The sequence below is a fragment of the Thunnus maccoyii genome, chromosome 15 (genome assembly GCF_910596095.1).
Source record: "Thunnus maccoyii chromosome 15, fThuMac1.1, whole genome shotgun sequence".
Lineage (NCBI taxonomy): Eukaryota > Metazoa > Chordata > Actinopteri > Scombriformes > Scombridae > Thunnus > Thunnus maccoyii.
In genome coordinates, this window is record NC_056547.1 from 4403926 (window position 1) to 4463516 (window position 59591).

Here is a 59591-nt window from a genome sequence, read left to right on the forward strand (position 1 = left end):
CAATAAAAAAGTATCACTTGAGAATGTGCTGATTATGTTAATTATTCTGAAAGTTGATTGATCCATTGATCAAACAGCATGATCAGAGTAATCCTTGACTACTGTAGTAGTACACAGCAGGACAGATGTGAAAAACACCATGTAGACAGACTCAATACTTCTGTTAAAATGTTCTCCTTTCATCCTTTACTTTGACAGGCTTTAAAAAAATACCATCATTTATGTGTAAAATGGTGACAAAAAATGATAAAATCCCTGTGAATATACCCAGAGACAAACTCAGTGTCTGTAGAGTCATTGAACACAGTAACATGTGACAGCAGTCATTGTTTAATAGTATGTTACCTTGGACACATATGATTTGATGAATATGTCTTTATTGTTTTAACATAAAGAGAATATCAGCATTACTGCAAGTAATAAAAATCAACACTTGAGAAATGCGATGATTCTGTTAATCAGTCATAGCATTTCCATAGAGAGCCACTTTGCATCAGCAGCACCATGCTCCAGTGCTCTGGGAGAGTTTATAGCCCTAAGAGTTGAACACTGGATGACTGACAGCTGTCCTTCATCACAACAGAAGCCACAGAAATCCTCCTCATCAAAAACATGACTTTGATCTCCGTCCTCATCTGGACTCTCCTCTGCTGCTGCTTCACAGGTAAAGTCCAGAGAATCAAACTCCTCTCCTCTATGAACATCCGTCCCTCTGAAATGAAGCCCACAAAACCATGACGCTGCTTTATGTTTTTGTCTCTGTATCCTCAGAGTCCAGAGGCCAGATCACAGTAACTCAGCCTGCAGCAGTGAGATCTGCTCTGGGAGGATCCACAACCATCAACTGTAGGACCAGTCAGGATGTTTGTAATTCTAATCAATTATACTGGTACCAACAGAGAGATGGAGAAACTCCCAAAGTGCTAATTAAGTATGTTAATCAGCGAGAATCAGGGATTCCAGTTTTACAGGCAGTGGATCAAAGTCTGACTTCACTCTGACCATCAGTGGAGTTCAGGCTGAAGATGCAGCAGTTTACTACTGTCAGAGTTTCCACTCTATCAACACTCAGGATATGTTCACACAGTGAAAAAGCATCATACGAAAACCTCCCTCAGTCAGACTGAACAGAAACTGAACTGACTGCTGCAGCTGGACACACACACACACACACACACACACACACACACACACACACACACACACACACACACAGACATTTAGCTGCTGTTTGAAGTTGTCCACAGTGTAGTGAAGTAAACCAACAAGCCCTGATCATAAAACCTCACTGACCTCCCAGTAATAAAGGCCTCTGTAAGCTCAGTGATAAAGAATTTAATTGGGGGCCTGTAACAGAAATCAAGACAGATGTGATGAGAACTTTTTAAGGACCTGGTCAACAGCCAGACAATGACAATATGGACTCCTTGTTTGTGATCCAGGGATGTGAAAGGCAAATAAAAATGAAGTTATAACAGTCTACATGGAGGAAATAAATGTGTTAATGGTCATCTTCATCTTAGCTTGAGGTACAATGGGTCTTAGTTTAAAAGCAAATCTCAAATGGACAAAACAGAAGTGACTCAAACACTTCACATGGTGGTAGTGAGAATAAGAGTAGTGTCTGATGATCAGAAGGGACAGCTATGTTTCTGAGGGTAGATTTAACAGATGATGAAAAGAAACATGTGAAAACTTTAATGAGAAGCATGAAAATGCATCAGCATCTCAGACATCTGCTCAAGTCTTTCTGATCTGAGATTTTAGTCCAAATCATAAGTAAGTTCCACTTCACCAAAACACTCAGTGAAGGAGATAGCACAGTGTCTGTCAGCAGAATCATCACTTCATCCATTTTCATTGCTGGCAGTAATGTTGATGTGCTTTGTATATGTTTCCTCAAGGTCACAACCGAATGCTGCATTTTTATAATTTACAATTTCAAAACATTACAGTGTAAACATGACAGCACACAATCAATAAATCAGCAAATTTAAATGTAAAAATTCAGTGAATGCGATTGTAACCAGGGCCCGTAGGAAATCACCCCAGCATACAAGAACCCGACAACGCCACTCCAATTTCACCCAGAGAATACCATAGATACACAAGCTCTTTGATAAAGAAAGGGAGCAGAGATGTGAGTTTCAAGTTTCAAAAATAAAATAAATTTATTTAGATTTAAAAAGTCAAAAATGGTTTTAGTTAATAAAAGCTGAAATAGAGACAATTAAAATTAGTTGTCTTTATTACAAAATATGTTATAGTTTTAAAATGTTACTACATGAATGGATTACCAGTACAGGGGAGGGTGCCAGGGAAACCCACAGGAGGATGGGAGTGCAGGGGGGGGGGGTTCCAGGATACTTCACCACCACCAGTATTGTGAGATACACAGGCACACAATTACTTACATTCACACTGCAAGACAAAACAAAACACACAGAGCTGTTAGTAAGGCACAGCAAAATAACATGCAATAGAAAACCCAAGAGGCAGAGGGAAAACCTTCACCCAGTGACCAACCACCTGCGAGAGTATTATAGAGTGTTACTGGCACAAGTAAGAGTTTACTCACAGCAGTTGGTTTACAAAAAGACAAAACAAAACAATAAAAAGAAGTAAACCCTCTCCTTTACAATGAACAACCCATTCACAGGCTACCTTTTTTTTTTTTTTTTTTTTACCAAAAATAAGCAGAAGCATATCAACAATAACCCAAAATAAGGAGGCCAGTAAGGCAAATCATTCAAACAAGAATTTACCAAAATCAAATACAAGCTACTAAAAAGGAAGATACCCAAAAGATAAGGAAAATAGGTTAAAAAATAAAAAATAAAAAAAAACTCAAGACAAAAACAGCAGTGGCAGCAGGGCTCCTCCTTCACCAGGTACAGCAAACTAGGTCATACAGGAAGCCAACACCATGCTCCTCGTTCCTTAGAGCTGCGAGTTACAGTGATCATCAACCAGCCCTGGTGTGGTCATCTGGCACACACAAACACAGGTATTCTGGTCTCTTCATATAAAGCTATGCTACCTCCAGCTAGCTCCAGTCTGACTGCAAACAGTGCCTTAATCAGATGTTCATCACCCTCAACAGCAATACCGAGGTCAAGAAAATGTGAGGCAAAACCTCCCTCCTAGCTGCACATGGCTTCTTTTGAAGGGACTGTTAAACCAGGAAGTGGACAAGTGTCAACTGTTCTCAATCAGTGATTATCAGATGGGGCAACACCCACAAGAGCTCACTCATTACACGATTCTTTTAATTTTTACTTTCAAAAAGTCAGAAACTTTATAATTTAAAACTGATTCATTCTATTTTAAACTGCATAGTATCATTTGTACATTTGAACATTTTTAGTGTATCTTTAGTTATCAAATAATCTCAACAAACTAATACAGTAGAATAAAGTACAGGGCAGGGAGTGGTTCATTATGTCTGTAAAATCATCAGCTGAAATCCTTGTGACTTGAATTTTAGACAAACTCTGTCTGTGTGGATGAAATAAATCTACTGTTTTTATTAGTTACAGTAACATTTAACAGCTGTTATACTTCTAATGACATGCAGTGACACAACTGATTTGATGTAAAGATCTGTGAAGTTTAATATACAAAGCGCATCAACATTAATGTCAGCAATAAAAATGGATGAAGTGATTCTGCTGACAGAGACCGTGCTATCTCCTTCACTGAGTCTTTTGGTGAATGGGAACTTACTTATGACTTGGACTAAACTCTCAGATCAGAGACATTTTATGTCACATGATGCCGATGATACCCTGATTTATCTATATAATACTGAAAATCTCTTTTCTGGGTTTTTTTATTCACACATTCAAATATTTAGAATATATTGTATGTACAAATTGACAACATATACACATGACACATGAATGTTCTTCAAGAGTTGTTTATTAATGACAGATACTGTAGATTGGTGAATTATTGTTGTATTAGCATGGATAAAACTGCAACAACAAGAACATATTCCACAGTAGGAAATGCAACAAAAGATGATCTGGAGAAAAGATGGAATTTTTACTATTGTGGCTGTGAATATTAACTGAACTAATGTACCTAATATATTCTGTATATGGCAAAGAAAAATAAGTCAAAAGACTTGTCACTGCACCTGAATTTTTTTAAATGAAACTTTATTGTTTTACAATTTTGGAGCGATTGAAATTACAGCAAGCAAGAACACTTTAATGTTGAAACATTCATTGAGAGAAAGAAACAAAGAAAATGCAGACTGAGAGCAGTAGCAGAGTAAAACCAGAAGCAGAGTCCCAGTGAGTCAGGTCAGGACTGGGAACACTGGTCTCTCCTCAGTGTCTCTGAGACTGGAGTCTGGGAGCCCTGGGTGGCCTCACAGGTAACAGAGCCCACCTTCCTCCACTGGTCTGCAGGGAGCCTCAGGGTGCTGCTCCAGCTGTAGCGGCCGTCCTTCTGCAGCACTGCAGAGCTCCTGCTCTCCTCCCAGCTGCTGCTGCTGCTGCTGCCGTCCACCTTCCAGGCCAGACTCCAGTCTGAGGGGAAGCCCTTGTTGGCCAGACACATGAGCGTGGCCTTCCCGTGCTCCAGCTCCTCGCCGGAGGGAGGCAGCACCGTCAGGGTGGGACGGACATCACCTAGAAGACACCAATCACATTAGAGGACAGGAACTACACAACTGTCAGTTAAACACCAGACACTTGGACACCGTTACTCTGTGAGAGTGGAGTCATATGAGGACTCTTTCTGTGCTGATATGCATGAGAGGTTTCTTAAAGGGAAGTGAAACAATGTGTCAGTGAGTGACTGGTGGAGCAGAAAAAACATCTGACAGAAACTCCTTTAAGTAGTTTATATGACTGTTTACTGTATTTTATTTTACACTATACACTATATATAAATAAGGACATAAAGTTTGAATATAAAATTCAGACACCTATGATTTAGTTAGAATTCATAACAACATATTTACTTTCAAAACTATCAAAAGAGCAACAGTCAATCAGATTCATCAGCCAAAACCAACAGATGACCGTAATATATGGAAAATGTTAAGACACATTCAAAGAACAAAATACCCTCAAAAAAACTGTCAAAATGATTTCAAACTGAGGTTAAAAGACAACTAGAGGCAATTTAAATGATCAGAGTTTCTACAGCATTTCACATTTTTTATCTTTGAAAAAAACTTTTACTCAACTTCAAATTAATTTGAATGAGAATTAAAGGATCATATTAGAATCATTTTTAAAGTACAATTGATGTTTTTTAATCTGTCCTGCAGTTCATGCTGTTCACACTTAACAAATTAACTTGAACATGTAAAGAAAAGTTCAGTAAAGCTGCTTTAAGTTCAACTTCAAGGTTAAACAGGAGGAACAAACAATAAAATTGAGACTTTAAAGTGCTTTAGATCAGCCCAGTAGAAACTTATATCTACTACAAATGTTCAGATGCAGAAACTATAAACTTAACTGATGATACAATATTTAATATTTGAACAGAAACTTACTTCCAACATCCAGTCTGGTTCCTCCACCAAAAGTCCACCACAGTGATACAAACTCATTGAGTCGTCATACAAAAACCTCTCACTGTAGAGAGACACGGCTCTCTGACTTTGTCAGACTGAACTAAAACTACAAGCTCTCAAAATGCAACTTTAAGTAAAAAGTTGTAATAATTATTTATCCTCTAAATTAATATTTTCTTTTCTTTACAATAGGTTTTTGAGTTTTAAATTTAAAATTGAACTTTGTCTCTTAGTGCAAATTATTGTTGAAAAATGTGTTACATGAAATTGAACAGGCAGAAATTGTTCAACAAAAAGGAAATAAAAGGAAAAATAACTCCTAAAATGATAAATATTTTAAACATTTGACTTACTTCCAACATCCAGTCTGGTTCCTCCACCGAACGTGGACCACAGTGATACAAACTCATTGAGTCGTCGTACAAAAACCTCTCACTGTAGAGAGACACGGCTCTCTGACTTTGAGACAAACAAACTCACCAAAATTATTCTCTTGTTTGTAAAATTTCTAAACTAATTTCAAAACTGACAACAACACAGAGCCACCAATTTATGAATGTGTCATTTTATTTCATTTAAATTAACTTAACTTAAGTTAATGTTAAATTTGTGTTGTAATACATTTAATTATAACAAAATACATTCTGAAAAAATCAGCTGTCAATACACATGAAGTCCAAACCACTTAAAAATAATCACTGACACAACCTAATCAATACTCTGATAAATTGATTGATCTATTGATTAAACAGCATCATCAGAGTAATCCAAGTCCCTGTTGGAGTCAGTCAGATTTCCATAGAGAGCCACTTTGCATCAGCAGCACCATGCTCCAGTGCTCTGGGAGAGTTTATAGTCCTGACAGTTGAACACTGGATGACTGACAGCTGTCCTTCATCACAACAGAAGCCACAGAAATCCTCCTCATCAAAAACATGACTTTGATCTCCGTCCTCATCTGGACTCTCCTCTGCTGCTGCTTCACAGGTAAAGTCCAGAGAATCAAACTCCTCTCCTCTATGAACATCCGTCCCTCTGAAATGAAGCCCACAAAACCATGACGCTGCTTTATGTTTTTGTCTCTGTATCCTCAGTGTCCAGAGGCCAGATCACAGTGACTCAGCCTGCAGCAGTGAGATCTGCTCTGGGAGGCTCCACAACCATCAGCTGTAGGACCAGTCAGGATGTTTATGGCTCAAACCATTTAGCCTGGTACCAACAGAGAGATGGAGAAACTCCTAAATTGCTTATTAAGTATGCTAATCAGGTGGTATCAGGGATTCCAGGTCGTTTTACAGGCAGTGGATCAAAGTCTGACTTCACTCTGACCATCGGTGGAGTTCAGGCTGAAGATGCAGCAGTTTACTACTGTCAGAGTCTCCACTATCCCAACAGTCAGTGGGTGTTCACACAGTGAAAAAGCGTCGTACAAAAACCTCCCTCAGTCAGACTGGACAGAAACTGAACTGACTGCTGCAGCTGGAAACTACTGCAGAGACTGATACAGTTCACTGAACACACACGTTACACAATCTCACACACACATTTCATGAAATGGATTAAACAACTTGCACATTATAGCTTTTAGAGAAATGAAAATATGTTAAAACCTTTTAAGGAAAAAAGTTTTTGGACAATGATTGTCTTGGTGGAAATCAACAAAGTTCTTCATCACAGCATATCATCATCCATTCTTACCTTGTTATGGTTTGATCCAATGTTTTTTAATGATAATGAACCCATTTCCTGACCTGACTGGTAAGAAATGACTTCCTCATGACCTTTGACCTCAGCCTCATGCTGGATCACATCTATCTCAAATGTCCCCTTAAAAGAAAATATGAAGACACATCAGCATCAGAAACTTTCATAATCACAGCTCCCACCACCAAAAAACATAAATCACAAAATAGTATTTTACAGTAAGAAACTAATTACAGTAAGATTCACATTTCAGTTTTATAATAATGTGCAAAGAGCAGTTTATTGAAGCTGGTCTGAGTTACTCCATGATTAAAGTGGTGAAATTAAAACAGGAGAGAATTTAAGTGATATAAATAATCACACAGGATATTTAAATCTACTACAAATATTTAAACACTTTAAACATATTAAAGCATTAAATGTTAAGTTTATCTGTAATATCTGTGCAGGATTAGGAACATCTAGTAACAGGTGACTAACACTTCTGACTTTAGATAGTTGGTGAGCAATAATGCCTTTAGAAAAACAAACAAAGCAGTTGTGTAGTGTTTAAAACACTACTTTGATTCAAAGAGCCTTAACATCGGTGTGTAAAGAAAATTTTAATTAATAGTTCTGGATTTATTAGATTACATTAATCTTATTTGCACAGCATTAGTTAAATTGAGAGGATAACATTTAAAGAGCAGATCTCATCTGTGAGAGAACTTTGGGAACAACTCCTGCTTTAATATAACAGAGACACTGTTAAGTGTTACTGATTGAGCTATCAGCAGTGAAAAGGACGAGACATTGAGACAACTTTTGAAGAAAATCATAAGCTAACATCTTAAAATCATTGGAATCTTTCACAGAAACACAGTACTGATAACTTGATTGATCCATTGATTAAACAGCATCATCAGAGTAATCCAAGTCCCTGTCGGAGTCAGTCAGAGCATTTCCATAGAGAGCCACTTTGCATCAGCAGCACCATGCTCCAGTGCTCTGGGAGAGTTTATAGTCCTGACAGTTGAACACTGGATGACTGACAGCTGTCCTTCATCACAACAGAAGCCACAGAAATCCTCCTCATCAAAAACATGACTTTGATCTCCGTCCTCATCTGGACTCTCCTCTGCTGCTGCTTCACAGGTAAAGTCCAGAGAATCAAACTCCTCTCCTCTATGAACATCCGTCCCTCTGAAATGAAGCCCACAAAACCATGATGCTGCTTTATGTTTTTGTCTCTGTATCCTCAGAGTCCAGAGGCCAGTATACAGTGACTCAGCCCGCAGCAGTGAGATCTGCTCTGGGAGGCTCCACAACCATCAACTGTAGGACCAGTCAGGATGTTCATGTTAGTGGCTCAAACCACCGTTTAGCCTGGTACCAACAGAGAGATGGAGAAACTGCCAAACTTCTCATTTATGACGCTACCACTCGAGCATCAGGGATTCCAGATCGTTTTACAGGCAGTGGATCAAAGTCTGACTTCACTCTGACCATCAGTGGAGTTCAGGCTGAAGATGCAGCAGTTTACTACTGTCAGAGTTTCCACTATCCCAACAGTCAGTGGGTGTTCACACAGTGAAAAAGCGTCGTACAAAAACCTCCCTCAGTCAGACTGAACAGAAACTGAACTGACTGCTGCAGCTGGAAGCTACTGCAGAGACTGATACAGTTCACTGAAGACAGACATTATACAATCACACACACAATCTTTTAGATGAAATCAGTAAACAATGTACACATATATCAGTACTAACGAATATGAATCTGTTACAGATAATAATCACAATATTTCTCATGATTAGTTTCACAGTGGTACAAGCACAGTGACAACTTTGTACTGATGACTGATGAAAAAATGTAGTTTCATTTAACTAAATGATAGAAAGAGGTAAACAGTTATTTGTTATTTCATTAAAATCATATAAAATATAATATGAAGTTATGCATTAAGAACATCAGATATCTTAAAGTTTGGAATAAACGTCTGTATCAAGGTGTCTCCACAGCTCAGCAGGTGATTGACAGTTCTGTGTAGACTCTACCTGTTACCTGTTCTAGCTGTGTTTACTTTCTCTCATATTCACTTTGTTATACAGAGCAGTAACAACGCTGCTGAAGAGAAAGTTTGGACTGGCAGTAGTGGATCTGTTAGATGAGGATAATATCATTTTTGCAGCATTAATGAGAAGAAAAAGATCCACTGGAAGAGCAGATATTCAGTGAGACCACTGAACATGTTGAATCAGCTGCAGACTGATCAAAGCTCTTGTGGTGTCTACAGTTTGTGAATCACAGCTACATGAAGATTATTGTTTGAAAAATTGCACATAAATTACATTATGATCCCCTGTGCTCCAACAGATGAACCACAAACATGTGGTGGTGTAAATACAGACACTCAGACACAGAGGTATAAATCAGTATCAATACAGCATTACACCAGTCAATCACATGCTACACATCATACATCTCATAAATCTCCTTCCAAAGTCTCTCTCTGTTAATCAGGTCAGAATGTAGTGCAGCTTTTCTGGATAATCTCAATCCCATTTTAAATATACAGCTAATCTTTTACATTGTATGGACACCACATTTCCTCTTTCTCCACTACATTTGTCATGAACTCCTCAGCTGCTTCCATTAGGAAATTATTCAGCACTTCAAGCTTCTGCTCAGAGTCCAACCACCATAAAATAAGCTTGTTTGCAAACAGCATCTATAAAACCAAAGAAAAAGTTTGACTTCTGATTTAGTTTTTGTGTTATTTTCTATATGTTTAGAGTAAAAGAAACATCTTACAGTTCAGACTTTTTCAAAATCATTTTTATTTTTATTTTTGCAGCATGTCCACTGTAGCAGACAGCGGGATGGTTTTAATGTGGGGAAAACAGTCAAACTTGTCAATACAAAATTTATAGTTTTCCAGCTATACAAACACCTTAAAGTAACAACATATTTAATTTTATTTCATTCTGTATTTGTTTTACTTGTTTGTTGATTTTGACGTAAATTGTGGTATTCAGAGACACTCCTCTAATCTGAATATATATATACATATATATATTTCACACGTTGTAGGTTCATCCTGGTAACCAGGAGGCCCAGGTAGCACAGGTGTGAATCTATGATGATGAGAAACAGAGAAATGTTATTAAATTTCATGAAGTTATTCATTTTCCATATGTAATCTATTGAATAAGCATTTAACTTTCAACTCCCTTTATGACAATGAAATGTGTATAGTAACTATATTATTGGGTATAAAACTATAATTTGCATTACTGAGCTGCCATTAATATGCTGCCATCAACAATGTGGTATTGATATATTTTTACTGGGGATAAACATTATTCATGGTTGTCCTGGAAATGATAAAACATATGTGCCAGTCCTGGCCCACATTGGTCAACGCCTTTCATCTTGCTTTGGGACTGTCAGCTCATCTGATGAGCCTCCTGCCTCTTCTTCAGAGCTCTCTATCTCTTCTTCAACAGGCTCAAACTCATCCTCAGCATCTTCCTCATCTGACAAATCTACATCTGAATCTCCTTGAATTATTTTGAACAAAACCCTCTCTGCCTCTGTTCTGTGTCCCACAGCAAAGTGGAAATGTGAAAGACATTAAGATCATCCTGGTGTCCACTATAGAGGACATTCATAAATGGGCTTTTATTTCAACTCACAAATAAATAAAGTTCTCTCAGACCTCACTACATAATTCCTGACATGTTGATAGACAAGAAAATATATGAATATCATCATTAAAAAAAACAATAATTAAACAATATTTGACTTCTTCTTTTTCTTTCCATGAAATGTGCTTGTTGATATAGAAACAATTTTGTGCTGAAAGGAAGATGAAGTTGTCACCATCCCACCCCTACCCATGTGGTATCACTGGAAAGCCCAGGATGTACTCTTTAGAGTACAGCAGTAATTAATAGAATAACTCATATGTGTAAGAGGAGAGATGCAAAACCAGAATGTCCACTACAGAGGACACAAATACCCTTATTTTCTCTTCTTTTAGCCCATAATCTGATCAGGAATTAAAGCAGGATATCTGGCTCCTCTCCCTTCCCTTTAAAAGTACAAAAAGCATTGCAAGGTTTGCAGTCTACTAAAGTAATTTTACTAAACTCATATTAAATTGGCAATTTAAAGTCAATTATATCCTCTTCCTGTAGATAAGAGTTTCTGGAAAGAAGGACTCATTTTTTATAACTGAGTATGTAGCAACTAAATTCATAAAATTGTCACCATGATTTTCTTTTTGCCATTACGCCTGACATCATGTCTGAAGAGTGGCTCTCCTCTCATTAAAATGCACTGACAACATTTTAAAGAAAAAGTAAAATGAATTTAACATTGCGTCTTCTGAAAGCATTTGGTGAACTTGCAGGCTTCACTTAAATTTTGTCCTCTTACACAAATCAACGTACATGCAGAACTGTGCAAATAACAGATAACAAGTCCCTGTTGGAGTCAGTCAGAGCATTTCCATAGAGAGCCACTTTGCATCAGCAGCACCATGCTCCAGTGCTCTGGGAGAGTTTATAGTCCTGAGAGTTGAACACTGGATGACTGACAGCTGTCCTTCATCACAACAGAAGCCACAGAAATCCTCCTCATCAAAAACATGACTTTGATCTCCGTCCTCATCTGGACTCTCCTCTGCTGCTGCTTCACAGGTAAAGTCCAGAGAATCAAACTCCTCTCCTCTATGAACATCCGTCCCTCTGAAATGAAGCCCACAAAACCATGATGCTGCTTTATGTTTTTGTCTCTATATCCTCAGAGTCCAGAGGCCAGATCACAGTGACTCAGCCTGCAGCAGTGAGATCTGCTCTGGGAGGATCCACAACCATCAACTGTAGGGTCAGTCAGGATGTTAATGTTGTGAACAACAACCACCTCTTAGCCTGGTACCAACAGAAAGATGGAGAAACTCCCAAACTTCTCATTTACTATGCTACCACTCGAGCATCAGGGATTCCGGATCGTTTTACAGGCAGTGGATCAAAGTCTGACTTCACTCTGACCATCAGTGGAGTTCAGGCTGAAGATGCAGCAGTTTACTACTGTCAGAGTTATCATTATATCAACAGTCAACGTGTGTTCACACAGTGAAAAAGCGTCGTACAAAAACCTCCCTCAGTCAGACTGAACAGAAACTGAACTGACTGCTGCAGCTGGAAGCTACTGCAGAGACTGATACAGTTCACTGAAAACACACGTTACACAATCTCACACACACACAAACTTTTAGATTAAATCAGTAAACAATTCACACATATATCAGTACTAACGAATGAATGAATAAATCTATTACAGATAATAATCACAATATTTCTCATGATTAGTTTCACAGTGGTACAAGCACAGTGACAACTTTGTAATGATGACTGATGAAAAAAATGTAGTTTCATTTAACTAAATGAAAGAAAGAGGTAAACAGTTATTTGTTATTTCATTAAAATCATATAAAATATAATATGAAGTTATGCATTAAGAACATCAGATATCTTAAAGTTTGGAATAAACTTCTGTATCAAGGTGTCTCCACAGCTCAGCAGGTGATTGACAGTTCTGTGTAGACTCTACCTGTTACCTGTTCTAGCTGTGTTTACTTTCTCTCATATTCACTTTGTTATACAGAGCAGTAACAACGCTGCTGAAGAGAAAGTTTGGACTGGCAGTAGTGGATCTGTTAGATGAGGATAATCTCATTTTGGCAGCATTAATGAAAAGAAAAAGATCCACTGGAAGAGCAGATATTCAGTGAGACCACTGAACATGTTGAAGCAGCTGCAGACTGATCAAAGCTCTTGTGGTGTCTACAGTTTGTGAATCGCAGCTACATGAAGATTATTGTTTGAAAAGTTGCACATAAGTTACATTATGATCCTCTGTGCTCCAACAGATGAACCACAAACATGTGGTAGTGTAAATACAGACACTCAGACACAGAGGTATAAATCAGCATCAATACAGCATTACACCAGTCAATCACATGCTACACATCATACATCTCATAAATCTCCTTCCAAAGTCTCTCTCTGTTAATCAGGTCAGAATGTAGTGCAGCTTTTCTGGATAATCTCAATCCCATTTTAAATGTACAGCAAATCTTTTACATTGTTTGGAAACCACATTTCCTCTTTCTCCACTACTCATATCATTTGTCATGAACTCCTCAGCTGCTTCCATTAGGAAATTATTCAGCACTTCAAGCTTCTGCTCAGAGTCCAACCACCATAAAATAAGCTTGTCTGCAAACAGCATCCTGAAAACCAAAGTAAAAATGTGACTTCCGATTTAGTTTTTGTGTTATTTTCTATATGTTTAGAGTAAAAGAAACATCTTACACTTCAGACGTTTTCAAAAATGTTTTTTTTTTACAGCATGTCCACTATAGCAGACAGCAGGATGATTTTAATGTGGGAAAAACAGTCAAACTTGTCAATACAAAATTTAAAGTTTTCCAGCTATACAACCACCTTAAACTAACGACATATTTAACTTCATTTCATTCTGTATTTGTTTTACTTGTTTGTAGATTTTTGAGGTAAATTGTGGTATTCAGAGACACTCCTCTAATCTGAATATGCCTTTGATTTGTGAATGCTGCCAAGTCTAGAGTGGCTAGTCTAGAGTACAGCAGTAATTAATAGAATAACTCATATGAGTAAGAGGAGAGATGCAAAACCAGAACGTCCACTCCAGAGGACACAAATACCCTTATTTTCTCTTCTTTTAGCCCATAATCTGATCAGGAATTAAAGCAGGATATCTGGCTCCTCTCCCTTCCCTTTAAAAGTACAAAAAGCATTGCAAGGTTTGCAGTCTACTAAAGTACTTTTACTGAACTCATATTAAATATTTAATTGGTTATTTACAATCAATTATATCCTCTTCCTGTAGATAAAAGAGATTCTGGAAAGAAGGAATCATTTCTATCGTTATCTTTATGGCTGAGTATGTAGCAACTAAACTTATAAAATTCTCATCATGATTTTCTTATTGCCATGACGCCTGTCATCCTGTCTGAAAAGTGGCTCTCCTCTCTTTACAATCTTCTGACAACATTTTAATGAGAAAAAAAAATGAATTTAACCCTTCGTCTTCTAAAAGCATTTGGTGAACTTGCAGGCTTCACTTAAATTTTGTCCCCACAAATCATCGTACATGCAGAACTGTGCAAATAACAGTAACAAGTCCCTGTTGGAGTCAGTCAGAGCATTTCCATAGAGAGCCACTTTGCATCAGCAGCACCATGCTCCAGTGCTCTGGGAGAGTTTATAGTCCTGAGAGTTGAACACTGGATGACTGACAGCTGTCCTTCATCACAACAGAAGCCACAGAAATCCTCCTCATCAAAAACATGACTTTGATCTCCGTCCTCATCTGGACTCTCCTCTGCTGCTGCTTCACAGGTAAAGTCCAGAGAATCAAACTCCTCTCCTCTATGAACATCCGTCCCTCTCAAATGAAGCCCACAAAACCATGACGCTGCTTTATGTTTTTGTCTCTGTATCCTCAGAGTCCAGAGGCCAGTATACAGTGACTCAGCCTGCAGCAGTGAGATCTGCTCTGGGAGGCTCCATAACCATCAACTGTAGGACCAGTCAGGATGTTAATGTTTGGAACAACTACCACCTCTTAGCCTGGTACCAAAAGAGAGATGGAGAAACTCCTAAACTTCTCATTTACTGGGCTACCACTCGAGCATCAGGGATTCCAGATCGTTTTACAGGCAGTGGATCAAAGTCTGACTTCACTCTGACCATCAGTGGAGTTCAGGCTGAAGATGCAGCAGTTTACTACTGTCAGAGTTATCATTATATCAACAGTCAACGTGTGTTCACACAGTGAAAAAGCGTCGTACAAAAACCTCCCTCAGTCAGACTGAACAGAAACTGAACTGACTGCTGCAGCTGGATGCTACTGCAGAGACTGATACAGTTCACTGAACACAAATGTTAAACAATTACACACACACACATTTCATTAAATTTATTAAACAACTTGCACATTGTAGCTGTTAAGATAAATGAAAATATGTCAAAACCTTTCATGGAAGACAATTTCTGGACAATGATTGTCTTGGTGGAAATCAACAAAGTTCTTCATCACAGCATATCATCATCCATTCTTACCCTGTTATGGTTTGATCCAATGTTTTTTAATGATAATGAACCCATTTCCTGACCTGACTGGTAAGAAATGTCTTGCTCATGACCTTTGACCTCAGCCTCATACTGGATCACATCCATCTCAAATATGTCCTGTTAAAAGAAAATATGAAGACACAAATCAGCATCAGAAACTTTCATAATCACAGCTCCCACCACCAAAAAATATAAATCACACTAAATATTATCTTACAGTAAGAAACTAATTACAGTAAGTGGATCAGAGATTTGGACAAATGTTTAATTTTAATGTACATTGTTGAAATTAATTTCAATTTAACTCAATAATAGTTAAGTATTAAGTGTAAAACATAAAAGTAAATTTGGTAATCATTTTTAAATTATATTTATTGTTCTTTTATCTTTTCTTCATTTCAGGCTGTTCACATTTCAGTTTGACAATAATGTGTAAAGACCAGTTCATTGAAGGTGGTCTGAGTTAAACTAAATGACCAAAGTGTTGAAATTAAAACAGAAGATCATTCATATAAGTCAAGGCAAAGGTTATTCAAACATACAAAAACACATTTAAGTATTATGTAACCCAGTAGAGAATTGGGTCCAATTATATCTTTATTTTTCTATAGTTTCCTTATTTATCTCATTTTCATTTGTTAATCAATCTGTCAATCACTTATTTTACACACACACACACACACAGTCCTTATTTGTCATATCAACTAGAGCAAACTTATGATTGGTTAGAGGGAGTTAAGTCCCACCCTCTCTTCACGCAGAAGTCAGTGAGTTGCAGCGCGGGTAAAACAGCAGCGGTCGGAGCGGATGAGAAATAGAGAGTTAGAACAGCGATTATTAACATATCCATGAGATAAAATACTCTTCTGAAGACGTCAGAGGTGTGCAAGGGTCCGTGAGCCAGGAGTAGTAGCACTTTTGGCATTATCGTCTTGGTGAGTTGCCGAGCTAATTTGCGCTAGCGCATGCTAACTGTATTAGCCACACTGTGAGTTGATGTGTGAGGTGGCAGGAAACGTGTCTGTGCTCCAGAAATGCTTGAACTTGGCTTATCACTGCTGCTCACTGTTTCTGTTAACTATCTTAAGAGTTAAAAAACTGAATATTATTGCTCTGATAATTTAAAAGAAGTAAGGTATGATGTTTATTTTGATACTGTGTGTAGTAGTTATATTGAGATACATTTTATGATGAAACTGATGGATAAGTTCATTTATAACTTAGAGTTAGAACATTATAATTCATGGGTTAACAGCTAAAATTCATGTTGATTAAAAATGTATTAAAAGGTTGATAAAATTGTATAAAATGTGGGAAATACTTACATTGAGATAAAACAAAACAAAACAACTGTACAGTTAAAAGAGAGAATTAATTTAATCATTATTGTGCTACAGTAATGTGTTGAGAATTATTATATTACTATGGCCATTAGAGAAAAGTAGTGACGTCATGAAAATAACAGTCCTGTCTTCATGCAGGCTGGGTTTTTTGAGAACTAGAGAACTGGATCTGGATTCTCCCTGTGGATGGGAGATGGCGAGCCCCCAGTGAGATCTCTTCTTAACCTAAGGAGTGAAGAACCGAGACCTGAGGAGAGGACCTCGTATCTTTTTTTGCTTCCACTCAAGTATCAGTGTGGTAGGACCACCACACATCCGACTACTTGAATTTTCCCCCCTGACTTGACATAAAACATTGACTTGAGCGCGCTGACTGATATCGCAAAGACATTAAAGGGACATTACACTCATGGACACTTTCAATTCAAGTTTTGCTGAAAGACTGTGAAATCTTGAGATATTGATGATAATTACACTGCATTTTATGTTCATGTTTTATAACTTGGTACAGTAAACTTACCTCACACGTTCCTCGTGGCTCCATTTATCTGTTTTGTCTGCCATTCCCTTTTCAACCCTCCCATTACGAACCTAGCCCCTGGTCCATATATTCTTTATTCTTTACCTTGTAGCACCTATTGGGTTACAATTACAAGGAAAATTATATGTAATATTTGCAGAGAAACCAACATCCAGTCTGGTTCCTCCACCAAAAGTCCACCACAGTGATACAAACTCATTGAGATGCTGTAAAAAAACCTCTAACTGTAGAGAGACACGGCTCTCTGACATCAACTGAATGTCATTATATTTTCTACATTGTACTGTTAAGTGAATTTCATTTTAATATCTGTAGAAATATATTGAAATAAATATGCAACAGTGTAAAAGAACTTTCTTTCACAGAGAAGAAGCTGAAACAATAAAAAACATTCTGTACAATAACTTCATAACTTGATTGATCCATATCCATTTTAAATTTAATTGGTGTGATGTAGTTTGTGGTAATACATTAAGACAGAAGAAATTACATTCTGAAAAAGCCCAAACCACATAAAAATGAATATAAACACATCCATATCAATATTCTGAAAGTTGATTGATCCATTGATCAAACAGCATCATCAGAGTAATCCATGTCCCCTGTAGTAGTACACAGCAGGACAGATGTGAAAGACACCATGTAGAACAGACTCAATACTTCTGTTAAAATGTTCTGCTTTTATCCTTTACTTTGACAGGTTTTAAAAAAATACCATCATTTATGTGTAAAATGGTGACAAAAAATGATAAAATCCCTGTGAATATACCCAGAGACAAACTCAGTGTCTGTAGATTCATTGAACACAGTAACATGTGACAGCAGTCATTCTTTAAATAATATGTTGCCTTGGACACATATGATTTGATGAATATGTCTTTATTGTTTTAATATAAAGAGAATATCAGCATTACTGCAAGCAATAAAAAATATCACCTGAGAAATGTGATGATTCTGTTAGTCAGTCAGAGCATTTCCATAGAGAGCCACTTTGCATCAGCAGCACCATGCTCCAGTGCTCTGGGAGAGTTTATAGTCCTGACAGTTGAACACTGGATGACTGACAGCTGTCCTTCATCACAACAGAAGCCACAGAAATCCTCCTCATCAAAAACATGACTTTGATCTCCGTCCTCATCTGGACTCTCCTCTGCTGCTGCTTCACAGGTAAAGTCCAGAGAATCAAACTCCTCTCCTCTATGAACATCCGTCCCTCTGAAATGAAGCCCACAAAACCATGATGCTGCTTTATGTTTTTGTCTCTGTATCCTCAGAGTCCAGAGGCCAGATCACAGTGATTCAGCCTGCAGCAGTGAGATCTGCTCTGGGAGGATCCACAACCATCAACTGTAGGACCAGTCAGGATGTTTATTTTAGCACATACCACCGTTTAGCCTGGTTCCAACAGAGAGATGGAGAAACTCCTAAACTTCTCATTTACTATGCTACCTATCGAGCATCAGGGATTCCAGATCGTTTTACAGGCAGTGGATCAAAGTCTGACTTCACTCTGACCATCAGTGGAGTTCAGGCTGAAGATGCAGCAGTTTACTACTGTCAGAGTTTCCACTATCCCAACAGTCAGCGTGTGTTCACACAGTGAAAAAGCGTCGTACAAAAACCTCCCTCAGTCAGACTGAACAGAAACTGAACTGACTGCTGCAGCTGGAAGCTACTGCAGAGACTGATACAGTTCACTGAACACACATGTTACACAATGTCACACACATTTCATATTAAGCAATTAAACAATTCACACATATCTGTAAGAATGAATATGAGTCCATTAGAGATATTAATCACAATATTTCTCATGATTAGTCTCACAATGGTACAAGCACAGTGACAACTTTGTTACATGTAATTAAATGAAAGAAAGAGGTAAAAAGATATTTGTTCTTTCATTAAATCATATTAAATATGATATGAATTTATGCAATAAGAACATCAGATTCCTTAAAGCTTGAAATAAACTTCTGTATCAAGGTGTCTCCACAGCTCAGCAGGTGATTGACAGTTCTGTGTAGACTCTACCTGTTACCTGTTCTAGCTGTGTTTACTTTCTCTCATATTCACTTTGTTATACAGAGCAGTAACAACGCTGCTGAAGAGAAAGTTTGGACTGGCAGTAGTGGATCTGTTAGATGAGGATAATCTCATTTTGGCACCATTAATGAAAAGAAAAAGATGGAAGAGCAGATATTCAGTGAGACCACTGAACATATTGAAGCAGCTGCATACTGATCAAAGCTCTTGTGGTGTCTACAGTGTGTGAATCGCAGCTACATGATTATTGTTTGAAAAGTTGCACAAAAGTTACATTATGATCCTCTGAGCTCCAACAGATGAACCACAAACATGTGGTGTTGTAAATACAGACACTCAGACACAGAGGTATAAATCAGCATCAATACAGCATTACACCAGTCAATCACATGCTACACATCATACATCTCATAAATCTCCTTCCAAAGTCTCTCTCTGTTAATCAGGTCAGAATGTAGTGCAGTTTTTCTGGATAATCTCAATCCCATTTTAAATAAACAGCAAATCTTTTACATTGTATGGAAACCACATTTCCTCTTTCTCCACCACTCATATCATTTGTCATTAACTCCTCAGCTGCTTCCATTAGGAAATTATTCAGCACTTCAAGCTTCTGCTCAGAGTCCCACCACCATAAAATAAGCTTATTTGTAAACAGCATCCTGAAAACTAAAGTAAAAATGTGACTTCCGATTTTGTTTTTGTGTTATTTTCTATATGTTTAGAGTAAAAGAAACATCTTACACTTCAGACGTTTTCAATTTTTTTTTTTTTTTTTACATCATGTCCACTGTAGCAGACAGCGGGATGATTTTACTGTGGAAAAACAGTAAAACTTGTCAATACAAAATTTAAAGTTTTCCAGCTATACAACCACCTTAAACTAACGACATATTTAACTTCATTTCATTCTGTATTTGTTTTACTTGTTTGTAGATTTTTTAGGTAAATTGTGGTATTCAGAGACACTCCTCTAATCTGAATATGCCTTTGATTTATGAATGCTGCCAAGTCTAGAGTGGCTAGTCCAGAGTACAGCAGTAATTAATAGAATAACTCATATGAGTAAGAGGAGAGATGCAAAACCAGAATGTCCACTACAGAGGACACAAATACCCTTATTTTCACTTCTTTTAGCCCATAATCTGATCAGGAATTAAAGCAGGATATCTGGCTCCTCTCCCTTCCCTTTAAATGTACAAAAGGTGTTGCCAGGTTTGCAATCTACTAGAGTAATTTACTGAACTCATATTAAATATTTAATTGGTTATTTACAATCAATTATATCCCCTTCCTGTAGATAAAAGAGATTCTGGAAAGAAGAAATCATTTTTATTGGTCTCTTTATGGCTGAATATATAGCAACTAAATTTATAAAATTTTCATCATGATTTTCCTTTTGCTATGACGCCTGTCATCCTGTCTGAAAAGTGGCTCTCCTCTCTTTACAATCTTCTGACAACATTTTAATGAGAAGAAAAAATGAATTTAACCCTTCGCCTTCTAAAAGCATTTGGTGAACTTGCAGGCTTCACTTAAATTTTGTCTCCACAAATCATTGTACATGCAGAACTGTGCAAATAACAGTAACAAGTCCCTGTTGGAGTCAGTCAGAGCATTTCCATAGAGAGCCACTTTGCATCAGCAGCACCATGCTCCAGTGCTCTGGGAGAGTTTATAGTCCTGAGAGTTGAACACTGGATGACTGACAGCTGTCCTTCATGACAACAGAAGCCACAGAAATCCTCCTCATCAAAAACATGACTTTGATCTCCGTCCTCATCTGGACTCTCCTCTGCTGCTGCTTCACAGGTAAAGTCCAGAGAATCAAACTCCTCTCCTCTATGAACATCCGTCCCTCTGAAATGAAGCCCACAAAACCATGATAATGCTTTATGTTTTTGTCTCTGTATCCTCAGAGTCCAGAGGCCAGTATACAGTGACTCAGCCCGCAGCAGTGAGATCTGCTCTGGGAGGCTCCACAACCATCAACTGTAGGACCAGTCAGGATGTTCATGTTTATAACTCAAACCACTACTTAGCCTGGTACCAACAGAGAGATGGAGAAACTCCTAAACTTCTCATTTACTTTGCTACCACTCGAGCATCAGGGATTCCGGATCGTTTTACAGGCAGTGGATCAAAGTCTGACTTCACTCTGACCATCAGTGGAGTTCAGGCTGAAGATGCAGCAGTTTACTACTGTCAGAGTTTCCACTATCCCAACAGTCAGCATGTGTTCACACAGTGAAAAAGCGTCGTACAAAAACCTCCCTCAGTCAGACTGAACAGAAACTGAACTGACTGCTGCAGCTGGAAGCTACTGCAGAGACTGATACAGTTCACTGAACACACACGTTACACAATCTCACACACATATTTCATTAAATTTATTAAACAACTTGCACATTGTAGCTGTTAAGATAAATGAAAATATGTCAAAACTTTTCATGGAAGACAATTTCTGGACAATGATCGTCTTGGTGGAAATCAACAACGTTTTCCATCACAGCTTCTCATCATCCATTCTTACCCTGTTATGGTTTGATCCAATGTTTTTTAATGATAATGAACCCATTTACTGACTTTACTGGTAAGAAATGTCTTGGTCATGACCTTTGACCTCAGCCTCATACTGTATCACATCCATCTCAGTTATATCCTGTTAAAAGAAAATATGAAGACACAGATCAGCATCAGAAACTTTCATAATCACAGCTCCCACCACCAAAAAATATAAATCACAAAATGTTATTTTACACTAAGAAACTAATTACAGTAAGATTCACATTCACTTTTCATTTTGACAGCTGGTCAATGATTAAAGTGGTGAAATTAAAACAAAAGAGAATTTAAGTGACATAATAAATAAATAATCACACAGGATATTTAAATCTACTACAAACATTTAAACACTTTAAACACACTAAAGCATTAAATGGTAAGATTATCTGTAATATTTGTGCAGGATTAGGAACATCTAATAGCAGGTGACGAACACTTCTGACAACTTTAGATTGTGGTGGTGAGCAATAATGCCTTCAGGAAAAACAAAAACAAAAACAAAGAAAGCAGTTATGTAGTGTTTAACACACTACTTTGTTTTAAAAAACCTCAACATTGGTGTGAAAAGAAAATTTTAATTAATAGTTCTGGATTCATTAGATGACATTAATCTTATTTGTGCAGCATTATTGACATTGAGAGGATAATATTTGAAGAGCAGATCTCATCTGTGAGAGAACTTTGGGAACAACTCCTACTTTAATAAAACAGAGACACTGTTAAGTTTTACTGATTGAGCTATCAGCAGTGAAAAGGATGAGACATTGAGACAACTTTTGAAGAAAATCATAAGCTAACATCTTAAAATCATGGGAATCTTTCACTGAGACACAGTACTGATAACTTGATTGATCCATTTATTAAACAGCATCATCAGAGTAATCCAAGTCCCTGTCGGAGTCAGTCAGAGAATTTCCATAGAGAGCCACTTTGCATCAGCAGCACCATGCTCCAGTGCTCTGGGAGAGTTTATAGTCCTGACAGTTGAACACCGGATGACTGACAGCTGTCCTTCATCACAACAGAAGCCACAGAAATCCTCCTCATCAAAAACATGACTTTGATCTCCGTCCTCATCTGGACTCTCCTCTGCTGCTGCTTCACAGGTAAAGTCCAGAGAATCAAACTCCTCTCCTCTATGTACATCTGTCCCTCTGAAATGAAGCCCACAAAACCATGACGCTGCTTTATGTTTTTGTCTCTGTATCCTCAGAGTCCAGAGGCCAGTATACAGTGACTCAGCCTGCAGCAGTGAGATCTGCTCTGGGAGGCTCCACAACCATCAACTGTAGGACCAGTCAGGATGTTTATGTTTATAACTCAAACCACTGTTTAGCCTGGTACCAACAGAGAGATGGAGAAACTCCTAAACTTCTCATTTACTGGGCTACCACTCGAGCATCAGGGATTCCAGATCGTTTTACAGGCAGTGGATCAAAGTCTGACTTCACTCTGACCATCAGTGGAGTTCAGGCTGAAGATGCAGCAGTTTACTACTGTAAGAGTTTCCACTATCCCAACAGTCAGTATGTGTTCACACAGTGAAAAAGCGTCGTACAAAAACCTCCCTCAGTCAGACTGAACAGAAACTGAACTGACTGCTGCAGCTGGAAGCTACTGCAGAGACTGACACAGTTCACTCAACACACACCCACACCTTCTATATTAAGCAATTAAACAATTCACACATATCTTTAACAATGAATATGAGTCTATTAGACATTATAATCACATTATTGTAATGATTAGTCTCACAATGGTACAAGCACAGTGATAACTTTGTTACATGTAATTAAATGAAAGAAAGAGGTAAACAGATATCTGTTCTTACATTAAATCATAATAAATATCATAGGAAGTTATACATTCAGAACATCAGATTTCTTAAAGTGTGGAATAAACTTCTGTATCAAGGTGTCTCCACAGCTCAGCAGGTGATTGACAGTTCTGTGTAGACTCTACCTGTTACCTGTTCTAGCTGTGTTTACTTTCTCTCATATTCACTTTGTTATACAGAGCAGTAACAACCCTGCTGAAGAGAAAGTTTGGACTGGCAGTAGTGGATCTGTTAGATGAGGATAATCTCATTTTTGCAGCATTAATGAAAAGAAAAAGATCCACTGGAAGAGCAGATATTCAGTGAGACCACTGAACATGTCGAAGCAGCTGCAGACTGATCAAAGCTCTTGTGGTGTCTACAGTTTGTGAATCGCAGCTACATGAAGATTATTGTTTGAAAAGTTGCACATAAGTCACATTATGATCCTCTGAGCTCCAACAGATGAACCACAAACATGTGGTGGTGTAAATACAGACACTCAGACACAGAGGTATAAATCAGCATCAATACAGCATTACACCAGTCAATCACATGCTACACATCATACATCTCATGAATCTCATTCCAAAGTCTCTCTCTGTTAATCAGGTCAGAATGTAGTGCAGCTTTTCTGGATGATCTCAATCCCATTTTAAATATACAGCTAATCTTTTACATTGTATGGAAACCACATTTCCTCTTTCTCCACTACTCATATCATTTGTCATTAACTCCTCAACTGCTTCCATTAAGAAATTATTCAGCACTTCAAGCTTCTGCTCAGAGTCCCACCACCATAAAATAAGCTTGTCTGCAAACAGCATCCTGAAAACCAAAGAAAAAGTTTGACTTCTGATTGAGTTTTTGTGTTATTTTCTATATGTTTATAGTAAAAGAAACATCTTACAGTTTAGACTTTTTCAAAATCATTTTTATTTTTATTTTTGCAGCATGTCCACTGTAGCAGACAGCAGGATGGTTTTAATGTGGGGAAAACAGTCAAACTTGTCAATACAAAATTTAAAGTTTTCCAGCTATACAAACACCTTAAAGTAACAACATATTTAATTTTATTTCATTCTGTATTTGTTTTACTTGTTTGTTGATTTTGACGTAAATTGTGGTGTTCAGAGACACTCCTCTAATCTGAATATATATATACATATATATATTTCACACGTTGTAGGTTCATCCTGGTAACCAGGAGGCCCAGGTAGCACAGGTGTGAATCTATGATGATGAAAAACAGAGAAATGTTATTAAATTTCATGAAGTTATTCATTTTCCATATGTAATCTATTGAATAAGCATTTAACTTTCAACTCCCTTTATGACAATGAAATGTGTATAGTAACTATATTATTGGGTATAAAACTATAATTTGCATTACTGAGCTGCCATTAATATGCTGCCATCAACAATGTAGTATTGATATATTTTTACTGGGGATAAACATTATTCATGGTTGTCCTGGAAATGATAAAACATATGTGCCAGTCCTGGCCCACATTGGTCAACGCCTTTCATCTTGCTTTGGGACTGTCAGCTCATCTGATGAGCCTCCTGCCTCTTCTTCAGAGCTCTCTACCTCTTCATCAACAGGCTCAAACTCATCCTCAGCATCTTCCTCATCTGACAAATCTACATCTGAATCTCCCTCAATTATGTTCAACAGAATCCTCTCTGCCTCTGTTCTGTGTCCCACAACAAAGTGGAAATGTGAAAGACATTAAGATCATCCTGGTGTCCACTATAGAGGACATTCATAAATGGGCTATTATTTCAACACACAAATAAATAAACTTCTCTCAGACCTCACTACATAATTCCTGACATGTTGATAAACAAGAAAATACATTAATATCATCATAAAAGATCAATAACAAAACAATATTTGACTTCTTCTTTCTCTTTCCATGAAATGTGCTTGTTGATATAGAAACAATTTTGTGCTGAAAGGAAGATGAAGTTGTCACCATCCCACCCCTACCCATGTGGTATCACTGGAAAGCCCAGGATGTCCTCTTTAGAGTACAGCAGTAATTAATAGAATAACTCATATGTGTAAGAGGAGAGATGCAAAAACAAGAATGTCCACTACAGAGGACACAAATACCCTTATTTACTCTTCTTTTAGCCCATAATCTGATCAGGAATTTAAGCAGGATATCTTGCTCCTCTCCCTTCCCTTTTAACGTACAAAAAGTGTTGCCAGGTTTGCGATCTATTAAAGTACTTTTTCTGAACTAATATTAAATATTTTATTGGTTATTTACAATCAATTATATCCTCTTCCTGTAGATAAAAGAGATTCTGGAAAGAAGAAATCATTTTTATTGGTCTCTTTATGGCTAAGTATGTAGCAACTAAATTTATAAAATTTTCATCATGATTTTCTTTTTGCCATGACGCCTGTCATCCTGTCTGAAAAGTGGCTCTCCTCTCTTTACAATCTTCTGACAACATTTTAAAGAAAAAGAAAAATGAATTTAACCCTTCGTCGTCTAAAAGCATTTGGTGAACTTGCAGGCTTCACTTAAATTTTGTCCCCACAAATCATCATACATGCAGAACTGTGCAAATAACAGATAACAAGTCCCTGTTGGAGTTAGTCAGAGCATTTCCATAGAGAGCCACTTTGCATCAGCAGCACCATGCTCCAGTGCTCTGGGAGAGTTTATAGTCCTGAGAGTTGAACACTGGATGAATGACAGCTGTCCTTCATGACAACAGAAGCCACAAAAATCCTCCTCATCAAAAACATGACTTTGATCTCCGTCCTCATCTGGACTCTCCTCTGCTGCTGCTTCACAGGTAAAGTCCAGAGAATCAAACTCCTCTCCACTATGAACATCCGTCCCTCTGAAATGAAGCCCACAAAACCATAACGCTGCTTTATGTTTTTGTCTCTGTATCCTCAGAGTCCAGAGGCCAGATCACAGTGACTCAGCCCGCAGCAGTGAGATCTGCTCTGGGAGGCTCCACAACCATCAACTGTAGGACCAGTCAGGATGTTTATGTTAGTGGCTCAACCCACTACTTAGCCTGGTACCAACAGAGAGATGGAGAAACTCCTAAACTTCTCATTTACCTTGCTACCACTCGAGCATCAGGGATTCCAGATCGTTTTACAGGCAGTGGATCAAAGTCTGACTTCACTCTGACCATCAGTGGAGTTCAGGCTGAAGATGCAGCAGTTTACTACTGTCAGAGTTTCCACTATCCCAACAGTCAACGTGTGTTCACACAGTGAAAAAGCGTCGTACAAAAACCTCCCTCAGTCAGACTGAACAGAAACTGAACTGACTGCTGCAGCTGGAAGCTACTGCAGAGACTGATACAGTTCACTGAACACACACGTTACACAATCACACACACACACACACACACATTTCATTAAATGGATTAAACAACTCGCACATTGTAGCTTTTAAGATAAATGAAAACATGTTAAAACCTTTTAAGGAAAAAAGTTTCTGGACAATGATTGTCTTGGTGGAAACCAACAAAGTTCTTCATCACAGCTTCTGATCATCCATTCTTACCCTGTTATGGTTTCATCCAATGTTTTTTAATGATAATGAACCCATTTTCTGACCTGACTGGTAAGAAATGTCTTCCTCATGACCTTTGACCTCAGCCTCATACTGGATCACATCGATCTCAAATATGTCCTGTTAAAAGAAAATATGAAGACACAAATCAGCATCAGAATCTTTCATAATCACAGCTCCCACCACCAAAAAATATAAATCACACAAAATATTATCTTACAGTAAGAAACTAATTACAGTAAGTGGATCAGAGATTTGGACACATTTTCAGTTTAAATGTACATTGTTGAAATTAATTTCAATTTAATTTAATAATAGTTAACTATTAAGTGTAAAATGTAAAAGTAAATTTGGTAATCATTTTTAAATTATATTTATTTTTCTTTTATCTTTTCTTCATTTCTAGTTGTTCACATTTCAGTTTGACAATAATGTGTAAAGACCAGTTCATTGAAGGTGGTCTGAGTTAAACTAAATGACCAAAGTGTAAATTAAAACAGAAGAAATCATTCATATAAGTCAAGGCAAAGGATATTTAAACAAAAACACATTTAAGTATTACATGGAAAATTATATGTAATATTTGCAGAGAAACCAACATCCAGTCTGGTTCCTCCACCAAAAGTCCACCACAGTGATACAAACTCATTGAGATGCTGTACAAAAACCTCTCACTGTAGAGAGACACGGCTCTCTGACATCAACTGAATGTCATTATATTTTCTACATTGTACTGTTAAGTGAATTTGATTTTAATATCTGTAGAAATATATTGAAATAAATATGCAACATTGTAAAAGAACTTTCTTTCAAAGAGAAGAAGCTGAAACAATAAAAAACATTCTGTACAATAACTTCAATACTTGATTGATCCATATCCATTTTAAATTTAATTGGTGTTATGTATTTTGTGGTAATACATTAAGATGGAAGAAATTACATTCTGAAAAATCCCAAACCACATAAAAATGAATATAAACACATGCATACCAATATTCTGAAAGTTTATTGATCCATTGATCAAACAGCATCATCAGAGTAATCCTTGTCCCCTGTAGTAGTACACAGCAGGACAGATGTGAAAGACACCATGTAGAACAGACTCAATACTTCTGTTAAAATGTTCTCCTTTCATCCTTTACTTTGACAGGTTTTAAAAAAATACCATCATTTATGTGTAAAATGGTGACAAAAAATGATAAAATCCCTGTGAATATACCCAGAGACAAACTCAGTGTCTGTAGATTCATTGAACACAGTAACATGTGACAGCAGTCATTCTTTAATAATATGTTACCTTTGACACACATGATTTGATGAATATGTCTTTATTGTTTTAACATAAAGTGAATATCAGCATTACTGTAAGCAATAAAAATCAACACTTGAGAAATGTGATGATTCTGTTAGTCAGTCAGAGCATTTCCATAGAGAGCCACTTTGCATCAGCAGCACCATGCTCCAGTGCTCTGGGAGAGTTTATAGTCCTGAGAGTTGAACACTGGATGACTGACAGCTGTCCTTCATCACAACAGAAGCCACAGAAATCCTCCTCATCAAAAACATGACTTTGATCTCCGTCCTCATCTGGACTCTCCTCTGCTGCTGCTTCACAGGTAAAGTCCAGAGAATCAAACTCCTCTCCTCTATGAACATCCGTCCCTCTGAAATGAAGCCCACAAAACCATGATGCTGCTTTATGTTTTTGTCTCTGTATCCTCAGAGTCCAGAGGACAGTATACAGTGACTCAGCCCGCAGCAGTGAGATCTGCTCTGGGAGGCTCCACAACCATCAATTGTAGGACCAGTCAGGATGTTCATGTTCATAACTCAAACCACCGTTTAGCCTGGTACCAACAGAGAGATGGAGAAACTCCTAAACTTCTCATTTACTTTGCTACCACTCGAGCATCAGGGATTCCAGATCGTTTTACAGGCAGTGGATCAAAGTCTGACTTCACTCTGACCATCAGTGGAGTTCAGGCTGAAGATGCAGCAGTTTACTACTGTAAGAGTTTCCACTATCCCAACAGTCAGTATGTGTTCACACAGTGAAAAAGCGTCGTACAAAAACCTCCCTCAGTCAGACTGAACAGAAACTGAACTGACTGCTGCAGCTGGAAGCTACTGCAGAGACTGATACAGTTCACTGAACACGCACGTTATACAATCACACACACACACAAACTTTTAGATTAAATCAGTAAACAATTCACACATATATCAGTACTAACGAATATGAATCTGTTACAGATAATAATCACAATATTTCTCATGATTAGTTTCACAGTGGTACAAGCACAGTGACAACTTTGTACTGATGACTGATGAAAAAAATGTAGTTACATTTAACTAAATGAAAGAAAGAGGTAAACAGTTATTTGTTATTTCATTAAATCATATTAAATATGATATGAAGTTATGCATTAAGAACATCAGATATCTTAAAGTTTGGAATAAACTTCTGTATCAAGGTGTCTCCACAGCTCAGCAGGTGATTGACAGTTCTGTGTAGACTCTACCTGTTACCTGTTCTAGCTGTGTTTACTTTCTCTCATATTCACTTTGTTATACAGAGCAGTAACAATGCTGCTGAAGAGAAAGTTTGGACTGGCAGTAGTGGATCTGTTAGATGAGGATAATATCATTTTGGCAGCATTAATGAAAAGAAAAAGATCCACTGGAAGAGCAGATATTCAGTGAGACCAGTGAACATGTTGAATCAGCTGCAGACTGATCAAAGCTCTTGTGGTGTCTAGTTTGTGCATCACAGCTACATGATTATTGTTTGAAAAGTTGCACAAAAACTACATTATGATCCTCTGTGCTCCAACAGATGAACCACAAACATGTGGTGGTGTAAATACAGACACTCAGACACAGAGGTATAAATCAGTATCAATACAGCATTACACCAGTCAATCACATGCTACACATCATACATCTCATAAATCTCATTCCAAAGTCTCTCTCTGTTAATCAGGTCAGAATGTAGTGCAGCTTTTCTGGATAATCTCATCTGACAAATCTACATCTGAATCTCCCTCAATTACTTTGAACAGAATCCTCTCTGCCTCTGTTTTGTGTCCCACAACAAAGTGGAAATGTGAAAGACATGAAGATCATCCTGGTGTCCACTATAGAGGACATTCATAAATGGGCTATTATTTCAACACACAAATAAATAAACTTCTCTCAGACCTCACTACATAATTCCTGACATGTTGATAAACAAGAAAATATTTGAATATCATCATAAAAAAATTAATAACTAAACAATATTTCACTTCTTCTTTCTCTTTCCATGAGATGTACTTGTTGATATAGAAACAATTTTGTGCTAAAAGGAAGGTGAAGTTGTCACCATCCCACCCCTACCCATTTGGTATCACTGGAAAGCCCAGGATGTCCTCTTTAGAGTACAGCAGCAATTAATAGAATAAATCATATGTGTAAGAGGAGAGATGCAAAAACAAAATGTCCACTACAGAGGACACAAATACCCTTATTTTCTCTTTTTTTAGCTCATAATCTGATCAGGAATTAAAGCAGGATATCTGGCTCCTCTCCCTTTCCCTTTAAATGTAAAAAAAGTGTTGCCAGGTTTGCGATCTACTAAAGTACTTTTACTGAACTAATATTAAATATTTAATTGGTTATTTACAATCAATTATATCCTCTTCCTGTAGATAAAAGAGATTCTGGAAAGAAGAAATTATTTTTATTGGTCTCTTTATGGCTGAGTATGTAGCAACTACATTTATAAAATTCTCATCATGATTTCCATAGAGAGCCACTTTGCATCAGCAGCACCATGCTCCAGTGCTCTGGGAGAGTTTATAGTCCTGACAGTTGAACACTGGATGACTGACAGCTGTCCTTCATGACAACAGAAGCCACAGAAATCCTCCTCATCAAAAACATGACTTTGATCTCCGTCCTCATCTGGACTCTCCTCTGCTGCTGCTTCACAGGTAAAGTCCAGAGAATCAAACTCCTCTCCTCTATGAACATCCATCCCTCTGAAATGAAGCCCACAAAACCATGACGCTGCTTTATGTTTTTGTCTCTGTATCCTCAGAGTCCAGAGGCCAGTATACAGTGACTCAGCCTACAGCAGTGAGATCTGCTCTGGGAGGCTCCACAACCATCAACTGTAGGACCAGTCAGGATGTTTATGTTCATAGCTCATCCCACTGTTTAGCCTGGTACCAACAGAGAGATGGAGAAACTCCTAAACTTCTCATTTACTGGGCTACCACTCGAGCATCAGGGATTCCAGATCGTTTTACAGGCAGTGGATCAAAGTCTGACTTCACTCTGACCATCAGTGGAGTTCAGGCTGAAGATGCAGCAGTTTACTACTGTCAGAGTTTCCACTATCCCAACAGTCAGCATGTGTTCACACAGTGAAAAAGCGTCGTACAAAAACCTCCCTCAGTCAGACTGAACAGAAACTGAACTGACTGCTGCAGCTGGAAGCTACTGCAGAGACTGATACAGTTCACTGAACACACACACACACACACACACACACACACACACACACACACACACACACACACACACACACACACACACAAACACACACCTTTCATATTAAGCGATTAAACAATTCACACATATCTGTAAGAATGAATATGAGTCTATTAGAGATATTAATCACAATATTTCTCATGATTAGTCTCACAGTGGTACAAGCACAATGACAACTTTGTTTCATTTAACTAAATGAAAGAAAGAGGTAAACATTTGTTATTTCATTAAATCATATTAAATATGATATGAAGTTATGCATTAAGAACATCAGATTTCTTAATGTTAGGAATAATCTTCTGTATCAAGGTGTCTCCACAGCTCAGCAGGTGATTGACAGTTCTGTGTAGACTCTACCTGTTACCTGTTCTAGCTGTGTTTACTTTCTCTCATATTCACTTTGTTATACAGAGCAGTAACAACGCTGCTGAAGAGAAAGTTTGGACTGGCAGTAGTGGATCTGTTAGATGAGGATAATATCATTTTGTCAGCATTAATCAGAAGAAAAAGATCCACTGGAAGAGCAGATATTCAGTGAGACCATTGAACATATTGTATCAGCTGCAGACTGATCAAAGCTCTTGTGGTGTCTACAGTTTGTGAATCACAGCTACATGATTATTGTTTGAAAAGTTGCACATAAGTTACATTATGATCCTCTGAGCTCCAACAGATGAACCACAAACATGTGGTGGTGTAAATACAGACACTCAGACACAGAGGTATAAATCAGCATCAATACAGCATTACACCAGTCAATCACATGCTACACATCATACATCTCATAAATCTCATTCCAAAGTCTCTCTCTGTTAATCAGGTCAGAATGTAGTGCAGCTTTTCTGGATAATCTCAATCCCATTTTAAATGTACAGCAAATCTTTTACATTGTTTGGAAGCCACATTTCCTCTTTCTCCACCACTCATATCATTTGTCATGAACTCCTCAGCTGCTTCCATTAGGAAATTATTCAGCACTTCAAGCTTCTGCTCAGAGTCCAACCACCATAAAATAAGCTTGTCTGCAAACAGCATCCTGAAAACCAAAGAAAAAGTGTGTCCTCCAATTTAGTTTTTGTGTTATTTTCTATATGTTTCAAGTAAAAGAAACATCTTACAGTTTAGACTTTTTCAAAAACATTTTTATTTTTATTTTTACAGCATGTCCACTGTAGTAGACAGCAGGATGGTTTTAAGGTGGAAAAACAGTCAAACTTGTCAATACAACATTTATAGTTTTCCAGTTGTACAACCACCTTAAACTAACGACATATTTAACTTTATTTCAATCTGTATTTCTTTTACTTGTTTGTTGATTTTGAGGTAAATTGTGGTTTTCAGAGACACTCCTATAATCTAAATATGCCTTTGATTTGTGAATGCTGCCAAGTCTTCAAAGACTTTGATGTTGATGTACTGAGAAAAGTACTGAGTTGGACTCCAATTTGCACAAGTTGTAGGTTCATCTTGGTAACCAGGAGGCCCAGGTAGCACAGGTGTGAATCTATGATGATGAAAAATGCCAAGAAATGTAATTAAATTTACATTTTTCATATGTAATCATTTGAATAAGCCTGATGACAATGAAATGTGTATCGTAGTTATGTTATTGAGTGTAAAAATTCAATTTGGAATACTGAGCTGCCATTAATATACTGCCATCAACAATGTGGTATTGATATATTTTTTACTGGGATAAACATAATTCATGGTTGTCCTGGAAATAATAAAACATATGTGCCAGTCCTGACCCACATTGGCCGACACCTTTCATCTTGCTTTGTGACTGTCAGCTCATCTGATGAGCCTCCTGCCTCTTCTACAGAGAACTCTACCTCTTCATCAACAGGCTCAAACTCATCCTCAGCGTTTTCCTCATCTGACAAATCTACATCTGAATCTCCCTCAGTTATTTTCAACAGAATCCTCTCTGCCTCTGTTCTGTGTCCCACAGCAAATTAGAAATGTGAAAGACATTAAGATCATCCTGGTGTCCACTATAGAGGACATTCATAAATGGGCTATTATTTCCACTCATTAATAAATAAACTTCTCTCAGACCTCACTACATAATTCCTGACATGTTAATAAACAAGAAAATACATTAATATCATCATTAAAGATCAATAACAAAACAATATTTGACTTCTTCTTTCTCTTTCCATGAAATGTGCTTGTTGATACAATAACAATTTTGTGCTGAAAGGAAGATGAAGTTGTCACCATCCCACCCCTACCCATTTGGTATCACTGGAAAGCCCAGGATGTCCTCTTTAGAGTACAGCAGTAATTAATAGAATAACTCATATGTGTAAGAGGAGAGATGCAAAACCAGAATGTCCACTACAGAGGACACAAATACCCTTATTTACTCTTCTTTTAGCCCATAATCTGATCAGGAATTAAAGCAGAATATCTGGCTCCTCTCCCTTCCCTTTAAATGTACAAAAAGTGTTGCCAGGCTTGCGATCTACTAAAGTAATTTCACTGAACTCACATTAAATATTTAATTGGTTATTTGCAATCAATTATATCTTCTTCCTATGGATAAAAAAGGTTCTGGAAAGAAGAAATCATTTCTATTGGTCTTTTTATAGCTGAGTATGTAGCAACTAAATTTATAAAATTCTCATCATGATTTTCTTATTGCCATGACGCCTGTCATCCTGTCTGAAAAGTGTCTCTCCTCTCTTTACAATCTTCTGACAACATTTAATGAGAAGAAAAAATGAATTTAACCCTTCGTCTTCTAAAAGCATTTGGTGAACCTGCAGCCTTAACTTTCATTTTGTCCTCTTAAACAAATCATTGTACATGCAGAACTGTGCAAATAACAGTAACAAGTCCCTGTTGGAGTCAGTCAGAGCATTTCCATAGAGAGCCACTTTGCATCAGCAGCACCATGCTCCAGTGCTCTGGGAGAGTTTATAGTCCTGACAGTTGAACACTGGATGACTGACAGCTGTCCTTCATGACAACAGAAGCCACAGAAATCCTCCTCATCAAAAACATGACTTTGATCTCCTTCCTCATCTGGACTCTCCTCTGCTGCTGCTTCACAGGTAAAGTCCAGAGAGTCAAACTTTTCTCCTCTATGAACATCCGTCCCTCTGAAATGAAGCCCACAAAACCATGACGCTGCTTTATGTTTTTGTCTCTGTATCCTCAGAGTCCAGAGGCCAGATCACAGTGACTCAGCCTGCAGCAGTGAGATCTGCTCTGGGAGGATCCACAACCATCAACTGTAGGACCAGTCAGGATGTTTATTATAGCACATACCACTATTTAGCCTGGTACCAACAGAGAGATGGAGAAACTCCTAAACTGATGATTTACTATGCTACCACTCGAGCATCAGGGATTCCAGATCGTTTTACAGGCAGTGGATCAAAGTCTGACTTCACTCTGACCATCAGTGGAGTTCAGGCTGAAGATGCAGCAGTTTACTACTGTCAGAGTTTCCACTATCCCAACAGTCAGCATGTGTTCACACAGTGAAAAAGTGTCGTACAAAAACCTCCCTGAGTCAGACTGAACAGAAACTGAACTGACTGCTGCAGCTGGAAGCTACTGCAGAGACTGATACAGTTCACTGAACACACACGTTACACAACCTCACACACACACATTTCATTAAATGGATTTAACTTTGTGCTCACAAAGTTCTCCATCACAGCTTTTCACCATCAATTCTTACCCTGTTATTGTTTCATCCAATGTTTTTATATGTTAATAAACCCATTTCCTGACTAATGAGGACAGAGATTAGTTGGGGACTTTTGGTAAGAAATGTATTGGTCATGGCCTTTGAACTCGGCTACATACTGATCACATCTATTTCAAATATATATATTGTTAAAATAAAAAGACACAAATCAGCATCAGAAACTCTCTTAATCACAGCTCCTACTAACAAAATATATAAATCACACAAAATGTTATGTCACAGTAAGTAACTAATTACAGTAAGATGATCAAAGATTAGAACACATGAACTTAATTTCAATTAAGAGGAAAATTTGAATGACAAATTGGTTAACATTGTAAAAGAAGAATTATTCTTCTTCAAGATTCAAAATTTAGTTTATTGTCTCTTTCTTGTGTATATGCAAACACAAAAAAACAAAATGTTCCTTCCAGCCATAGCAGAGCAACAAGAGAAAGGATAAAGATATACTGTCTATCTAAAAACTCTCTTTAAAAAATGATGAAAACATAGAAATCCAAGAGAAACAAAACAAAACAAAAAAAAGAACGAGTAGTTTGCAGCACAGTGCTTTAAAGTGCATTTAGAAAGAAAAGTACCTCTGCGCTTGCCGCTCTTCCACTTCCTGTCGCACTGCTTCCGATGTTTCCTCTCCGGCGCAGCTCCAGGCGAGGACGTGGTCCTCTTTTGGGTCCACTGGGCATAGCAGACCAAGCACGCTCAGCTGATTTAGCTCCCAGCCAGTATTTCTCATAGCAAAAGTCTTTGTTATGAATGTCCAAATGAAACTGACAATCATAGACATATTTCCCTTGCACTCCACACGATGACACAGATGTAGACGTAGACATGGACAAAGATAGTTAGTCGGAACTAGGAGAGGCCGCCACAAACGTTGGTCACACCAGCATCACATCGTTCATGGAGAGAGAGAGAGAGAGAGAGAGAGAGAGAGAGAGAGAGAGAGAATACCACCAACAAGGATCCCTTCATTTCTCTTCTTATCTTCACAAAATAACACTTCTGTTAGCTTCCTCATTGCAGTTTCTCCTATGGACGGTTAGTAACAGTGACAGGTAGCGGTTAGCAGTTGACAGCTAGCTAGTTGCTTTGATTTAAAAAATATATCCAAAGATGATATTTCCTCTTCTGTTCTTGCTGATTACTGCTGTTAACTCTTCTTTATAGTCTTTGATTAAAGTGGTGAAATTAAAACAGAAGAGAATTTCAGTGATATAAATCCACACTGAAGATATTTGTAACTTTTACAAACATTTAAACACATTAAAATATTAAATGGCAAAATTGCGTGTAATATTTGTGAAGAAACTTACTTCCAACATCCAATCCGGTTCCTCCACCAAAAGTCCACCAAAGTGATACAAACTCACTGAGTCGTACAAAAACCTCTCACTGTAAAGAGACACGGCTCTATGACATTGAAGCAAACAAACTCACCAAAATTAGTCTCTGTTTGTAAAATTAAAAACAACATTAACTTAGCGCCACAAATTTCCAGAATGTACACTTTTATTTCAGGTATTGTATTTTTTACATGAAACTAATGTTAATTTCTGTAGAAATACATTTAAAGAAACATGAGATATTCTGAAAAAAAATGTGTCCAGAGAGAAAAAGCTGAAACTATAAAAAAAACAATTCTAGTGAATTATGTACAATATTCTGATAACTTGATTGAATTATTGATTAAAAAGCATCATCAGAGTAATCCAAGTCCCTGTTGGAGTCAGTCAGAGCATTTCCATAGAGAGCCACTTTGCATCAGCAGCACCATGCTCCAGTGCTCTAGGAGAGTTTATAGTCCTGAGAGTTGAACACTGGATGACTGACAGCTGTCCTTCATGACAACAGAAGCCACAGAAACCCTCCTCATCAAAAACATGACTTTGATCTCCGTCCTCATCTGGACTCTCCTCTGCTGCTGCTTCACAGGTAAAGTCCAGAGAATCAAACTCCTCTCCTCTATGAACATCCGTCCCTCTCAGATGAAGCCCACTAAACCATGATGCTGCTTTATGTTTTTGTCTCTGTATCCTCAGAGTCCAGAGGCCAGATCACAGTGACTCAGCCTGCAGCAGTGAGATCTGCTCTGGGAGGCTCCACGACCATCAACTGTAGGACCAGTCAGGATGTTTACAATTCTAATCAGTTAGCCTGGTACCAACAGAGAGATGGAGAAACTCCTAAACTTCTCTTTTACCTTGCTACCACTCGAGCATCAGGGATTCCAGATCGTTTTACAGGCAGTGGATCAAAGTCTGACTTCACTCTGACCATCAGTGGAGTTCAGGCTGAAGATGCAGCAGTTTACTACTGTCAGAGTTTCCACTATCCCAACAGTCAGTATGTGTTCACACAGTGAAAAAGCGTCGTACAAAAACCTCCCTCAGTCAGACTGAACAGAAACTGAATTGACTGCTGCAGCTGGAAGCTACTGCAGAGACTGATACAGTTCACTGAACACACACGTTACACAATCTCACACACACACAAACTGTCAGATTAAATCAGTAAACAATTCACACATATATCAGTACTAACGAATATGAATCTGTTACACATAATAATCACAATATTTCTCATGATTAGTCTCACCGTGGTACAAGCACAGTGACAACTTTGTAATGATGACTGATGAAAAAAATGTAGTTACATTTAACTAAATGAAAGAAAGAGGTAAACAGTTATTTGTTATTTCATTAAATCATATTAAATATGATATGAAGTTATGCATTAAGAACATCGGATTTCTTAAAACTTGAAATAAACTTCTGTATCAAGGTGTCTCCACAGCTCAGCAGGTGATTGACAGTTCTGTGTAGACTCTACCTGTTACCTGTTCTAGCTGTGTTTACTTTCTCTCATATTCACTTTGTTATACAGAGCAGTAACAACGCTGCTGAAGAGAAAGTTCGGACTGGCAGTAGTGGATCTGTTAGATGAGGATAATCTCATTTTGGCAGCATTAATGAAAAGAAAAAGATCCACTGGAAGAGCAGATATTCAGTGAGACCACTGAACATATCGAAGCAGCTGCAGACTGATCAAAGCTCTTGTGGTGTCTACAGTTTGTGAATCACAGCTACATGATTATTGTTTGAAAAGTTGCACATAAGTTACATTATGATCCTCTGAGCTCCAACAGATGAACCACAAACATGTGGTGGTGTAAATACAGACACTCAGACACAGAGGTATAAATCAGCATCAATACAGCATTACACCAGTCAATCACATGCTACACATCATACATCTCATAAATCTCCTTCCAAAGTCTCTCTCTGTTAATCAGGTCAGAATGTAGTGCAGCTTTTCTGGATAATCTCAATCCCATTTTAAATGTACAGCAAATCTTTTACATTGTTTGGAAGCCACATTTCCTCTTTCTCCACTACTCGTATCATTTGTCATTAACTCCTCAGCTGCTTCCATTAGGAAATTATTCAGCACTTCAAGCTTCTGCTCAGAGTCCCACCACCATAAAATAAGCTTGTCTGCAAACAGCATCCTGAAAACCAAAGAAAAAATGTGACTTCCGATTTTGTTTTTGTGTTATTTTCTATATGTTTAGAGTAAAAGAAACATCTTACAGTTTAGACTTTTTCAAAATCATTTTTATTTTTATTTTTACAGCATGTCCACTGTAGCAGACAGCAGGATGATTTTAATGTGGGAAAAACAGTCAAACTTGTCAATACAAAATCTATAGTTTTCCAGCTATACAACCACCTTAAATTGACGACATATTTAAATTTATTTCATTCTGTATTTGTTTTACTTGTTTGCTGATTTTGAGGTAAATTGTGGTTTTCAGAGACACTCCTCTAATCTGAATATGCCTTTGATTTGTGAATGCTGCCAAGTCGAGAGTGGCTAGTCTAGAGTACAGCAGTAATTAATAGAATAACTCATATGTGTAAGAGGAGAGATGCAAAACCAGAATGTCCACTACAGAGGACACAAATACCCTTATTTTCTCTTCTTTTAGCCCATAATCTGATCAGGAATTAAAGCAGGATATCTGGCTTCTCTCCCTTCCCTTTAAATGTACAAAAGGTGTTGCCAGGTTTGCAGTCTACTAAAGTAATTTTACTGAACTCATATTAAATATTTAATTGGTTATTTACAATCAATTATATCCTCTTCCTGTAGATAAAAGAGATTCTGGAAAGAATAAATCATTTTTATTTGTCTCTTTATGGCTGAGTATGTAGCAACTAAATTTATAAAATTCTCATCATGATTTTCTTTTTGCTATGACGCCTGTCATCCTGTCTGAAAAGTGGCTCTCCTCTCTTTACAATCTTCTGAGAACATTTTAATGAAAAAGAAAAATGAATTTAACCCTTCGCCTTCTAAAAGCATTTGGTGAACTTGCAGGCTTCACTTAAATTTTGTCCCCACAAATCATCGTACATGCAGAACTGTGCAAATAACAGTAACAAGTACAGTACTGTCAGAGTTTCCACTATCCCAACAGTCAACGTGTGTTCACACAGTGAAAAAGCGTTGTACAAAAATCTCCCTCAGTCAGACTGAACAGAAACTGAACTGACTGCTGCAGCTGGAAGCTACTGCAGAGACTGATACAGTTCACTGAACACAAACGTTACACAATCTCACACACACACATTTCATTAAATTTATTAAACAACTTGCACATTGTAGCTGTTAAGATAAATGAAAATATGTCAAAACCTTTCATGGAAGACAATTTCTGGACAATTATCGCCTTGGTGGAAATCAACAAAGTTTTCCATCACAGCTTCTCATCATCCATTCTTACCTTGTTATGGTTTGATCCAATATTATTTAATGATAATGAACCCATTTACTGACTTGACTGGTAAGAAATGTCTTGGTCATGACCTTTGACCTCAGCCTCATACTGTATCACATCCATCTCAGTTATATCCTGTTAAAAGAAAATATGAAGCCACAAATCAGCATCAGAAACTTTCATAATCACAGCTCCCACCACCAAAAAATATAAATCACAAAATGTTATTTTACACTAAGAAACTAATTACAGTAAGATTCACATTCACTTTTCATTTTAACAGCTGGTCCATGATTAAAGTGGTGAAATTAAAACAGAAGAGAATTTAAGTGACATAATAAATAAATAATCACACAGGATATTTAAATCTACTACAAACATTTAAACACTTTAAACACACTAAAGCATTAAATGGTAAGATTATCTGTAATATTTGTGCAGGATTAGGAACATCTAATAGCAGGTGACGAACACTTCTGACAAAACAAAGAAAGCAGTTACGTAGTGTTTAACACACTACTTTGTTTTAAAAAACCTCAACATTGGTGTGAAAAGAAAATTTTAATTAATAGTTTATTAGATGACGTTTATCTAATTTGTGCAGCATTGTTGACATTGAGAGGATAATATTTGAAGAGCAGATCTCATCTGTGAGAGAACTTTGGGATCAACTTCTGCTTTAATAAAACAGAGACACTGTTAAGTTTTACTGATTGAGCTATCAGCAGTGAAAAGGACGAGACATTGAGACAACTTTTGAAGAAAATCATAAGCTGACATCTTAAAATCATTGGAATCTTTCACTGAGACACAGTACTGTCTTTTTAGATTTGATGGATCAACTGAGATCTGTGGCTCCACAACCATCAGATAGGGCCAGTCTGAATGTTTATAATTCAAACTGTTCAGCTTGGTACCATCAGAGAGATGGAGAAACTTCTAAACTGCTAATTAGATAATCAACGAGAATCAGAGATTCCAGGTCATTTTACAGGCAGTGTGTCATGGATTACAGAGCAGATGAACCCAAATGTAGAAACTCAGCAAGCAAAAGGAACTGAAGAATATATTTATTGACTAACACAGGAACAGGAAAGAGTGAGTGCAAGCAGGCAACTAAACCAAACAAATGATCCAACAAGACTGAACTGAAAACCAGACCTTAAATACAATAAACTAATGAGACAACAAAGAAGAGGTGTCACAACACAAGGGCAGGCTGGGAGCTGATAGGCTGTGAAGACACTGGGAGCAGAGCAGGGCTGACGAGACTGATATAGAGCAGGTGTGAAGGTGACAGCAGACTGGAGAAGAACACTGAGACAAGGGCAGGACTAACAAAGATGAATACAGGGCACGTGTAAGGAGGAATACATGAACACATGAGGTTAAACACAATGAGCAGAGTCCAAATAATAAAAGTAACCCAAATGACCAGCCTGTGCTCATTCTCAACTCGTCACATATCGAAGCTTGGTTAGGACCCCGTGGCGTCACTTTTTAACACACTGGGTACCCCTTTAGCATCATTTTTCAATGTGCAGGGTAGTCCAAAAGATTTCTGTTGAACTCCCATAATGTCTAAAATAGACGCCATTAGATCAATGACATCTATATACAGTGACAAATTTCAGCCTGGTTGCCAGAATAAAATGTTGGCATTGTACGTTTCTGCAAACCACAGATATGTTGAATAACTACATTTGATCACCTGAAATACGTAGCATATCAACATTTCTGAAGTGACGTACTTCACGTGACATCTATATAAGCTGACTTTCTGCTGTGACTGCCATGATGCTACACATTGAAAAATAACGCTAAAGAGGAATCCAATGTGTTAAAAAGTGACGCCACGGAGTCCTGACCAAGCTTCAGTATGTGACAAGTTGGACGGTATGTGACATAAAGCCAGAATTCTTAAAGTCCCTCAAAAAGTCCAACTCAAAACAAGCCTCTTCTACACAGTCCAATCTTCACAAAACAGAAAAGTCAGAGGGCATCTGGTGGACAATGGCAACTAAGGAATACAGAGCCAGACTCTCAAGAGTCTCTAGAGTCAGTGACAGAACCATGACACAGTGGATCAAACTTTGACTTCACTCTGACCATCAGTGGAGTTCAGGCTCCTTTCATCCTTTACTTTGACATGCTTTAAAATATAGCATGATTTATGAGTAAAATGGTGACACAAAATGATAAAATACCAAATGACACACTCAGTGTCTGTAGGCTCATTGAACACATTAACATGTGACAGCAGTTTATTATTGTAATAATATGTTTGTACACAGATGATTTGATCAACGTTTCTTTATTGTTCATACATACAAAAAATGTCAGCATTACAGCAAGCAATAAAAGGTATCACTTGAGAATGTGCTGATTATGTTAATTAGTCAGAGTTTTTCCATCTCCTGGATCTCAGTCTTTTGTTCCAGGACAGTCTGTCTCCATCACATGTAAAACCAGTTCAAGTGTTAGCAATGAGGTGACTTCAGAAACCTGGAAAAGCTCCCAAACTCCTGATTTATTGGGCTTCAAACCATCAGTCTGGCATTTCAGATTGTTTTAATGGAATTGGATCTGGGACTGACTTCACTTTGACTATCAGTCACGTTCAGACTGAAGATTCAGAAGTTTATTATTGTCAGCAGGATTACAGCTTCCCGTTCACACAGTGATACAGCGTTGTACAAAAACCTCCCTCAGCTGGAGAGGAACTGATTTGACTCAACAGCTGCACTGAGATAGACACATTTTAGAAGTCTGACTGATGATGAAATCAATCTAACAGAATACAGTCAGGAAATACTATTTATAACTTATAAAAGTATAATAATAATTTCATTTAAATAGAATATTAAGTAATATATGTAATGTCTCATCAAGCTACATCAAATGTAGTTAAGCTTATGGTTACAACACATTAACACTAGTTAGTTAGATAATTATTTAAAAAGAATATTCATTTCCTTGTTTTTTAAGGTTATTTTCATGTAAATCACATTTATTTTGGAATTGATATGATTTATATTTAAATGATACAGTTTTGTTTTCTACAAAACTTAACTCATCATATGTTTTTGATGAGTTTGTGTTCATAGAAAAACACAGGTTATGTTATATTTTGAGATCGTACTGCTGATACTGATACTATGATGATATAATATGCTGATGATATCCTACTTTATAATTCTAATGCAATAAATTCTTTTCAGATTTTATACATTTACTCATATTCATTAAACTTTCTGGACACTTCTTAAACTGTTTAAACATGAGAGTTTTTAATCAGTGGCACACATCATTGATAGGACACACATGACTCATTTCCTTAAAAAATATTGACAATTGTGTTTGTTGCCAAAAACCTAATTAGCGATAAGTGTAATAAAGGGATTTTTTGCAGTCACAAAAGCTTCAAGGAATTTGGAACAACAGATGAGTTTAGTTCTATCATTTAATTATTATATCTTTTTGATTTTTGTTCGCAAAATATCAGGTATATTCAGCACTACATTATATCAACTCAAACTTTCTTTCGTAAGGTATTTCCATGCAATTGTAAAATATTAAAATCAGCTGAGTTAAATTTGTTATGGATTAAGGGAACCATTAGGACAGCAACATCTGTTACTTATACAATAACATAAATGAAAACAACTGATTTGATGAACAGGTCTTTATTGTCTTGAAATAATATAAAATACACAAGCAATGAAACTTTATCAATGAAAGATGTAATCAGAGAGTGAGTGACAGAAAAAGAGAGAGAGTTGCAGAGATCAGAGTGAGATCAGTAGCAGAGTAAGACCAGTATCAGAGTCCCAGTGAGTCAGGTCAGGACTGGGAACACTGGTCTCTCCTCAGTGTCTCTGAGACTGGAGTCTGGGAGCCCTGGGTGGCCTCACAGGTCACAGAGCCCACCTTCCTCCACTGGTCTGCAGGGAGCCTCAGGGTGCTGCTCCAGCTGTAGCGGCCGTCCTTCTGCAGCACCGCGGGGCTCCTGCTCTCCTCCCAGCTGCAGCTGCTGCTGATGCTGCTGCCATCCACCTTCCAGGCCAGACTCCAGTCTGAGGGGAAGCCCTTGTTGGCCAGACACATGAGCGTGGCCTTCCCGTGCTCCAGCTCCTCGCCGGAGGGAGGCAGCACCGTCAGGGTGGGACGGACATCACCTAGAAGACACCAATCACATTAGAGGACAGGAACTACACAACTGTCAGTTAAACACCAGACACTTGGACACCGTTACTGTGTGAGAGTGGAGTCATATGAGGACTCTTTCTGTGCTGATATGCATGAGAGGTTTCTTAAAGGGAAGTGAAACAATGTGTCAGTGAGTGACTGGTGGAGCAGAAAAAACATCTGACAGAAACTCCTTTAAGTAGTTTATATGACTGTTTACTGTATTTCATTTTACACTATACACTATATATAAATAAGGACATAAAGTTTGAATATATAATTCAGACATCTATGATTTAGTTTGAATTCATAACAACATATTTACTTTCAAAACTATCAAAAGAGCAACAGTCAATGAGAATCATCAGCTGAAACCAACAGATGACCGTATTATATGGAAAATTTTAAAACATATTTTAAGAACAAAATACCCTCAAAAAAACTGATGACAAAATGATTTCAAACTGAGGTTAAAAGACAACTAGAGGAAATTTATATGATCAGAGTTTCTACAGCATTTTACATTTTTTATCTTTGAAGGAAAATTTTACTCAACTTAAAATCAATTTTAACGAGAATTAAAGGATCATATTAGAATCATTTTTAAAGTACAATTGTTGTTTTTAATCTGTCCTGCAGTTCAAGCTTTTCACATTTAACAAATTAACTTGAACATGTAAAGAAAAGTTCAGTAAAGCTGCTTTAAGTTCAACTTCAAGGTTAAACAGGAAGAACAAACAACAAAATTGAGACTTTAAAGTGCTTTAGATCAGCCCAGTGGAAACTTATATCTACTACAAATGTTCAGATGTAGAAATTATAAACTTAACTGATGATACAATATTTAATATTTGAGCAGAAACTTACTTCCAACATCCAGTCTGGTTCCTCCACCAAAAGTCCACCACAGTGATACAAACTCATTGAGTCGTCGTACAAAAACCTTTCACTGTAGAGAGACACGGCTCTCTGACTTTGTCAGACTGAACCAAAACTACAAACTCTGAAGATGCAACTTTACCATTAACGTTGTAAATGATTTATCCTCTGAATTAATGTTTTATTTTCTTTACAATAAGTTTTGAGTTTTAAATTTAAAATTGAACTTTGTCTCTTAGTGCAAATTATTGTTGTAAAATGTTTTACATGAAATTGAACAGGCAAAAAATGTTGAACAAAAAGGAAATAAAAAGAAAAATAACTCCTAAAATGATAAATATTTTAAACATTTGACTTACTTCCAACATCCAGTCTGGTTCCTCCACCGAACGTGTACCACAGTGATACAAACTCATTGAGTCGTCGTACAAAAACCTCTCACTGTAGAGAGACACGGCTCTTTGACTTTAAGACAAACAAACTCACCAAAATTATTCTCTTGTTTGTAAAATTTCTAAACTAATTGGAAAACTGACAACAATACAGAGCCACCAATTTATGAATGTGTGATTTTATTTCATATAAATGAATTTAACTTAAGTTAATGTTAAATTTGTGTTATAATACATTTAATTATAACAAAATACATTCTGAAAACATCAGCTGTCAATCCACATGAAGCCCAAACCACATAAAAATAATCACTGACACAATTTAATCAATACTCTGATAAATTGATTGCTCCATTGATTAAACAGCATCATCAGAGTAATCCAAGTCCCTGTTGGAGTCAGTCAGAGCATTTCCATAGAGAGCCACTTTGCATCAGCAGCACCATGCTCCAGTGCTCTGGGAGAGTTTATAGTCCTGACAGTTGAACACTGGATGACTGACAGCTGTCCTTCATCACAACAGAAGCCACAGAAATCCTCCTCATCAAAAACATGACTTTGATCTCCATCCTCATCTGGACTCTCCTCTGCTGCTGCTTCACAGGTAAAGTCCAGAGAATCAAACTCCTCTCCTCTATGAACATCCGTCCCTCTGAAATGAAGCCCACAAAACCATGACGCCGCTTTATGTTTTTGTCTCTGTATCCTCAGAGTCCAGAGGCCAGATCACAGTGACTCAGCCTGCAGCAGTGAGATCTGCTCTGGGAGGATCCACAACCATCAACTGTAGGACCAGTCAGGATGTTTATTATAGCACATCCCACCGTTTAGCCTGGTACCAACAGCGAGATGGAGGAACTCCTAAAATTCTCATTTATTGGGCTACCACTCGAGCATCAGGGATTCCAGATCGTTTTACAGGCAGTGGATCAAAGTCTGACTTCACTCTTACCATCAGTGGAGTTCAGGCTGAAGATGCAGCAGTTTACTACTGTCAGAGTTATCATGTTATGAACAGTCAGCGTGCGTTCACACAGTGAAAAAGCGTCGTACAAAAACCTCCCTCAGTCAGACTGAACAGAAACTGAACTGACTGCTGCAGCTGGAAGCTACTGCAGAGACTGATACAGTTCACTGAACACACACGTTACACAATCTCACACACACACATTTCATTAAATGGATTAAACAACTCACATTGTAGCTTTTAAGATAAATGAAAATATGTCAAAACCTTTTCAGGAAAACAGTTTCTGGACAATGATCGTCTTGGTGGAAATCAACAAAGTTCTTCATCACAGCATATCATCATCCATTCTTACCCTGTTGTGGTTTGATCCAATGTTTTTTAATGATAACGAATCCATTTCCTGACCTGACTGGTAAGAAATGTCTTCCTCATGACCTTTGACCTCAGCCTCATATTGGATCACATTTATCTCAAATATGTCCTGTTAAAAGAAATTATGAAGACACATATCAGCATCAGAAACTTTCATAATCACAGCTCCCTCCACCAAATATATAAATCACACTAAATATTATCTTACAGTAAGAAACTAATCACAGTTTGTGGATCAGGGATTTGGACACATCTTTAATTTTAATATACATTGTTGAAATTAATTTCAATTTAACTCAATAATATTTAAGTATTGAGTGTAAAATGTAAAAGTAAATTTGGTAATCATTTTTAAATTGTATTTATTTTTCTTTTATCTTTTCTTCATTTCAAGCTGTTCACATTTCAGTTTGACAATAATGTGTAAAGACCAGTTCATTGAAGGTGGTCTGAGTTAAACTAAATGACCAAAGTGTTGAAATTAAAACAGAAGATCATTCATATAAGTCAAGGCAAAGGTTATTTAAACATACAAAAACACATTTAAGTATTACATAGAAAATTATATGTGATATTTGCAGAGAAACCAACATCCAGTCTGGTTCCTCCACCAAAAGTCCACCACAGTGATACAAACTCATTGAGATGCTGTACAAAAACCTCTCACTGTAGAGAGACACGGCTCTCTGACATCAACTGAGTGTCATTATATTTTCTATATTTTACTGTTAAGTGAATTTTATTTTAATTTCTATAGAAATATATTGAAATAAATATGCAACATTGTAAAAGAACTTTCTTTCAGAGAGAAGAAGCTGAAACAATAAAAAAACATTCTGTACAATAACTTCATAACTTGATTGATCCATATCCATTTTAAATTTAATTGGTGTGATGCATTTTGTGGTAATACATTTAGATGGAAGAAATTACATTCTGAAAAAGCCAAAACCATATAAAAATGAATATAAACACATCCATATCAATATTCTGAAAGTTGATTGATCCATTGACCAACAGCATCATCAGAGTAATCCATGACCCTGTAGTAGTACACAGCAGGACAGATGTGAAAGACACCATGTAGAACAGATTCAATACTTCTGTTAAAATGTTCTCCTTTCATACTTTACTTTGACAGGTTTTAAAAAAATACCATCATTTATGTGTAAAATGGTGACAAAAAATGATGAAATCCCTATGAATATACCCAGAGACAAACTCAGTGTCTGTAGATTCATTGAACACAGTAACATGTGACAGCAGTCATTCTTTAATAATATGTTGCCTTGGACACATATGATTTGATGAATATGTGTTTACTGTTTTAACATAAAGAGAATATCAGCATTACTGCAAGCAATAAAAATCAACACTTGAGAAATGGGATGATTCTATTAGTCAGTCAGAGCATTTCCATAGAGAGCCACTTTGCATCAGCAGCACCATGCTCCAGTGCTCTGGGAGAGTTTATAGTCCTGACAGTTGAACACTGGATGACTGACAGCTGTCCTTCATGACAACAGAAGCCACAGAAATCCTCCTCATCAAAAACATGACTTTGATCTCCGTCCTCATCTGGACTCTCCTCTGCTGCTACTTCACAGGTAAAGTCCAGAGAATCAAACTACTCTCCTCTATGAACATCCGTCCCTCTGAAATGATGCCCACAAAACCATGACGCTGCTTTATGTTTTTGTCTCTGTATCCTCAGAGTCCAGAGGCCAGTATACAGTGACTCAGCCTGCAGCAGTGAGATCTGCTCTGGGAGGCTACACAACCATCAACTGTAGGACCAGTCAGGATGTTTATGTTTATAACTCAAACCACTATTTAGCCTGGTACCAACAGAGAGATGGAGAAACTCCCAAACTTCTCATTTACTTTGCTACCACTCGAGCATCAGGGATTCCAGATCGTTTTACAGGCAGTGGATCAAAGTCTGACTTCACTCTGACCATCAGTGGAGTTCAGGCTGAAGATGCAGCAGTTTACTACTGTAAGAGTTTCCACTATCCCAACAGTCAGCATGTGTTCACACAGTGAAAAAGCATCATACAAAAACCTCCCTCAGTCAGACTGAACAGAAACTGAACTGACTGCTGCAGCTTGAAGCTACTGCAGAGACTGATACAGTTCACTGAACACACACGTTACACAATCATACACACATTTCATGAAATGGATTAAACAACTCGCACATTGTAGCTTTTAGCATAAATGATAATATGTCAAAACCTTTCATGGAAGACAATTTCTGGACACTGATTGTCTTGGTAAAAATCAATGAAGTTCTCCATCACAGCCTGCAGCAGTGAGATCTGCTCTGGGAGGATCCACAACCATCAACTGTAGGACCAGTCAGAATGTTTATAATGGGGACCATTTAGCCTGGTACCAACAGAGAGATGGAGAAACTACTAAACTTCTCATTTACTATGCTACCACTCGAGCATCAGGGATTCCAGATCGTTTTACAGGCAGTGGATCAAAGTCTGACTTCACTCTGACCATCAGTGGAGTTCAGGCTGAAGATGCAGCAGTTTACTACTGTCAGAGTGTTCATTATATCAACAGTCAGTGGGTGTTCACACAGTGAAAAAGCGTCGTACAAAAACCTCCCTCAGTCAGACTGAACAGAAACTGAACTGACTGCTGCAGCTGAACGCTACTGCAGAGACTGATACAGTTCACTGAACACACACGTTACACAATCTCACACACACACATTTCATTAAATGGATTAACCAACTTGCACATTATAGCTTTTAGAGAAATGAAAATATGTTAAAACCTTTTAAGGAAAAAAGTTTCTGGACAATGATTGTCTTGGTGGAAATCAACAAAGTTCTTCATCACAGCATATCATCATCTATTCTTACCTTGTTATGGTTTGATCCAATGTTTTTTAATGATAATGAACCCATTTCCTGACCTGACTGGTAAGAAATGACTTCCTCATGCCCTTTGACCTCAGCCTCATACTGGATCACATCTATCTCAAATGTCCCCTTAAAAGAAAATATGAAGACACATCAGCATCAGAAACTTTCATAATCACAGCTCCCACCACCAAAAAATATAAATCACAAAATAGTATTTTACAGTAAGAAACTAATTACAGTAAGATTCACATTCACATTCCAGTCTTGTAATAATGTGCAAAGAGCAGTTTATTGAAGCTGGTCTGAGTAAGTCAATGATTAAAGTGGTGAAATTAAAACAGGAGAGAATTTAAGTGATATAAATAATCACACAGGATATTTAAATCTACTACAAACATTTAAACACTTTAAACATATTAAAGCATTAAATGTTAAGTTTATCTGTAATATCTGTGCAGGATTAGGAACATCTAGTAGCAGGTGACTAACACTTCTGACTTTAGATAGTGTTGGTGAGCAATAATGCCTTCAGGAAAACAAACAAAGCAGTTGTGTAGTATTTAAAACACTACTTTGCTTCAAAGAGCCTTAACATCAGTGTGAAAAGAAAATTTTAATTAATAGTTCTGCATTTATTAGATGACATTAAACTTATTTGCGCAGCATTAGTTATTGAGAGTAATTGAGAGGATAACATTTGAATAGCAGATCTCATCTGTGAGAGAACTTTGGGAACAACTCCTGCTTTAATAAAACAGAGACACTGTTAAGTTTTACTGCTTGAGGTATCAACAGTGAAAAGGATGAGAAAATGAGACAACTTTTGAAGAAAATCATAAGCTAACATCTTAAAATCATTGGAATCTTTCACTGAGACACAGTACTGTCTATTTAGATTTAATGGATCAACTGTGATCTGTGGCTCCACAACCATCAGATAGGGCCAGTCTGAATGTTTATAATTCAAACTGTTCAGCTTGGTACCATCAGAGAGATGGAGAAACTCCTAAACTGCTAATTAGATAATCAACCAGAATCAGAGATTCCAGGTCATTTTACAGGCAGTGTGTCATGGATTGCGGAGCAGATGGATCCAAATGCAGAGAATCAGCGGGTACAAGGAACTGAGGAATATATTTATCAACTAACACAGGAAGAGCAAAGAGTGAGTGCAAGCAGGCAACTAAACCAAACAAATGATCCAACAAGACTGAACTGAAAACCAGACCTTAAATACAATAAACTAATAAGACAACAAAGAAGAGGTGTCACAACACAAGGGCAGGCTGGGAGCTGATACACTGGGAAGACACTGGGAGCAGAGCAGGGCTGAAGAGACTGATATAGGGCAGGTGTGAAGGTGACAGCAGACTGGGGAAGAACACTGAGACAAGGGCAGGGCTATCAGGGATGAATACAGGGCAGGTGTAAGGAGGAGTACATGAACACATGAGGAAAAAAACAATGAGCAGAGTCCAAATAATAAAAGCAACCAAAATGACCAGCCTGTGCTCATTCCCAAATAGTCACATATCGAACCTTGGTCAGGACCCTGTGGTGTCACTTTTTAACACACTGGGTACCCCTTTAGCATCATTTTTCAACATGCAGGGTAGTCCAATATTCTGTTGAACTCCCATAACGTCTGAAATAGACACCATGAAACCAATGAAGTCTATATAAAGTGACAAATTTCAGCCTGGTTGCCAGAATAAAACGTTGGCATTGTACGTTTCTGCAAACCACAGATATGTTGAATATCTACGTTTGAACACCTGAAATATGTAGCATATCAAGATTTCTGAAGTGACGTACTTCACATCACATCTATAAAAGCTGACTTTCTGCCGTGACTGCCGTGATACTGCACGTTGAAAAATTACTCTAAAGGGGAACCCGGTGCATTAAAAAGTGACGCCACGGGGTCCTGACCAGGCTTCGGTATGTGACAAGTTGGAAGTGAGAACATGTCGAAATGACATAAAGCCAGAATACTTAAAGTCCCTCAAAAAGTCCAACTCAAAACAAGCCTCTCCCACACAGTCCAAACTTCAAAAAACAGAAAAGTCAGAGGGCATCTGGTGGACAATGACAACGAAGGAATACAGAGCCAGACTCTCAAGAGTCTCTAGAGTCAGTGACAGAACCATGACACAGTGGATCAAACTTTGACTTCACCCTGACCATCAGTGGAGTTCAGGCTCCTTTCATCCTTTACTTTGACATGCTTTAAAATATACCATAATTTATGAGTAAAATGGTGACACAAAATGATAAAATCCCAAATGACGCACTCAGTGTCTGTAGACTCATTAAACACATTAACATGTGACAGCAGTTTATTATTGTAATAATATGTTTGTACACAGATGATTTGATGAATGTTTCTTTATTGTTCATACATACTAAAAATGTCAGCATTACTGCAAGCAATGAAAAAGTATCACTTGAGAATGTGCTGATTATGTTAATTAGTCAGAGTATTTCCATAGAGAGCCACTTTGCATCAGCAGCACCATGCTCCAGTGCTCTGGGAGAGTTTATAGTCCTGACAGTTGAACACTGGATGACTGACAGCTGTCCTTCATCACAACAGAAGCCACAGAAATCCTCCTCATCAAAAACATGACTTTGATCTCCGTCCTCATCTGGACTCTCCTCTGCTGCTGCTTCACAGGTAAAGTCCAGAGAATCAAACTCCTCTCCTCTATGAACATCCATCCCTCTGAAATGAAGCCCACAAAACCATGACGCTGCTTTATGTTTTTGTCTCTGTATCCTCAGAGTCCAGAGGCCAGATCACAGTGACTCAGCCTGCAGCAGTGAGATCTGCTCTGGGAGGCTCCACAACCATCAACTGTAGGACCAGTCAGGATGTTTATGTTAGTAGCCCATACCACCGTTTAGCCTGGTACCAAAAGAGAGATGGAGGAACTCCTAAACTATTCATTTACAATGCTGCCACTCGAGCATCAGGGATTCCAGATCGTTTTACAGGCAGTGGATCAAAGTCTGACTTCACTCTGACCATCAGTGGAGTTCAGGCTGAAGATGCAGCAGTTTACTACTGTCAGAGTCTCCACTATCCCAACAGTCAGTGGGTGTTCACACAGTGAAAAAGCGTCGTACAAAAACCTCCCTCAGTCAGACTGAACAGAAACTGAACTGACTGCTGCAGCTGGAAGCTACTGCAGAGACTGCAACAGTTCACTGAACACACACGTTACACAATCTCACACACATTTCATGAAAGGGATTAAACAACTCGCACATTGTAGCTTTTAAGATAAATGAAAACATGTTAAAACCTTTTAAGGAAAAAAGTTTCTGGACAATGATTGTCTTGGTGGAAACCAACAAAGTTCTTCATCACATCTTCTCATCATCCATTCTTACCTTATTATGGTTTGATCCAATGATTTTTTATAATGAATCCATTTCCTGACCTGACTGGTAAGAAATGTTTTCCTCATGACCTTTGACCTCAGCCTCATATTGGATCACATCTATCTCAAATCTAAATATTATCTTACAGTAAGAAACTAATTACAGTAAGTGGATAAGAGATTTGGACACATCTTTAATTTTAATATACATTGTTGAAATTAATTTCAATTTAACTCAATAATAGTTAAATATTAAGTGTAAAATGTAAAAGTAAATTTGGTAATCATTTTTAAATTGTATTTATTTTTCTTTTATCTTTTCTTCATTTCAAGCTGTTCACATTTCAGTTTGACAATAATGTGTAAAGACCAGTTCATTGAAGGTGGTCTTAGTTAAACTAAATGACCAAAGTGTTGAAATTAAAACAGAAGACCATTCATATAAGTCAAGGCAAAGGTTTTTTAAACACACAAAAACACATTTAAGTATTACATGGAAAATTATATGTAATATTTGCAGAGAAACCAACATCCAGTCTGGTTCCTCCACCAAAAGTCCACCACAGTGATACAAACTCATTGAGATGCTGTACAAAAACCTCTCACTGTAGAGAGACACGGCTCTCTGACATCAACTGAGTGTCATTATATTTTCTAGATACTACTGTTAAGTGAGTTTGATTTTAATTTCTGTAGAAATATATTGAAATAAATATGCAACATTGTAAAAGAACTTTCTTTCAGAGAGAAGAAGCTGGAACAATAAAAAACATTCTGTACAATAATCTCATAACTTGATTGATCCATATCCATTTTAAATGTAATTGGTGTGATGTATTTTGTGGTAATACATTAAGACGGAAGAAATTACATTCTGAAAAAGCCCAAACCTCATAAAAATGAATATAAACACATCCATATCAATATTCTGAAAGTTGATTGATCCATTGATCAAACAGCATCATCAGAGTAATCCATGTCCCCTGTAGTAGTACACAGCAGGACAGATGTGAAAGACACCATGTAGAACAGACTCAATACTTCTGTTAAAATGTTCTCCTTTCATCCTTTACTTTGACAGGCTTTAAAAAAATACCATCATTTATGTGTAAAATAGTGACAAAAAATAATAAAATCCCTGTGAATATACCCAGAGACAAACTCAGTGTCTGTAGATTCATTGAACACAGTAACATGTGACAGCAGTCATTCTTTAATAATATGTTACCTTGGACACATATGACTTGATGAATATGTCTTTATTGTTTTACCATAAAGAGAATATCAGCATTACTGCAAGCAATAAAAAATCCCACTTGAGAAATGTGATGATTCTATTAGTCAGTCAGAGCATTTCCATAGAGAGCCACTTTGCATCAGCAGCACCATGCTCCAGTGCTCTGGGAGAGTTTATAGCCCTGAGAGTTGAACACTGGATGACTGACAGCTGTCCTTCATCACAACAGAAGCCACAGAAATCCTCCTCATCAAAAACATGACTTTGATCTCCGTCCTCATCTGGACTCTCCTCTGCTGCTGCTTCACAGGTAAAGTCCAGAGAATCAAACTCCTCTCCTCTATGAACATCCGTCCCTCTGAAATGATGCCCACAAAACCATGACGCTGCTTTATGTTTTTGTCTCTGTATCCTCAGAGTCCAGAGGCCAGATCACAGTGACTCAGCCCACAGCAGTGAGATCTGCTCTGGGAGGATCCACAACCATCAACTGTAGGACCAGTCAGGATGTTTATGGCTCAAACCGTTTAGCCTGGTACCAACAGAGAGATGGAGAAACTCCTAAACTTCTCATTTACCTTGCTACCTATCAAGCATCAGGGATTCCAGATCGTTTTACAGGCAGTGGATCAAAGTCTGACTTCACTCTGACCATCAGTGGAGTTCAGGCTGAAGATGCAGCAGTTTACTACTGTCAGAGTGAACACTATCCCAACAGTCAGTGGGTGTTCACACAGTGAAAAAGCGTCGTACAAAAACTTCCCTCAGTCAGGAAGTGTAAACTGAACTGACTGCTGCAGCTGGAAGCTACTGCAGAGACTGATACAGTTCACTGAACACACACGTTACACAGTCTCACACACACATTTCATTAAATGGATTAAACAACTTGCACATTATAGCTTTTAGAGAAATGAAAATATGTTAAAACCTTTTAAGGAAAAAAGTTTCTGGACAATGATTGCCTTGGTGGAAATCAACAAAGTTCTTCATCACAGCATATCATCATCCATTCTTACCCTGTTATGGTTTAATCCAATGTTTTTAAATGATAATGAACCCATTTACTGACTTGACTGGTAAGAAATGTCTTCCTCATGACCTTTGACCTCAGCCTCATACTGGATCACATCTATCTCAAATATGTCCTGTTAAAAGAAAATATGAAGACACAAATCAGCATCAGAAACTTTCATAATCACAGCTCCCACCACCAAAAAATATAAATCACACTAAATATTATCTTACAGTAAGAAACTAATTACAGTAAGTGGATCAGAGATTTGGACACATTTTTAATTCAAATGTACATTGTTGAAAATAATTTCACTTTAACTTAATAATAGATAACTATTGTGTAAAATGTAAAAGTAAATTTGATAATCATTTTTAAATTGTATTTTTTTTTTCATTTAAAGTTGTTCACATTTCAGTTTGACAATAATGTGTAAAGACCAGTTCGTTGAAGGTGGTCTGCTAAACTTCTCATTTACGGTGCTACCACTCGAGCATCAGGGATTCCGGATCGTTTTACAGGCAGTGGATCAAAGTCTGACTTCACTCTGACCATCAGTGGAGTTCAGGCTGAAGATGCAGCAGTTTACTACTGTCAGAGTAAACACTATCCCAACAGTCAGTGGGTGTTCACACAGTGAAAAAGTGTTGTACAAAAACCTCCCTCAGTCAGACTGAACAGAAACTGAACTGACTGCTGCAGCTGGAAGCTACTGCAGAGACTGATACAGTTCACTGAACACACACTTTACACAATCTCACACACACACATATGTCATTAAATTTATTAAACAACTTGCACATTGTAGCTGTTAAGATAAATGAAAATATGTCAAAACCTTTCATGGAAGACAATTTCTGGACAATGATCGCCTTGGTGGAAATCAACAAAGTTTTCCATCACAGCTTCTCATCATCCATTCTTACCCTTTTATGGTTTGATCCAATGTTTTTTAATGATAATGAACCCATTTACTGACTTGACTGGTAAGAAATGTCTTGGTCATGACCTTTGACCTCAGCCTCATACTGTATCACATCCATCTCAGTTATATCCTGTTAAAAGAAAATATGAAGCCACAAATCAGCATCAGAAACTTTCATAATCACAGCTCCCACCACCAAAAAATATAAATCACAAAATGTTATTTTACACTAAGAAACTAATTACAGTAAGATTCACATTCACTTTTCATTTTGACAGCTGGTCCATGTTTAAAGTGGTGAAATTAAAACAGAAGAGAATTTAAGTGACATAATAAATAAATAATCACACAGGATATTTAAATCTACTACAAACATTTAAACACTTTAAACACACTAAAGCATTAAATGGTAAGATTATCTGTAATATTTGTGCAGGATTAGGAATATCTAGTAGCAGGTGACGAACACTTCTGACAACTTTAGATAGTGGTGGTGAGCAATAATGCCTTCAGGAAAAAAAAAAAAAACAAAGAAAGCAGTTATGTAGTGTTTAACACACTACTTTGTTTTAAAAAAAAACAACTCAACATTGGTGTGAAAAGAAAATTTTAATTAATAGTTCTGGATTTATTAGATGACATTAATCTAATTTGTGCAGCATTATTGACATTGAGAGGATAACATTTGAAGAGCAGATCTCATCTGTGAGAGAACTTTGGGAACAACTCCTGCTTTAATAAAACAGAGACACTGTTAAGTTTTACTGATTGAGCTATCAGCAGTGAAAAGGACGAGACATTGAGACAACTTTTGAAGAAAATCATAAGCTAACATCTTAAAATCATTGGAATCTTTCACTGAGACACAGTACTGTCTTTTTAGATTTAATGGATCAACTGTGATCTGTGGCTCCACAACCATCAGATAGGGCCAGTCTGAATGTTTATAGTTCAAACTGTTCAGCTTGGTATCATCAGAGAGATAGAGAAACTTCTAAACTGCTAATTAGATAATCAACCAGAATCAGAGATTCCAGGTCATTTTACAGGCAGTGTGTCATGGATTGCAGAGCAGATGGACCCAAATGTAGAAACTCAGCAAGCAAAAGGAACTGAAGAATATATTTATTGACTAACACAGGAACAGCAAACAGTGAGTGCAAGCAGGCAACTAAACCAAACAAAGGATCCAACAAGACTGAACTGAAAACCAGACCTTAAATACAATAAACTAATAAGACAAGAAAGAAGAGGTGTCACAACACAGGGGCAGGCTGGGAGCTGATAGGCTGGGAAGACACTGGGAGCAGAGCAGGGCTGAAGAGACTGATATAGGGCAGGTGTGAAGGTGACAGCAGACTGGGGAAGAACACTGAGACAAGGGCAGGGCTATCAGGGATGAATACAGGGAAGGTGTAAGGAGGAGTACATGAACACATGAGGAAAAACACAATGAGCAAAGTCCAAATAATAAAAGCAACCCAAATGATCAGCCTGTGCTCATTCCCAACTCGTCACATATCGAAGCTTGGTCAGGACTTGGCGTCACTTTTTAACACACTGGGTACCCCTTTATTATCATTTTTCAATGTGCAGGGTGGTCCAAAAGATTTCTATTGAACTCCCATAATGTCTGAAATAGATACCATTAGACCGATGACGTCTATATAAGGTGACAAATTTCAACCTGATCGCCAGAATAAAACGTTGGCATTGTACGTTTCTGCAAACCACAGATATGTTGAATATCTTCGTTTCAACACCTGTAATATGTAGCATATCAACATTTCTGAGTTGACGTACTTCAAGTGACATCTATATAAGCTGACTTTCTGCTGTGACTGCCTTGATACTGCACATTGAAAAATAACGCTAAAGGGGAACCCAATGCGTTAAATAGTGACGCCACGGGGTCCTGACCAAGCTTCAGTATGTGACAAGTTGGAAGTGAGAACATGTCGAAATGACATAAAGCCAGAATTCTTAAAGTCCCTCAAAAAGTCCAACTCAAAACAAGCCTCTCCCACACAGTCCAATCTTCATAAAACAGAAAAGTCAGAGGGCATCTGATGGACAATGGCAACTGAGGAATACAGAGCCAGACTCTCAAGAGTCTCTAGAGTCAGTGACAGAACCATGACACAGTGGATCAAACTTTGACTTCACTCTGACCATCAGTGGAGTTCAGGGTCCTTTCGTCCTTTACTTTGATATGCTTTAAAATATACCATAATTTATGAGTAAAATGGTGACACAAAATGATAAAATACCAAATGACGCACTCAGTGTCTGTAGACTCATTGAACACATTAACATGTGACAGCAGTTTATTATTGTAATAATATGTTTGTACACAGATGATTTGATCAACGTTTCTTTATTGTTCATACATACTAAAAATGTCAGCATTACAGCAAGCAATAAAAAGTATCACTTGAGAATGTGCTGATTATGTTAATTAGTCAGAGTTTTTCCATCTCCTGGATCTCAGTCTGTTGTTCCAGGACAGTCTGTCTCCATCAGATGTAAAACCAGTTCAAGTGTTAGCAATGAGGTGTCTTCAGAAACCTGGAAAAGCTCCCAAACTCCTGATTTATTGGGCTTCAAACCGTCAGTCTGGCATTTCAGATTGTTTTACTGGAATTGGATCTGGGACTGACTTCACTTTGACTATCAGTCACGTTCAGACTGAAGATTCAGGAGTTTATTATTGTCAGCAGGATTACAGCTTCCCGTTCACACAGTGATACAGCGTTGTACAAAAACCTCCCTCAGCTGGAGAGGAACTGATGTGACTCAACAGCTGCACTGAGATAGACACATTTTAGAAGTCTGACTGATGATGAAATCAATCTAACAGAATACAGTCAGGAAATACTATTTATAACTTATAAAAGTATAATAATAATTTCATTTAAATAGAATATCAAGTAATATATGTAATGTCTCATCAAACTACATCAAATGTAGTTAAGCTTATGGTAGTAACACATTAACAGTAGTTAGTTAGATAATTATTTAAAAAG

At 37.5% G+C, this 59591-nt stretch overlaps 1 long non-coding RNA gene, 1 pseudogene and 9 gene segments (V, D, J or C); 9 read left to right on the forward strand and 2 right to left on the reverse strand.

Annotated features, from left to right (window-relative positions):
- Window positions 1-612: 612 nt before the first annotated feature.
- LOC121913455 lies at window positions 613-1090 on the forward strand (annotated as a pseudogene).
- A 3052-nt stretch (window positions 1091-4142) lies between these two features.
- LOC121913456 lies at window positions 4143-7335 on the reverse strand. The segment is given in 3 exon segments: window positions 4143-4640; window positions 5516-5567; window positions 7288-7335. Coding segments are annotated over 3 exon segments (429 nt in total).
- A 987-nt stretch (window positions 7336-8322) lies between these two features.
- LOC121913457 lies at window positions 8323-8813 on the forward strand. The segment is given in 2 exon segments: window positions 8323-8374; window positions 8482-8813. Coding segments are annotated over 2 exon segments (384 nt in total).
- A 3060-nt stretch (window positions 8814-11873) lies between these two features.
- LOC121913458 lies at window positions 11874-12364 on the forward strand. The segment is given in 2 exon segments: window positions 11874-11925; window positions 12033-12364. Coding segments are annotated over 2 exon segments (384 nt in total).
- A 3610-nt stretch (window positions 12365-15974) lies between these two features.
- Window positions 15975-17279, forward strand: LOC121913548. Its single transcript, XR_006100318.1, has 2 exons — window positions 15975-16340; window positions 16887-17279. It is a non-coding gene; the product is annotated as an uncharacterized LOC121913548 (long non-coding RNA).
- Window positions 17280-21095: 3816 nt separating this feature from the next.
- Window positions 21096-21625, forward strand: LOC121913537. The segment is given in 2 exon segments: window positions 21096-21147; window positions 21255-21625. Coding segments are annotated over 2 exon segments (384 nt in total).
- A 7212-nt stretch (window positions 21626-28837) lies between these two features.
- LOC121913459 lies at window positions 28838-29328 on the forward strand. The segment is given in 2 exon segments: window positions 28838-28889; window positions 28997-29328. Coding segments are annotated over 2 exon segments (384 nt in total).
- A 1867-nt stretch (window positions 29329-31195) lies between these two features.
- On the forward strand, window positions 31196-31725 carry LOC121913538. The segment is given in 2 exon segments: window positions 31196-31247; window positions 31355-31725. Coding segments are annotated over 2 exon segments (384 nt in total).
- A 5691-nt stretch (window positions 31726-37416) lies between these two features.
- On the forward strand, window positions 37417-37898 carry LOC121913461. The segment is given in 2 exon segments: window positions 37417-37468; window positions 37576-37898. Coding segments are annotated over 2 exon segments (375 nt in total).
- Window positions 37899-43765: 5867 nt separating this feature from the next.
- LOC121913464 lies at window positions 43766-47091 on the reverse strand. The segment is given in 3 exon segments: window positions 43766-44494; window positions 45372-45403; window positions 47075-47091. Coding segments are annotated over 3 exon segments (384 nt in total).
- Window positions 47092-54883: 7792 nt separating this feature from the next.
- LOC121913466 lies at window positions 54884-55365 on the forward strand. The segment is given in 2 exon segments: window positions 54884-54935; window positions 55043-55365. Coding segments are annotated over 2 exon segments (375 nt in total).
- Window positions 55366-59591: the final 4226 nt, after the last annotated feature.